At 32.5% G+C, this 72,089-nt stretch overlaps 2 protein-coding genes across 2 annotated transcripts; one reads left to right on the top strand and one right to left on the bottom strand.

Annotated features, from left to right (window-relative positions):
* The first annotated feature begins 9,429 nt into the window (after positions 1–9,429).
* LOC139497538 (histidine N-acetyltransferase-like) lies at positions 9,430–14,855 on the top strand. The gene is made up of 3 exons (XM_071285766.1): positions 9,430–9,606; positions 10,926–11,162; positions 14,033–14,855. The coding sequence occupies exons 1-3, from the start codon at positions 9,430–9,432 to the stop codon at positions 14,582–14,584; spliced, it is 966 nt and encodes a 321-aa protein (XP_071141867.1). The 3' UTR covers positions 14,585–14,855.
* Positions 14,856–58,949: 44,094 nt separating this feature from the next.
* On the bottom strand, positions 58,950–64,376 carry LOC139498128 (uncharacterized). The gene is made up of 5 exons (XM_071286461.1): positions 64,091–64,376; positions 63,360–63,460; positions 62,795–62,914; positions 60,095–60,118; positions 58,950–59,285 (listed from the first exon to the last, which is right to left on the bottom strand). Exons 1-5 carry the CDS (start codon positions 64,096–64,098, stop codon positions 58,963–58,965), a joined length of 576 nt encoding a protein of 191 aa, XP_071142562.1. The 5' UTR covers positions 64,099–64,376; the 3' UTR covers positions 58,950–58,962.
* Between the last annotated feature and the right edge of the window lie 7,713 nt (positions 64,377–72,089).

Below are 72,089 nucleotides of genomic sequence, written 5' to 3'. Positions count from 1 at the left end.
TTCTTTTCATCCTTTGATTATTTAGACGAGAAAATGTCTAATAATCCATAAACCACTTATGTACCTTAAATGTCTCTTTTCTTAAGATCTTATGAATAATATTTCGACTAGCTTTATATCAATTTGTAAGTATCATTCAACCATTCAGCGAGGAAATAGACAACAAAAGACTTCTTTTTTGCAATAAATAACTATGTACTTTTTGAAACAAAATGTCGATTGTCTATAGATCTGATAAAAAATATTTAGTCAAGCTTAAAACAAATTACAAGAATAAATCAACTATCCAATGAAAATGGTCAGAAATATACTTCTCTTTTGCCATAAATAACCAGTGCACAAGTGTAACTTTTCTTATTAAAATGGCGTTTTTCTGATGATGTTATGAATAATATTTCGACTTTATCTATATAACAAATATGAAGTATTGATATTAATAACCATCCAGAGGAAATATCCAGAAATAGACTGAATTGTTGATATTTTGTAAGGTTGGTTGCAAGAAGTACAAAATGAACGGCCAATTGTGCTTATAAAATTAAAGATCAAAAAGGAGAATTGAGAATATAAGAGTGCTTCAATGGTAAGAATAGAGAATACAGGTCACCAGAAATGAAGAAAAAAAAATGTCTTCAAAGTTGAAGCTCAGTATTTTTACTATTTTACTTTATTCAGCAACATTGTTCAAACAGTGTTATATGTTCTTAATTTTCACAACTCCCGCGGATACTTTTCATTACTCCCGCCGTTACTTTTCACTACAACTGCTATTACTATTTACTTCTCCCGCCGTTAATTTTTACCACAACCGCCGTTACTTTTTATTACTCCCGTCGTTACTTTTCAAAAATGATTATGTTTATAATGCTATGAAAGTGCTAAAAACGATTCTAATTTACGGTGTTTCAATTATGTTCAACTATACCAAACCTACTATCTCCCTTTGAATAGTTATACATCGTTAGCTTTCAATTTATGGGGTATCATATGAGCGTCCTAATTAAGATAAATTTAAAACAGAAACGCTTCAAAGATAACACACACTTACAATTCACTATTTCAATACACAATTTTGATTTGCACAATCATTATGTTTGACCTTTCCCTTAATATAGGATGATATACCTCTGTACTAGGATATCCAGATGACGATACATAATCAATAAATAAACTACCTTATTGACTTCAGACTCAAAATGGATCAAAGTAAGTAATATTATTAATGCAAATTGTACTCTTCTGTAAAATTTTGGTTGCATTTGCAGATTAAATGCTTATTAAATATTTATTTTAATTTCCCTGCCGAATAAAATACAAAACATTTAACAAGTCAAAAGGATAATCACTCGCTATAGTGGAGCGGCGAACGTTGATAAAGTCGCTTAGTTAACAAGTTTAAATTACCTAAACACCTCATGGAATTTCAATATCTTAAATTATATATAGATTATTCAGCTTCAGAAAAAAAATATTTGTCGTAAATATCAAATCTGGTACAAATGGTGGGTCTAAATCATTTTTGTTTCCTAATTTAGGATTTCTCTATATTTTTTCATCATTGAACTTTATCATATACTTAATAGAAAAACGAAATAAAAACATGGGGTCACCGTTCATTTAAGCTCGCAATCTGCCTTCGAAGGAAACATACATTTTTGTAATGTCCTTTTTTTCTGTTGAACTTATAGGAGACATAAAGGTAATATCGTAATAAAAAAAATAATGAACTAAATTACAGAAATCGCTAAAATTTTACAATTGTTTAGCTTATTTGAAAACAATAATTAAAAATAGAGGTTACCGATGAGTTAAAAAAGATATTTCAATTTAAATGCCCATAAATGGCTTTTTTGTACCAAAGGGAGATAATTTAGAGCTTTTTTCAATGATAACAACATTTTAAAAGTCATCTGGGCTAAACCGAATCGATTTTGTTGGTTGATTTTTGTACCATATCATAAAGTAATAACTGATAGTGTTATAAATAAAATTTGTAATGAAAAAATATTAAATGTTTAATGTTTTGCCGAAATTTTTGTAGACAAACTGTTTACAGTGACCCGGCCAACCATGGCTGCCATGGCTAAAAACATAGGGGTAAAATGTAGATTTTAGCTTGTATCTAATCAAAGCATTTAGAGCAAATCTGACTAGATAAAATTGTTTATCAGGTCAAGATATATCTGCCCTTAAATTTTCAGATGACTCAGACAACCCCTTGTTGGGTTGCTACCCCTGAATTAGTAATTTTGGGGAAATTTTGCAGGTGTTGGTTATTATCTTGAATATTATCATATATGGAGATACACATAAGTAAATATCATGAGATCATCATGTTTGATGAAGAATGAAACAGTAAAGGTTAATGCTAGCTACTTTTCATTGTTTTTGTTTTACTTCTCTGTTTGAAAATCTCAGAAATTTAAGAATAAGAGGTTTCAAATTGTCTAAAATTAGCATGATTAGTGTTAACATCTTGACAGATTAAAAAAACAGCTTATTAACTTTAACTGTACAATGCCTGATAAGATGTAAAAGGGTGACAAAAGAAGTCTTTGAAAAAGTGATGGCTATAGATCCCTCATCTGAGATCAATAATGGCGGTGACTATCTACCTGACTATTTCGATATGCTAATTGATATGCCAAACAACGAGATGTATGCTGCTGTCATTGAAGATAAATGTGTATGATTATATTTTAACTTAAGCTTCGTCATAGCTAGTTTTTATACCTCTATTTATTCAATTATAAACAATGCACGATTTAGAAAAATGGATTGAAATCAAGAGAAACATAACAAAAATCATTGCAAAGAAAAAGGCGGATCATCACTAAATCCAATAAAATAAAACGGGTTGTCTAGGGTGGTCTAGAGGGATATTGAGATCCTGTGCAATATTTATTTCTCTGTAAGCTGCGACTGGTGTGTGACGTCATGTCAAATGTATGTACTTTCAGAACTCAGGATTGGAATACATGTAAATTGCTAGACAATTAAATGTTTGTAAACACTTCAAACATTTAAAAATGCTGTTTTATTACCATTATATATCTTTACAAAATTGGTCTTTAAACTAAATAACAAATGTTCCCCTTTCTCTCTTCTCATTACAAATGACTGTTGCTTAGGTTATCAGTGTTTTACAATAAAGATTGTAATATGTATTGCAGGAATAATGTTAAACTGGATGAATATAGGAGAACTTCTTTACCGACCGAAAATATTATGGCATAAATTGACAGGAAGTAGAACACATTCACCACTACTTCAACTGGTAAACAAAGGAGTATACAACAAAACATCTGAACATGTATGTTTATCAATTTAGGCCAAACAATATATATGTATTTAGGCTTGTTTTATTTGGTATTTTTTTACCGGAAAAACTTCAGACTCTGGCAGGTGTTACTGAAAACCAAACAAAAAGAAAATATATCCATCATTTTTATTTGGAAATTGTCTGATAGAAATTAAGCCTACTAGAATTTTACAGAAAGTCTTGGTACCGACTGTTTTTACTTTTACTTTGACATGTATAATATGAGGGGTAGTCGAAAAAAAATATTAAACGTACGGCCTTCAAAAATGAGCAGAACTCATCCCCCTAGGAAGAATTTCACAGACAGTTTCGGTACTGACTGTTTATACTTACTCTGTAAGGGAAAATGTGAGGGGGTAGTCTCAAAATAAAAACAAATACTAAACGTACGGCCTTCGACAATGACCAAAGCCCATATCGCATAGTAGAATTTCATAGAAAGTATCGGTACCGACTTTTTACTCGTACTCTGACTGGTAAACTGTGAGGGGTAGTCCCAAAATAAATACTTACGTTTAGCATGGAAAGGCAACAGTTGTAAATAACGGTCAGAATGAAACAATAAACTGTCATATAAAATATAACAAATGTTTACCCGCCCTATTGTTTAAAATGAGAATGGAAATAGCTAACTTAGGTCAAAGTAAGGTGTAAAAAAAGATGAGACAGGATTGTAGTTACGACATTAGGAACATATCCGTAAACATGTGGTTCACATTTTTACATATCCAGTGTCCAGTGTGCACTCCATATTTGATGTTATTTTTCATAGATATTTCTCTAAATTATAAATTTAATTACTCAAACAGCTGTGTACACTCATATATACTGGATTCAATTTGGACAATATCAGTTGAATCAAAAGTCAATACATATAGTGGTCTATAGAATATTTGTAAGATGCATGGTCAAGCAGGTTCTTGCATCCTTGACCCTAATTGCATCATTCACTGACCAAATTCAATTTTGCGGGTCTAGTTTAAAAATAAGTATAATAGTATTATTGAAAATGAGAAAAACTATCCATCAATGTTTAAAACAAGTGGACCTGGGGGGTATGTAGTTACTTGAATGTATGGAACTGTATAAGGTATATATATTGATAATGTTTTATCAAAAATTGCATGTTAAATTTTCTGCATAAGTCAGTTTAATAGGAACTACTTACAAGAGACAGCGATATTTTCTACATAGTTACACTACAGTGTTGCTGTTAATCAGGTGATTTATGTTCTGCATTGTTTTTACCGATAGGCAACAAATATATCTTTGTCATCAGTTTAATTTTTAACTTCTCACTTTATGAACTGGCAATTTTGAGTAATGATTCAACAATATTCTTTTCAACAGGATTTTGTATATTACGACGCGCATAAAACAACCCTAGAAGTAAGTACAATGTCATAGAGAATGAAAATCAGTCTTTGAAAGCTGAATATATTGATATCAATATGCTTGGGAAGTTCTATCATCGATCGACCATAAGCAGTACTGAGGATGAAATAGTTGCTGAAAACGTACCATACATGGCTATAAAATCTAATGCTACTCTGATCGTTTCAAAACGAACTACAGTTGTTATGTCTGATTTGAATTGTCCGCAAAGAACTTTACTTTCAATAAGTAATTGCTGGCAGGCACCAATGAGAATGATGTGTAATCTAAACGTGTATGGCTGTTTGTATGAGAATATAAAAGAGCACCTCATTTTACATTTTGCTAAGTTTCTTTGTCGGTCAATGAGTGAGTGTATTGTACTCCGTGGAATATCAAGCAAAGGAACTAATTGGAAGTTTTTGGACAGTGCCGTCGCAGAATTTGGATTAAAAAGAATGGAATCTTATGGAACAGGCGTAGTTAGTGCTAGAAGAAAAATGCAACACAAAATGTAATACAAAAAGATAATCGAATATAGCTTTTTGTGTAGCCTCAGTAGCATTCGTATCAAACTATCATAGATGGCCACCTTCTTAAGTTTCCAGTAGTATCGAGCACACTACTACATTCTGCTTTCAAATGAATTTGACAGAGTCTAATTGTTCTATACATGTATTTAGAATATATATATACTATATATGCAATTCAGTTTCAAATGGTGATACGGATAAGAATGTGATATGTCTGTAAATGTTTTTTTTTTAACTCTCTATCTGCTGTCGTTCATGTCAGACGTATTTTAATGAGCTAGTTCCAAAAACAAAAGCAAAACCTACAGTTTATTGACGACGCCCTAATCGTCACATAGTCGAGAGACCCTTAAAAGATTTTAAGAAAAAATTTACACAATGTTTAGAAATATCTGTGCAGGTTTCACGACACAATCAATGTCATTTCTGAAAATGTGACCCCGTCTACGAGTACTAGTACTTGACACCTGTTTGTTATTCGTCAATGTTACTAGGATATATTTTATGAATTATGAGATCATTTTGACCTGTAACTTATACGACCAAAAATAATTTTATGGCGCAATTTTTTCCAGAAACACCTTTTTTTGTTTACTCTCTGTCTGATGAAAAACTGTCGTTTATGTTAGACGGGTTTTCATGAGCTAGTTCCCAAACTAAAAACTAAAGTTAAATGATGAGGTCCATATTATAACACATTCTAAGCTTCTTGTAGTAACCAGCACATTATGACGCTGGTTTTGAATAAATTTGACATAGGGTAATGTGAGCTTCTACCATTTCTTGGTGTCCGTCATACCTCCGTATAGGTCTGTTGTCCAGAGTTTGCCTTTCAACTCTTCCGTCCCTAAACTGTTCAATGGAATAATATAGAAGTTTGTCTCTTTCACCCACTTTATTCACTATGCAAATTTTCATTTTCGGTTTAAAATTACAGTTTTAATTGATATCTTGAGAAGTAAAAGAATATAAGAAAACTGCCTTGGGAAAATGGCCCAACGAGCTACATGTATTATCTACCCTTAATAATGAATATGCTTAATCTTTCTCATTATATATACGTTGATAACCTTCTGCGTAATTCTGTACTACACCTTCAAGGTAATGATAGATAATAAAACAATAAACCTCCTAGCTGAATTCAGACGCAATTTAAAACTGTGAGTATTTATAAAAGAAGTACTCTTCCGCAAATTTGCGAGTATGTCCTGACTAAATGTATATATTTATGTCTTGTAAGTTATTTACTATATCACTGTCGATTAAAGTACGAAATATACGAATACAAAATAGTCGAATACCTTAAATTTGAAATGTAGGGTGTAGTAAATGGATCAACATTACAGCCACTAGTGGTATTGGTGTTGTTTATATATTCACATAGATTTGTTATAATTCATTAGCAAAAAACCTTTCGCAATTAAACCAAAATATTACAAGGTTGTACAGCAATGTATAATGCCATACAAAAGCAGTGATTATGTATTAATTTTGACCAGTTGAAATTTTTACTGCATCTTGAACATTTGAGACAATGAACCTTGTTTGTCTTATATCAAATTTAATTGCTTGTAATTGACTTATATCTGACGGACCAAACCCCTTCGATATAAAAAGCTTACATATAACATACCATGACCTAACAATAAAACGGTATTTCGTACGAGCACGTCTTATCATACCGATACTGTACACAATATATAAATTAAATGTACGCCTAATATATGTAGAACTCAAATCTATAGTGTGTTCCAAATCTGTGACAGATTCCTAATCTATGGCAAATGTGACGTCATGATATTCCAAATCTATAGCAGATTTCTACAATCCTAATCTATGGCGGATTTTTGTTTTTAATTTATGGTAAATTTTGTGCAAAGGAAGAACAATGCTGAGTACAAAAACAAGCACTGACTTGTCTTGAATAAGTTGAAATGTACGAGAGCATGTCTATAAACATTTGAGAAAACAATATATAACGATCAACCAAATTGTGATGTCAACCATATAAAAGTGTAAAAGTGATATACCATAATACAGAAATCAAGATTAAAATGAACGTCCCCGGAAAAAAAGCATTTCCTAACCTCTGCATGGCACCTGTTCAACCCATTAATCCAAATGACTACAGAAAATGGAAATCCCTTAACAAACAAGAAAGCCATTTTTTTTAGACTAATTTTCATTTTTTCCGAATATTTTAAACACAGGATTTCAGGAAAGTTTAAGAGGCAATATGGTGTTATTTTGTTGTGACGTTATATTTCACACTTTTCCTCGGAAAATTACGTAATTCATTAATCTGCCATCGATAAGAAGAAAACAAAAATCTACCAATGTCTTAATTTATCTTGACAACAACAAAACTAGAATCTTATAATGTTATTGTATAAGTAACCAGTATAAGTATAAAGGAAGGTAAACCCATGCCGGTGGGGGGGGGGGGGGGGGGTAGTGGGGCTACTGACTATCATTTTGTGTATGACTGTGCCGAAAGCACGTGCAAAATCGTACCCTGTTCGAACCAGAAAAAAATGAAAAACATACCATGTTCTTAACAGATATATGGACAAATATTATACCCTGTTCAAGACCTTATAAAATAGACGCTGTTCTAGACCCGGATTCTAGACTGTACAGTTATATAAGTGATCATGTTCTTAACAAATACTTTGTTATACACAGACACTGTTCTCACCAGCAGGGCATGAAAAAGTTACCCTGTTCTAATCAGCAGGGCATGACAAAGGGACCATGTTCTGCGGCCTCCCCATACAATCATAAATATAATAAGTACCCCACCTCTGCCCAACCCACCCTCAGATAATCATGTGCGAGTGAATGAACGTGAAGAATTTTGACTAGAGAAAAGATTGAATAATTTACCCATTGCTTGGGTTAAATTGAACTACTTCTAAAAGGTATTTTTTTGCAATACTTTATTTTGTAAAGCCCCAAATGTTGATAGTTGTAATTTTTCTATTTTAACGACAAAATTTAACACGCACAGATGAGTATAGAACTTATTGTCTATAGTATACATCCTTTTGTTATGAAACTTTGTAAGCAGTGTTATAATTTATTAAATTTTGGTCATACCAAGTTTTTTTTTAAGATTGGTCAACTCTTTGTATCCTATTAGGTCCGAGTCCACAATTGTCGTCCCTTGACGAATATAGTCCCTAGTGTTGACAGTGGGTTACTTGCCTTTAATTTGGATACCCCTTCCAAATTCATTTCTCCATGTTTAATGCCTCAAATTGCAAGAAGGGGGATGAAATTACACTGTAAAAAAATTTGGGTCCAGAATTTTAAAGGAAAGTAGTGATGCGGTCCACCTGAAAAAGGTTCAAAATGAGCAAACTGTCAAAAGATTTCAAGACACCCTAAACATAAAATTGTCCATATGTTGAGTTAGAGCCGATGAAGTTTTCTATAATTTTGATATAATTTGTCCTAAAAGTAGTACAACACTCAGTCAAAGTTTCTTTAAGAAAGCGCAGGTGGGATTTTTTTTATTTCCATTTATGTTCTAAAAGAAATGCACTACTAAATAATTGTGGTCTCGGACCAATATAGCTGTTGTTGAATATTATCACCTGTATGCTTGGACTTTTGCACGCTTAAAGTAGCATTAATGAATGGTTTAATGTGGCTTGGTTTTCTTGGTAGAGTAACAGTAACATTAGTGGCCTTTTCTTGCTATGTTGTGCTGATAACAAATAAACCATTTATCATTTTTTGAAAAACTAAGGCTTTTCTTATCCCAGGCATATATTACCTTAGTCAACTTCGGCATAACACCTTGGAATTAATTTGGATCCTCAATGCTCTCAACTTAGTACTTGCTTGACTTTATAACTATTAGGATATGATATAAGCGTCATTGATGAGTCTTATGTAGACGACACGCACGTCTGGCTTACTTAATTATAATTCTAGTACCTTGATTACTTATTATATGAAAAACTTTTAAATATTTCAGTCTGAAATTTTTAATTTATATGTATATATTAACATTTTTAACGGTGCATACTTTTCTAATAGAAGTTTTTAATTGACTCTCTATGTGGCATACATTTGAAATGGATAATAGTCATGGATATTGTGACCGTTTAATATCAGAAAAAATTAAAATCCGTTTGGATATGCTCCTCATTAGCAGGAGGAAGATACAGAAAAGAAGAAGCAGAAACCACAATGGACAACAGCCTGATAAGATGTAAAAGGGTGACAAAAGAAGATTATGAGAAAGTGATGGCTATCATACCTCCCTCTGATATCTATAATGGCGGTGATTATCTACCCGACTATTTCCATATGCTAATTGATATGCCAAACAACGAGATGTATGCTGCTGTAATTGGAGATAAATTTGTATGATTATATTTTAATTTAAGTTTCGGGAAAACTAGTGTTTATTCCTCTACTTCTTTTTGGAAACAATTATCAAAAAACTACATAACATCTTAAGACTGAGTATCAATAATGACTTCAAAAACGAGGTTGTCTATAGTGCATCGGAAGTACAAGGAGATGCTGAGACAAACTCATTAAACACATGCAATCTACATATCTCTGGTAGCTTCCACTGGTTTGTAAAGTCCTGACAAATTGGTGTAATTTAAGAAATGAAGGATTTTAACACACATAGAAAGTAAATTCACCAAAATACTGAAATAAAATGAAAAAAAACCCGGAAAGTCCCTTATCAAATGAATCAAATTCAATTCTATTTTCAACGACGTGTAAACAAAACAGACATAATAGGTAGATGAGGTTTATTGTTTGACAATTCAATGTTGGTAAACTCTTCAAACAAATAATTACATTAGATGTATGTTTCATTACAATGCATTATAATACATTATTCTGATTGGCTAAAAAAAATGTAACTAGCAATTTCGTGATATTCCTTAATCAATTGCATTACACAATGCAACTTTTCATTCATGATGACACGAGGTCCAACAATAAAGTGCACATGTAAATGAAAAAAAAAAACTTAATAAAAGGCGTGTTTTCCTGATCCTATAGCATGTATAGGTAAAAATGTAATTAAAAGTATTGAATGCTTTTTTTGTAACTTTATAGGGTTGTAAAAGCGTTGACCGTGCGCACATTTTTAGTATGAAGCGCTTCCGCGCTTCATACAAAATGTACTTCGGTCAACACTTTTACACCCCAATAAATTTACAAAAAAGAGCATTCAATTCTTAATTAAAAAAAAAAACAGATAAAAGAAAGTGATGTATGCATTATCGTTGTTTACCTATATTCCCTATTGTCTCATCTCATTACTGATGACCTTTGTGTTGGATAGCAGTGTCTAAGAATACAAATTTTCTTATCCTGATAAAAACCGAATATTTCAGTTTATACATTTTGTCAATTTCTTAAAGCAGGATATGTTTAACATGTTTAACGAATCTTAATAGGAGTTACTTTACGGGTGAGGAACAGAAACTGCTGAATCATCGATAATGGACGAATTCATTACTGTTTGGGGTCGTGTGGCTTATATTTTGTTTGTACTGAATGGTTGACTTTTTCTTAAACTGATATATTGTTGATTGGGCTTATTAGGTATTTTTGACAATTGTTTATTTTTGAAATAGATACGAACAAGGCAATTTAGGAGCCTGAAATATAGTGTTGATCATATTTTAAAAATGATGTTTCATACTCCACTCTAGGTAGGATTTACTTTAAAGACAACTATAGATAATGGTAGAAATGTAGTTACTAGGGCAGTGAGAGTTTCCAAGAAATATGCTGGTAAAGGAATCGCTGGTATAATGTCTGAATGGATGGATATAGGAGGACCTCTTTACCGACCGGAAGTAATTTGGCATAAATTTACTGCAAATAGAACCCATTCACCATTACTTCAACTGACTGACAGAGGAATCCACATGAAAACATCAGAACAAGTAAGTTTATCAAGTTTTCTACCTCCAATCTTACAAAATGGGATAGGTAGGGAAATCATTTTGCGTATTATATTTAATGTATGTTGTCGGAAAATATAAAATTAATGAACTTTAAAAACAGGACGAAAAGCGATGCTCTGCCGAGATTTTTTACTGTTTCGTAGCGAGTACAAACACATTTTTTATTTTCCGACTATGCACATATATTGTTTTTATCCTGAAATTAATCCCAACACTTGAAACCTCAGTGTATCAAAGTCAAAATCATTGTCTATAATTTCTCAAGAATTCGACATAGTTGAAACGCGGACCGAGAAGAGGACACCAAAATGAACTGGTCAAGAAACAGAAATATTCATTTTACCGCTTGCTCAACGTGAATTATTTCGATTCTAATAGGACAAATACAGTATTTTTATATGTTGAAGCGTACGAAAATACCGTAAAAATGTTTGGCTATTCCCGTTTCCTCCTCGAGGAGTCTGTACATTACATTTCAAATTTGATAAGTTTAAAAACTACGAGCAGGGAAAATATATGTTGTTTTATACAAATATATAATAAAAGTTAAAGTTATCTGCTTAGATGTATATATTTTAAAGGATAACGATGTAAATAACGTTAATATAAACAGTAAGTTCGTGCGCATGTGTCAAACATATTTTGTGCTCATTAGAACACGGCTTTGTTTACAAAGCGTAATACGGACGTCATATTAGAATGTGGGGTAACAGGAGATATTATGTGTACTAGTACAAATAAACCAAAAATATATTGTATTCCTGTTATTTGTACAATATTTGGCTTATAATTCAGGATAAATTAGTCTTATTTCGTAGATTACTTTCCGAGAAAAGGGGTCAGAATTGTATTGGCATAGTGATACTATAATAGTCAACCAACGAAAGATGGCGTATGTACAATTTACGATGAGGTGATATTAACTTCACCAATTGAAACCCTTGGTCACATTCGGAAAAGATCGGATGTGGTTGTAGTCACGACATAAGGAACATATCCGACATCATCTTTGAAACGGATATTCTATAACGGTAAAAAGTAAAATCACAAAAACTGAACTCTGAGGATAAAGGTTTTGAATGTTACACGTAGACCTGGTTTATCATGTTTTTTTTTATGATTTACTCCTTAAAAATGAAAGTTACCCATAAGTTATCAGGATTGACTATTCGATTTTTTCTGTAGTTAAAAGATGATGTAGCGTCTTCTGCTTAAGGTAGTTTGATAGGATCGTCTTTCGATTGATCAATGATATTTTCTATAAAGTTGCATTGCTGTCAGTACGTATCAGTTTGACGACTTATATCAGTCTCTGTCTCCTGGGGCATAGTTTAAAGACTTTTAATTGGCTACCTTTTATTAGTTTAAAGAGTTCTGCTTAAGTTACTTTGATATGAATCTATATTAATTAGTATTCCACCTATAGCATGGTCCCATGAATTTGAATTAACAAGCAATGTTCGATGTTTTCTGTTATAAGTTATCTGCAGAAGTCAGTTCAGCTACTTACAATAGCCAAAAATATTTCCTACACTACTGTGTGTAGATATCATGTTTTCGACAATATCCAGGCCCTGTCAACTGGCTCAGCGATTGAACTAATAAACAATGCTGCTGTAAATCTTTTTTTTTAATTGTATACTGCTGGCGAGATATAGTTCACCAGTGATGCCCGTTTTATTTGATTACTTTTCGCTTTACGAACTAGTAATGGTAATAACTTATCAGTCGGCAACCCGGTTGAAATAGAACAAAAGAATCGAAGCTCTTTGTTAGAGAAGGCAATAAATGTTTACCATAGTGACACAAATTTTAAAAATTAATAGAAACAAACAAAATTACAATTTTCTTCTCAATTACGAAGTGTTTTATTTTAAAAACACCAATAAGTTTTCAATTTATCTAGTACATAGTTAAGCAGAACAATTAGATATCAAGTCGACGACATGGGTATCTTTCAAATTGGATGTACAAAGATAACCTCCGATTTTTTGTTTTAAATTACCACGGACGGAAAACATATCAATCTATTAGTTAAGTACTTTTCGTGTCTGCCCTTCTATTATGTGACTCAAGAAAAAATTCCAAAAACTGGGTAACAATTATATCGAAAAGAGAAAATCGAGTGCACCTTTTTATGTTAGGGCGTGTTTGAGTTGAATATTTTGTCTTGATATCGTACAAAGCAAGAATATTTCATACATTGTCTCGCTTCAGATTCTATCATTTTTATATATCAAAGCTACAGGTTGACTTTATAAATTAAAAAATCATAGTACTAAAAGATGAAATATATGGGTCAAGTGAAATACCTATCTAATGAATCACAACAACAGAGAAGGTGTGTTCAAATAGCAATTTTTTTTCTGAAAGTACTTGACGACAGTCTTTCATGAAAATGCATATCTTTGAAAAATTATAATTCTTTGTATGTGATAACTAGAGTTTATAGTCTTCAACCACTGAAAACATATAGTCTATATAACTTTCACGAAATAATTAATTAGAATTTTTTTAAATGTTTATGAATTTTCGAAAATTCCACCTGACAACTGATCAAAAAATAGCTTTAAGTTGAATCAATGCAGACAAGATCATTAACTGATGCTCATCAGCTAGTTGATACATTTGTCTTTTAAATACAACTGACATATACAAATCGTAATGGTGCAATGGGGATAAATTTATCGGTTTCCAAGAGCAAAATTGGTAGCGCGTCATCCCTACAATGGCTTCCATTCCTAAGATTGTGAAATTGAACTGGCGTAATGGGGAGATAATTTTGACGAAGTAGAATCATGACTGTTATATGCTAAAAATTAATAAAAAACATGTATTCTTTTCAACAGGATTTTGTATTTTACGACACGGATAAAACAACCCTACAGATAAAGTACAATGTCATAAAGAAGAAAAATCAATCTTTAAAAGCTGAATATATTGATGTCAATATGCTAGGTCAAGTGCTGGCATCGACTGACCATAAGCAGTACTTGTTCCCCGAGGATGAAATAGTTGCTGACTACGTACCATACATGGCTATTACATCTAATGCTCCACTGATCGTTTCAAAACGAACTGCAGTTGTCGTGTCTGACTTTGATTGTCCACAAAGAACTATTCTCTCAATAAGTAACTTCTATCAAGCACCAATCGGAATGATTTTTGTCTTCAACGTTTATGGCTGTTTGTCTGATAATATCAAAGAGCACCTCATTTTTCACTTTGCTAAGTTTCTTTGTCGGTCAATGAGTGAATATATAGTACTTCGTGGAATATCAAGCAAAGGAACTCATTGGACGTTTTTGGATAACGCCGTCGCAGAATTTGGATTTAACAGAACAGCATCTTATGGAAAAGGCGTAGTTAGTGCCAGAAGAAAAATAATAAACAAACTGTAATAACAATAAGATAATCGAATACAGCTGTTTATGTAGTTTATGGGCAGCAGTATTACGTCATAATATAACGCTACATTCGTATGTTTTCTGTAGCAAATAACCTGATTCTGCTTTCCAATCAGTTGGGCAGAGGGAAATTCTTCGATAAATGTATTTATATTTTAATAATATAAAATTACACAACATATGGGAAATTCATTTTGATATGTTTATACGGATTTGTACAACTGATGTCTGAAAACGTCGTTGTGTTACTATCTCGCTGATAATAAATGACGTTCATGTAAGACTTGTTTTACGATCCAATTTAAAAAACTAAAACCTTAAATATCACATGATGGAGACACCATAGAAAGCTTTTTACATAAATTAAAAAACAATCGAGAAAAATCTATGTAGGTTTGAATATACAATAAATGATATTTCTAAAAATGTTACATCGAAGACGAGTACAGACATTTGGTTGTTATTTGTCAATGTAACCACGACAAATTTGAAAAATTATGAGATCAGTTTGACCAGTGACTTATACGAACAAATATTTATTTTATAACACAAATTGTTCCACACATACATATATAGACTGATTCGAAAAGGATATAGTTACGGTCTTGTTGTCAGATCATTAACGATTGCATATGTTGGCTTTAATTTGATTCACTTATAGCGTCTTGCGCCGGAAATGAACAAATTTATTCTAAAACCAGTTGTTGACATGACACTGCGTATATTCTGCTTATATATTGTATGATGATATGATACTTAAACCCTTACTAGAGGGCTGGTACTTTGTTTCCATATGATGAAGACTTAGTCTTTCAATCAGTTTCAATGAGGTCTGGAACTGGCTTGCTAGTAACTGCTTTGTAATTCTTTGTTTGATCGACCCCGCCTCATTTTTGCGCATGTCCAAAGTCAGGAATTCTAATTCATTTATCAATTTCGGAGTTTAGTGTGACGAAAATTTTCACTGAACTAGTACACAATTTTTTTTTAGAGGCAAGCTGAGGACCACCTCGGATGTGTTTTTTTCTAGATTCATTGACAATCCATTGGTGGCCTTCGACTGTTGTTTGCTCTTTGTTCGGGTTGTTATTTCTTTTCTTTTTCAATTTAATTTCGCATCGGCCCGGAAAGGTTTGAGTAGAATTATTTGACAATAATCACTATTTTCAGAATTTGAATGCAAACAAGCAGATTAAATTCATGAAAACAGTCTGTAGTTTGGGAATTTTTAAAACTTCCTGTTCGGTGTAAGCGGTGCAGTGATTTCTGATATGTAAGTTTTTACAAAATGTTCTCATCGGAACTCATACCACATCTTCTCATTTATATGTGATATTTTTTACAGAATTCAACAATGATATCGATTATAAACGAATATTTTATCCATATGATAATTTCGAATGAAAGTTGAAGGTAAATTTATAAACGCCAATTTAAAAAAAAAGTTAACGGTGTCGTTTACATTCACCCTGAAGCGCTTACGTCAATCCTAGTTTGACTATTCCGATAATAGGTAAACTCGATTTTTTAAACTATTAACCACAGCTACGTTTTACGTAGAATAAGCATAATACACAATACAGCTGTCTTTAAATTATAATTTTGTATAATTCATTAATTACTTCCTTGAATTATATACATTTGTACTTGATATAAAACTAGTAAGTAAAAGAGCCAACAAAAGGACAATTAAAGGCAAAAGATGCCAAAGGAAGATTCAAAATTGCTCAAGAAAAATTTGTTATTCGTACGCTTGTATTTAAAAATCACTTATATATTTCGCACAACTTTTTTGAATTTTGGACCATCAATGCTCTTCAATTTTGTACTTGTTTGGCGTTATAAATATTTTGATATTAGCGTCACTGATGAGTCTTATGTAGACAAAACGCCCGTCTGGCGTACTAAATTAGAACCCTGGTACCTTTGATAACTATTATTTCAACGGACACTTATATTTGTGATCCGCTTTACTGAGCTTACATTGTGTAATGTGGCTGTACCAAGTCAGGAGTCCATGAAGTTATTTATTGTACAAATGTATACCTGATACTTTTTTTGTTCGTTTATCAATTTGTACGTAAATCAGGCTATTTCTTTTTTTTCTTGTTTTAATTTTTCACGTTTATTTTTGACTTATGAGGTTGAACGTTCATTTGGTATCTTTCGCCTCTGTTCAACATCAGACTTCCAACTTAAAAATATAAACATTCATATTTGTAACAAACTGTCATCGATGCTTAAATATCTGTTTGTTTTTGACATTTGCAAGAATAATCAATAACTGTCGTAGTACATTTCCGCCTTGCTATTTTTTTCCATGGGGAAGAATTGGTACGGTCCATCTCTCCATCAGAAAATAAGGCATGATCCCACTTTCCCTCATAGCCTGTTGAAAGGAAACAAGGAGCATGTTATCCCCCAAAGAAACACGATAATCATCACCCCTTTATAGAACGGTAAACAACGTCAGTAGGAAATGAATTAACCGTTAAAGGAAAGTAACCTTCTTTTTAATTAGTTTAGAGATACCTTATAATCATCGTGAACACATACACATAGCAGGGAATAGATAAAAACTTGTTGACCAACAGACAGGCTGCATGTCAATATGTTAACAGACTTATTGACAGACGTGGAGACATCTAAACAGACTAATGAACGCATTACTACAGAAGACCGTTGCCTGTACATGTTGACTAATCGGTGGACACGAAGACAGACTGGCAAACACATAGATAGACTGGTGAATCTGTCGAATTATTGGTGGACACGTAGACAGACTGACAAACACATAGTTAGACTGGTTAATCTGTCGAATAACTAGTGGACACGTAGAGACTTGTGAGTACAAACACAGACTAGTGGACATATATACACTGTTAAAAATCAAGAGAGACCGACATGGTGGCGTGGACAGACGTGAATATATGTAGATAGACTAGTCAGAACAAACACACAGATAAGTAGATATGTTTATAGACTACTGGACAAGAAGACTAACTACTGGACATGAAAACTGACTACTGGACATGAAGACTGACTAGTGATAATTCAGCTAGAAAGGCGAGTGACCACGCAGAAACTAACTCAAATTTATTTGGTGGAAATGTGATACAACATGCACAGGGTTTAAATTATAATAAAACAATCCCTCAAGAGAAAAAAACGGTGATCATGCCAGTTCTTCTTTTCAAGGCCGAAAATTCATATCTTATAAAATCCATACAAATAAAAACGATTCCTGGTATTCTGAGAATATTTATTTCATGATGCTCAACTCAAAGGGGTCATAATAATGATCACTCATTCAGTGGTAAATTGTCCACAAGTTGCATTTATCTCCTGTCGTAAACCGTTGTCAATTGGGCACTGCTTACGTTTGTTCCTCCTTTTACGACCATATCTACCATACTTTCTATAGCCTTTTTTCTTTCCTTGTTTAGGACTGCGACTAGCACTATCATCCTCATTAGCACTGTCATATATAAGTGGAAGGAGTTTACGACAGAAAGATTCAAGGGGAGTCTCAATCACAGGATTACATTCGGCTATTTCAATTGATGGGTCTTGGATGTTGCAACTATCTGGAATGTTGCAAAAAATTGGTCCAGGGGCCGGTACAGTGACTGAAATAATAAGTATGTGTTAATAACATCGGATTTTTCAAATACATTTGTTCAGTAAACATATAATATGCATTTTTTTTCCTATTGAGCCATGACTTATTTAGTCCCCAAAAATTTAACAAAATAAATAAAACTCTGGCTATCAAAATCATTATTTTTGTAAAAGTAACTTTTTTCTAATCATTTATACTTATTCCAATACTTTAATTCTACGTGTCCATCATTCAGTCAGTCATACATGAGGGAATAGATGGGGGTACCCTCAATTTTGTATTCGCTTAAATTGTAAGCCATTTTTCTATATTATTTATCTTTTTGCCTAGTATTCTCTATTCATAATAAGTTATTACCTTATTATTCTCAATTTTTATTTTTTCAATTGCTTATTTTTCTCTGTGTTTTTTTTTGACAATTATTAGTCAATTTATATCTAATCTGTAAACCCCATCTAGACCCCCATAGATACTTAATTCAAAATTAAAATAAAAGAACAAAAATCAGTTAGAGGATTATTACCAAAGCAAATAAATGGTACCGTTGTGGTAAATACATATAGGCTTTTTTTTCTCATTTCGATTTATTTACTGGTATCAATGACATACAACAATTACTACTTCTGAGACGACATTTACATCCTTCCTGTCGTAGACGTTGTCAACTGTAGGTGAAGATAATTGTTGAAAAAGTACAGTTATATATCATTTAAGTCATATTGAAGTAACTTTATTTGGATAGGTCATTGATTGTAGCTACCCAAAACTTACCATTATTCATTATAGCAGTAACGGCTGCAACAGAAAGAAAGAAACTTATAAATATATGCATGCAATAAATTATTATTTTGGAAATGAAATATTTTTTTTTGCTTGCGCTAAATTAGTATTTCAAATCCTTTTTGCTTGGTGTGAGCACATTTATAATTCAAATTTTAATTTACATTACTATCGTGTGATTTTAAGAAGATGTTCTCTTGAAAAGTCAACAAACACAAGTTATGCATGCTGTGAAAATATACGAAGAACATAATTGCATGTTGCTGTTTAATTAACAAACGTTGAATTACATGTACCAGAGAAAAATTATTAAAAACACAATTAAGAAATAATTCATGGGGCTTTAATTTGTACTGATTTTACCACGACTTTGCCCTTTATGCTAAATATGTTACCATAAGCGACCGCCTTAATTATTATGTATATTCTAATAGGACAAATACGGCAATTCTTTTGGATCGAAACGCTAAAATAAAATAAACGCACTAATTGACGTGAAAGCAAACTGAATTAGTAGTATGTTTAAATTATTTAAAATAACGTCTTTATATAGGTTTGGATAAAATTAAATGATGATTTAACTTATATGTCTTATATGTACTAAACAAATTGGCTTATAACATATATAAGCATCGTTTGTTTACATTTATATTTGTAGGGATTTTCGGTTTTACAAGTGTTTTTTCTTGTCGAATGTTTATATTCTTACGTCATTGTTCTGTGACGTCGGTCGCTCTTAAATAACAAAAAAAACATATGACGTGGTAGTACGATCGGAACAGCCCAAATAATATGTTCATATTTTACCACGAGTGTGTACTCAAGGCGTTTAGTACGCAATAACATTCATTTGTTTTACCTGCTAAGCAAGTTATTATCACATAAGAAGTCTCAGGTCAACATGAGCTATATTCACATAAAAAGTCTTACGTCAAAAATAGCTACTTACACATAAGAAGTTTCAGGTCAACATTAGCTACATACAAATAGGAATTATCAGGCCAACGTCAGCTACATTCACATAAGAAGTCTCACTTCACAATCAGCTACTTACACATAAGAAGTCTCACTTCAAAATCTGCTACTTACAAATAAGAATTATCAGGATAACGTCAGCTACTTACACATAAGGAGTCTCACGTCAACATCAGATGGATTGGGAATTCCATTATCATTCACAGGTCTACATATATCACAAAAAAATGGTTCACTAGAATACAGTGTTAACGGCGGTGAAAATGGAGCTGAAACATTAGAGAGCACGTAGTACATTCACAAAAATGAAATAAGCTATGATCTAGACATTTAACTAATTTGATAAAAAAAACATTAAGTAAACTCCATTAGATTACATTCTAGATTTTAATGCAATGTTGTATATGAAGTCGTTGAACTGCATATGCATATCAATAAATAATACATGTAACTTTTATGAATCTAGATATACAATAATTGATTTTGTGAAATAGGATAAAATTGAGAATGGAAATGGGGAATGTGTCAAAGAGACAGTAACCCGACCAAAGAGTAGAAAACAGCTTAAGGCCACCAATGGATCTTCGACACACAGAAAATCTTCCGAACCGAGAGGCTTGCTTCAGAAAATATATAAATGAATTAAGATTAAAAAGCATGCAAGACTAACACAGGCCAGACTCCTGACTTCGCGCTAAATGCAGCCAGGTTAAACATGATTTTTGAAATCTCTACTCTTCCCCTATTCCTCAAACAATGTAGAAAAACAAGCACACATCAACACGCACAGTAAAACTTAGTTTAAAGAAGTCCGAGTCCAATGTCAGAAAAGGTAAGAAAATAAACTAAACAAAATGAGATTGATGCATAAATTAACAAAGGACTGCTAGCAATCTCTGTTACTGTCATTCCAGATCCAGACTTCAATTAAGTAAGTAAAGCCATATCGTAAATGTAAATAGTGTTCATGGTGTACTCCTAAAAAAAAAAATTTTTTGAAAAATTTCCTGTACTTTGAATTATGAAATATATCGATTTTTTAGAAACATGATCCAGGAACAACATATAAAATAGGGGAATGGAGCACTTATTTTGTTACTAAATCTTAAAATACACCTGTAAATCATTGCTGTAACTTTCAATGGTGAGACCATTTTGATAAAGTAATACCATTGACCAGTTTAGTAACACCATTGAATATATTATGACAATCAGCATTTGTTTGCGTTTCCTTAATGTTTAACAAGCGAAATATAATGTTATTTATGAAAAACAATACCTATTTAACAATGTTTTAACAATATCATGTATTCCATATACAAAGTTTTCAAAAACTGGTGTATGATGGTAACGCCAATGACACTATCTAGTAACACTATTGACATGTTTAGGTATTGATTTTTTGTTATATAATTTTAGATTTTTTAGCATAAGAACTATTTTTTTCTTCTTTTTCTTTTGCTCGGTGTACTTTGTTTTGTGTTGATTACTTAATAAAAGTAAAATTTGAAATGTGTTGTCAGTGGTGATACTTTTGTATCATTGGAGTTTCTAAATGGTCAGTGGTGTTACTATATAAAAGTGGAATTAGTTTCATTTTTTATTAACATATGGAAGTGTTTTCATGTCGTATACGGAGTGGATATGCATTATCTTATCATTTAGTCTTCAATCATTTTACATATATTCAGTTTAAGGGTATTTTTTAATTTAAAAAAACGGCAATAATTATGACACCTAACTTTAATACAACACTTATTCTGAAATGTATGTTTGAATAGAATGTATAGGTATAGGAATGTCAATAAGTAGTAATTTTAACATTAACAACAAATTGGAACAGTTGTTCGATATTTAACAATGATATTTAGTACCTAAATGCATGTTTAAAATTGGTAACACTATTGGCACGATTCTATCAATGGATGACCAAAAATGGTTAAAATTGAAGAAACTCTTCATTTTTCCCATTGTATATTTCTGAATATAGTTTTAAAATACCATACTATAGAAAAGAGGGACTCATTTAAATGTTTTAAACAACGACATCATTTTTCCAAATACTCCCTCATCAATATTTGCATGTTTTATGATAATGACCCTTATCAAGACTTGTTTATGAAAGCGGTGACTTGCTTAGCATTTTCATATCATTAAAATCGGTATAAAAATATATTACCTGTTCTATTTACCGTAAATGATGCCACTTCAATGACATCATTAGAGATAACGCTTATTTTGAAGCACCAATAGAAATATCGACCATCTCCAATATAAAAATCAATGTACCTGGAAAAAATAGATTATCGGTACACGATCGACAGATTTGTTCTTGATAGTATAACACAAGTTGCAAAACACGGGCAAACGCTCAAACCCAAGTTTTAAAAAGGGTACACGTAAATGACATCCAAATCCATCAGTGGTCAACGTTGCCTGAGTGAGTTAAACTATCTAAATAATTCTCGATAATTTATATGTAATTATTGATTATGGACCTTTGGAGTTTATATTGACCGAGGACTAAGTCCTAGTGTCAATATAATCTAACTGGTCCATATATAACGTGTTGATTGCTTAAAAATCATTAATATTTATATAACATACTTAGATAATGTATTGGGAAAATTGACTTTAATTGACTGCGGCGCTTCTCCTTAAGAAAGTTTGATTGTTATATTTGATATTATGACAGATTGTATCATCGGAAATCACGTTCTGTATAATATATACATACATATACAACTCGTCTAAACATCAACCCAACAATGCTAGATCTGTAAATTTACTTTCACAATTTTTTGTTCTTCTCTCGCCGGGATTCGAACCCATGCTACTGAGATATAGTGACACCAAATCGCCTGCACTGTAACCGGCGCGCTAGACCACACGACCACCTGGGCTTCATAAAAAAATGAAACTATCGGTGGCCGAGTGCTACCTTTCCACGTCAGTTTTCATCTAGCGTCGTACTACAGTACATGATATATAAGGCATGAAGATGTTATTTTCACAGATCAGCTAAATTATCTATAGTAAAGGATCCTTCAATCTAATGGAAGATACAGTCCAAAATAATTATATTTATAAGTACGTCTGAACCAGTAATCACTCTACTATACTGCATTTATCCATCGGATCACCAGCAGTGATGGTGATACATGGCTGTGTACATTCTGTATATACAACTCGTCTAAATATCAACCCAACAATGTTAGATCTGTAAATTTGCTTTCGCAATTTTTTTGTTCTTCCCTCGCCGGGATTCGAACCCATGCTACTGAGATATCGTGACACCAAATCGCCAGCACTGTAACCGGCGCGCTATACCACACGAACACCTGGTACGTTACTGTTATACGTTATAGGGCGTAATTCATGTCAGTATCGAAGTTCTGGCTGCTGTATGTAGTAGAAGCCGCAATGAAACTGTGATAATGCGTAGTATTACATTAAGCAGCCTGTTGACGATTTATGATTGACGGGTAAACGCAACAAGAGCAGGAATCAATGACTTTTCCGGAGTACACCTATTGGTTTGTGTAGGTAGGGTTCATAATGTGCAGGTATTGGTTTCTACTTTTATAATTGTTGTTACTACTTTCCACGTGTTTTTTCGCCATTATATTGTCTGCTTTTATTAGACAAATAATCTCATCATAAATACCATGATTAAATTGACTGCGAAATGTCAACTTTAAAGAATCAAATATCAAAACGTACCTAAACATGTAAAAGTCTCCAGCACGTTCAATGCATTCAAGTGCAAATACGTTTGTGATGGATGGTGGCACTGCAAATAATGCAACATTTTCATTGGGTGACGTTCCATTCCCATCCAAATTTGGTACTCCAAGAAAGCGTAAATAATAAACGTTTTGATTGAAAACAACATCTCTATAGTCGTTGCCAATTACTTCATTTGGAAAACTGCAGTCGGCATCTGAAAAACAAAATTCAAAGCAAGTCACTAGAATAAAAAAAAGCAGTTAGAAAAAAAAACTATAATGAAAGGGTCTATTTGATTGAGACATTTATAATTCAAAAGCTTTTTCATATCTGAATTTTAAAGGCTTCTTAAAGTCTCAACTTAAATAAAATAGACAAATTATGAAAACAAACTTTAAAAGATGGGAGAAACTAGTCAACGAGGCGATATTCGACCATATCGGTTGTGTTAAGACGTTTAGCTTTCTTCTGACTTATCGCGATTGTCTAAAGTATTGTCATTATCTAAGATAAAAATAATATATAGTTTAGTTGTTAATTTATACAAGTAAGTAATTAATCTCACAAAACAAAAGTCTAATAATTATTTTAACAATATATATATTATATATATATCACTGATACAAAAATCTAAGGATCAATTAAAAAATATTGATAGGGTAATAGGGAATCGGGAATCAAGGAAAGAATCTTATTTTTCTCAAGCTTATCCTTTAGCTATTAATTTGATGATTAATAATTTTATGAAGTAAAGAAGTACGGTAACCGTTATTGTATAAATTTTCCCGACTGGTAATAAAACCCTAACCGAAGGGGTGGGGCTGTCAGTTTTGGCTGTACGAGATAAAGCGGAGGTATGAAGAGATAAGTGAAAGAACCAAGTAAAGTTATGTTCAGAATCATAAGCCGAAAGCAAATTGACATTGCTACCAAAAACTAGAAGCTCTCAGGTACATATGCATAGTCAACAAATGACATTTTCTAACATATTAGACGAGAATAAAATTCAACACAAACCTCTCGGTTTTGTTCAACTTGTAAAATGCTCATTATTTAGTCCGTTTAGTCTCTCTCTATCTTCATTAGTTTGTCTTTTAAACAATATAGAGGGTATGATTCTCATTTAAGGCCAATCAATCATGTGACAGTCTACCTACTATATCGACAAAGCGAACTTGCCTTGCTCATAATGGTTGTGATTTGAAGTGTCTATTTATCTATTATAATTTTTATCATACAAGGCAAAACACAAAAAATGGTAAAATATGTCAATAAAGGGCAATAGCTCAAATGAGGAGTCGTCGGACAATTTCCGTCATATTGTCCTACCAGTAGATTGTGCAGCTGGTCAGTTTTTCTTATTAAGTTTTCCTTCTATCAATTATAGTATTTAAGATATAAAGAAAATCATAAAACATTGACAAACACTTTAATTTGGAAGCGACTGTCGATTTTGGCTATTAGACTGATTTGTATATATCAAGATAATAGTCAAAACTGATACATGTACCAAGACGACGGACGCTAAGTGATGAGAAATTTCACTTCGACCTTCGGGCCAAGTAAGGTAATAACAAAAAAATGACAAAATATATGCAAATTGTACATGAATATTCTTTGAGTTTCTAATATCTTTATAAATATGTTATATATAAGATTATTGAAAACTACCAACTTACATTTAAAGGTAAATAACTTAGACTCTGCAATTTTCAGATATTGACCAAATGTTTAAAATAGAAAAGTTGACCATTCCTCTTAATTAAAAACATACCTGCACCGATTAAAAGGCTTGCTATAAAAAACCACAGCATCTTCGTTCAAATAGAATTGATACACTGTTGCTGAAGAACCTTTGTCATGTTTTGTACCGATCTTCTACCGTCACATCTGTTTAACGATTTCTTTTGAACCTAATTAAATTACACACTTATACTTTGTTTAACAGTTACTAAAAAGAAAACTGTAAGTAGTAAAATACATATTTTGTTTATCCTTTTTTATATTCCTTTGTTAGATTATGTTTGATACAATGATCAAAAAAGCTATTTGTAGCACTACCAACATCTTACAAATATCATAAAAACTGTTACTAAAAAGATAAGTGACTTGTAAAATACATATTTCTTTATATTCCTTTTTTATTATCCTTTGTGAAATAATGGTTGATACAACGATCAAACAAACTATTCGTAGCACTACCAACAGCTTATAATTACGAGTATTACAATTACTCATGGAACATGTTCTCGAAATATTGAAATGTTCAAATTGTTGCCCAGATCGTATGTTTCTTGGAGTTTGTACGTTCAAATAATTCATACATATAATTTTAAAGGAGTACATGTACTAACTACGAGAAATATACAAAATATGTTATCATCCAAGAGAGTGAAATAGTGAAATTATATATCGCTTTTATCAGCCAGTAAGGACCTTTTCTCAAAATAAGCCAAGAAACATTTATTGATGAATTATTTACTTTATTTTCGGTTATTTTATTCACAATGGATACCCTTGCAGACAACCAGTGTATAGTAGTAGTGGACGGCAATATCGAAAACTCTATAAATAGAACCTTTTAAGGCACTGAATAGCAGGGCTTTTTATATAAACCTCATTTTCGGGAATACAGAATATTTATTTGGAGCAGCAAAGAGGGGGGATTGCAAAATCAGCGAACTCAAGATTTATATTAGGAAGCCCCTTATAATTTTATCACCCTTTGTTGTCAGAACAAGATACATGTATTTAGCGTGGGTTTTTTTTTAATTATGCATACCAACAATGTTATAATCAAAGACGTGTTTGGTCTCATGTAATATTTTTAAATTGCTTTGTCAATCCAAACAGTGACTTTCACACAAGCTTAACTGATCTATCGACACTACCAAATATGATCCCCGTTAAATTTCAAATTCTTGCGGAAACACGCTGACAGGTCAACACTTGAAAAATCTGGTGGTATTGCTAGATTCCTCCTGGATGCAAAGAAAGATCTATAAATCAGATCAGTAAAGAAAATGATTGATTCCAATCAAATCTGCATCTAGTAAACACTTCTTCAGATGACGATTCGAAACGGTCGCGGGAGTTGGGCTGTAAGTAATTTGATTCGCCTCCTTATCTCTCTGTGTACTGTAGTCGGCAGTTTCTGTCTTGAGGACGAGATTCAAGATATGGAGCTTGCCATTCACAAATTGTTGGAGTAAAATACTCAATAAAGTTGAGCACGATTTACATATTTTAATATACTTTTATAGCACGAATCAGAATGTGTAGAACTTGTTTTTATACACTAGTACTGAACAAATTTATATGCCCGAAAGGCCAGGTTCTTTTTAATTAAACGTTACTCGATATTTACAGTACACATTTTGTGTTGGTAACCTTGAAGAATATGTTATGGGTTGATGAGTTTACCCGGATCATAAATATCTAAATGGTAAAACGTTCCAAGGACAATTCAAGCGGAAAGTCTATTAACAAATAGAAAAATCAAAACCTCAATTACCTTGATTATGAACGAATGGAAAACAACTGTCATTTACCTGACTTGGTACAAGAATTTTTATGTAGAAAAGGGTGAAATAAAACTGGTTTTACAGTTAGACCTCTGATTTGAATGACAATCGCATAAAGGTACATTATACTTACAATAATGTGTGAGCAAAACATGTTCTTATAAAACATAAGACAAATCAAGAATTGTAAATACCCTTAGAATTAGGATGTGCTTTTCCGATTTGAATCTGGTTTTTTTCCAAGTACAGTCATGCTTCCAAACCAAATCTATGTATGTATGGGAGACTGAAGCAAAGTATTTAAATAATTTGTGATAACAACATCCCTTACTTAATTCTATACCAGTAATATATTAATAGCGCTCATTGAAATCAAATTTACTTCTCTACAGACACGGAGAGTTGAGATACAAATACCGTAAGACGGTGCCAAAGGAGAGTTCCGATACAAATACCGTAAGACGGTGCCAAAGGAGAGTTCCGATACAAATACCGTAAGATGGCGCCAAAGGAGCATCATCGTTCAAAATGGAAAATTAAACTAACAATTGTCTTAACAATACATTTCATTAGCACAACACTACATGTAAGCACTTATTTAGGTATAAGAAGATGTTGCATGAGTCCCAATGAGACAACAATGTCATGATACACGTTTCAGATCGTATATTAAATCAGATTATCTGAATACCTAAGGATATGGGATTTTACAAAATAGAGAAAAAGGGAAAGGGAAGAAAACAGTGAAATTAATATTAAGAATTGAGGAATATGGACAAAAGATAGATAAGAATAGATAATTATGGAATAGTGAAACATAAAGAATAGAGAATAAGGGTAAAAAATAAATAAATAACAGAGAATATTGGGTTAAAAGTTTTAAGAAATTAGGGACCCCTTACAAACTCTATACAATGATAGCATGATGCCATCTAACTTCTTTAAAGTAGATATTCGTGCTTCGAGAAAAAGAAATGGTACATTGATTATAATGATGCACGCGTTATGATCAGAAAAACTACTCATTCAACAGTAAAAGGCACATATCCTTTTATAAGTTTTTTTTTAAAACAGCTTTCTTTTTCAAGTATTACATTAATCATGGGCGTCCAACTTCGAGATCAGTATACGTACATGATATATGCGTGAAATCTTTCTTTTCATCCTTTGATCATTTAGACAAAAAAAAAGTCTAATTAACCATAAACCACTCATGTAATTTGAATGTCTCTTTTCTTACGATCTTATGAATAATATTTCGACTAGCTTTATATCTATTTGCAAGTATCAATCAACCAATCAGTGCGGAAATAGACAGAAAAAGGCTTGGTTTTTTTGCCATAGATTACTATGTACTTTTTTAAACAAATTGTCGATTGTCTATAGATTTGATAAAAAAATATTTAGTGAAGCTTAAACAAAATTACAAGAATTTATCCTGCAATTTGGTGTTTTACTATACAGATACAGCCCTACGGATATTGATATGCTGTATCTGTGTACTATACAGATATCGCTTAAAAGCTCCATCCACTGCCGGACTGAGTATTGTTTGAACCTGCGTGACCCCAGAATGTGTATTGCAGATGTATTCCAATGACGTATCAATTGCGAATCAACAATTACTTTTATACGTTCTGTTTGTTTTCAAACATTTCTTCAGAGCAACACAAAGTTCCTGATAGCATACACACATGCAGTCTTTTCTTCGATGACAACTATCGATTTCAAAACTTGAATGTGTATGATTGTGTATCAAAAACAACCATTTCTGTCAATTTCAGCATGCATGTTTAGTGAATGTCGAGTCTGAAGCGTAGGACAACTCGTACACTCCTGTTTCAAATTGGACAATGTTTTGATATTTGTTTTTACTGTTAAAATTAGTTGTTATGTTAAAATAGATAATTATTCAACTCGAGCAATGTATTATTGTTGACCATTCGAGATTCTTTTATTGCGAACCCGTCTGAATGTGTGATTACTGTAGAGTATTACTACAAGGGCCTCAAGGGATTTTAAATCGAAAATAAATGCAAAACGTGTGTTTTTGTGTCTTTCAAAACACAAATAATATACAGGATAAAGACAATAATATAAGTTATATGGTTCGCTACTGACCCCATACGGATCCATAGAGGGTTAGTAAAATCCATAAGGGGTGAGGCCGGAGGCCGAGTCCCTTATGAATTTTATTCCACCTCTATGGATCCGTAGGGGGTTAGTAGTTAACCGTATAACGAATTTATCGCACGCTGGACCTTTTCTGTTGCGTTTTGTTGAAAAATAAACAACAAACAGAACAACATTAATAGATGACGTCACCATTAACCGTCATGAACCCCCTAAGAAATTTACTTACCCCATACGGTCTCATAGGCGGTCGCCCCGTGACGGCGTTAAACCAATCACAACGTGATATTTTATCCGCGGTGCGATAACTGTTTATAGTGTCTTTAAATATCAGCCTTATTTGTACTCGGCTCGAAACAGGTGTAATAGCTCGCTAAAAGCTCGCATACACCATGTACACCTTGTTTCCTAGCCTCTTACAAATACAGCTGATATTTAAAGACACTACACAGTTATTGTCTATAAATCAACCATCCAATGAAAATGGTCAGAAATAGACTTCTCTTTTGCCATAAATAACCAGTGCACAAGTGTAACTTTTCTTAATAAAATGACGTTTTTCTGATGATGTTATGAATAATATTTCGACTTTATCTATATAAAAAATTGATATTAATAACCATCCAGAGGAAATATCCAGAAATAGACTGAATTGTTGATATTTTGTAGGGTTGGTTGCAATAAGTACAAAATGAAGGGCAAATTGTGCTTATAGAATTAAAGGTTTAAAAGGAGAATTGAGAATATAAGGGTGCTTCAATGCTAAGAATAGAGAATACAGGTCACCAGAAATGAAGAAAGGAAAAAAAATGTCTTAAAAAGTTGAAGCTCAGTATTTTTGCTATTTTACTTTATTCAACAACATTGTTTATACAGTGTTATATGTTCTTAATTTTCAATACTCCCGCGGATACTTTTCATTACTTCCGCCGTTACTTTTCATTACTGCCGCCGTTACTTTTCACTACAACCGCTATTACTATTTACTTCTCCCGCAGTTAATTTTCACCACAACCGCCGTTACTTTTTATTACTCCCGCCATTACTTTTCAAAACTGATTATGCTTATAATGCTATGAAAGTGCTAAAAACAATTCTAATTTACGGTGTTTCAATTATGTTCAACTATACCATGCCTACTATCTCCTTTTGAATAGTTATGCATCGTTAGCTTTCAATTTATGGGGTATCATATGAGCGTCCTAATTAAGATAAATTTAAAAAAGAAACGCTTCAAAGATAACACACACTTACAATTCACTATTTCAATACACAATTTTGATTTGCACAATCATTATGTTTGACCTTTCCCTTAATATAGGATGATATACCTCTGTACTAGGATATCCAGATGACGATACATAATCAATAAATAAACTACCTTATTGACTTCAGACTCAAAGTGGATCAAAGTAAGTAATAATATTAATGCAAATTGTACTCTTCTGTAAAATTTTGGTTGCATTTGCAGATTAAATGCTTATTAAATATTTATTTTGATTTCCCTGCCGAATAAAATGCAAAACATTTAACAAGTCAAAAGGATAATCACTCGCTATAGTAGAGCGGCGAACGTTGATAAAGTCGCTTAGTTAACAAGTTTAAATTACCTAAAAACCTCATGGAATTTCAATATCTTAAATTATATATAGATTATTCAGCTTCAGAAAAAAAATATTTGTCGTAAATATCAAATCTGGATCAAATGGTGGGTCTAAATCATTTTTTTTTTCCTAATTTAGGATTTCTCTATATTTTTTCATCATTGAACTTTATCATATACTTAATAGAAAAACGAAATAAAAACATGGGGTCACCGTTCATTTAAGCTCACAATCTGCCTTCGAAGGAAACATACATTTTTGTAATGTCCTTTTTTTCTGTTGAACTTATAGGAGACATAAAGGTAATATCGTAATAAAAAAAATAATGAACTAAATTACAGAAATCGCTAAAATTTTACAATTGTTTAGCTTATTTGAAAACAATAATTAAAAATAGAGGTTACCGATGAGTTAAAAAAGATATTTCAATTTAAATGCCCATAAATGGCTTTTTTGCACTAAAGGGAGATAATTTAGAGCTTTTTTCAATGATAACAACATTTTAAAAGTCATCTGGGCCAAACCGAATCGATTTTGTTGGTTGATTTTTGTACCATATCATAAAGTAATAACTGATAGTGTTATAAATAAAATTTGTAATGAAAAAATATTAAACGTTTAATGTTTTGCCGAAATTTTTGTAGACAAACTGTTTACAGTGACCCGGCCAACCAACCAAGATGGCTGCCATGGCTAAACAACATAGGGGTAAAATGTAGATTTTAGCTTATATCTAATCAAAGCATTTAGAGCAAATCTGACTAGATAAAATTGTTTATCAGGTCAAGATATATCTGCCCTTAAATTTTCAGATAACTCAGACAACCCCTTGTTGGGTTGCCACCCCTGAATTAGTAATTTTTGGGAAATTTTGCAGGTTTTGGTTATTATCTTGAATATTATCATATATGGAGATGCACATAAGTAAATATCATGAGATCATCATGTTTGATGAAGAATGAAACAGTAAAGGATAATGCTAGCTACTTTTCATCGTTTTTGTTTTACTTCTCTGTTTGAAAATCATAGAAATTTAAGAATAAGAGGTTTCAAATTGTCTAAAATTAGCATGATTAGTGTTAACATCTTGACAGATTAAAAAAACAGCTTATTAACTTTAACTGTACAATGCCTGATAAGATGTAAAAGGGTGACAACAGAAGTCTTTGAAAAAAGTGATGGCTATAATCCCTCATCTGAGATCTATAATGGCGGTGACTATCTACCTGACTATTTCGATATGCTAATTGATATGCCAAACAACGAGATGTATGCTGCTGTAATTGGAGATAAATTTGTATGATTATATTTTAACTTAAGCTTCGTCATAGCTAGTTTTTATACCTCTATTTATTCAATTATAAACAATGCACGATTTAGAAAAATGGATTGAAATCAAGAGAAACATAAAAAAAATCATTGCAAAAAAAAAAGGCGGATCATCATTAAATCCAATAAAATAAAACGGGTTGTCTAGGGTGGTCTAGAGGGATTTTGAGATCATGTGCAATATTTATTTCTCTGTAAGCTGCGACTGGTGTGTGACGTCATGTCAAATGTATGTACTTTCAGAACTCAGGATTGGAATACATGTAAATAAGGTATATTGCTAGACAATTAAATGTTTGTAAACACTTCAAACATTTAAAAATGCTGTTTTATTACCATTATATATCTTTACAAAATTGGTCTTTAAACTAAATCACAAATGTTCCACTTTCTCTCTTCTCATTACAAATGACTGTTGCTTAGGTTATCAGTGTTTTACAATAAAGATTGTAATATGTATTGCAGGAATAATGTTAAACTGGATGAATATAGGAGAACTTCTTTACCGACCGGAAATATTATGGCATAAATTGACAGGAAGTAGAACACATTCACCACTACTTCAACTGGTAAACAAAGGAGTATACAACAAAACATCTGAACATGTATGTTTATCAATTTAGGCCAAACAATATATATGTATTTAGGCTTGTTTTATTTGGTATTTTTTTACCGGAAAAACTTCAGACTCTGGCAGGTGTTACTGAAAACCAAACAAAAAGAAAATATATCCATCATTTTTATTTGGAAATTGTCTGATAGAAATTAAGCCTACTAGAATTTTACAGAAAGTCTTGGTACCGACTGTTTTTACTTTTACTTTGACATGTATAATATGAGGGGTAGTCGAAATAAGATATTTAACGTACGGCCTTCAAAAATGAGCAGAACTCATCCCCCTAGGAAGAATTTCACAGACAGTTTCGGTACTGACTGTTTATACTTACTCTGTAAGGGAAAATGTGAGGGGGTAGTCTCAAAATAAAAACAAATACTAAACGTACGGCCTTCGACAATGACCAAAGCCCATATCGCATAGTAGAATTTCATAGAAAGTATCGGTACCGACTTTTTACTCGTACTCTGACTGGTAAACTGTGAGGGGTAGTCCCAAAATAAATACTTACGTTTAGCATGGAAAGGCAACAGTTGTAAATAACGGTCAGAATGAAACAATAAACTATCATATAAAATATAACAAATGTTTACCCGCCCTCTTGTTTAAAATGAGAGTGGAAATAGCTAACTTAGGCCAAAGTAAGGTGTAAAAAAAGATGAGACAGGATTGTAGTTACGACATTAGGAAAATATCCGTAAACATGTGGTTCACATTTTTACATATCCAGTGTCCAGTGTGCACTCCATATTTGATGTTATTTTTTCATAGATATTTCTCTAAATTATAAATTTAATTACTCAAACAGCTGTGTACACTCATATATACTGGATTCAATTTGGACAATATCAGTTGAATCAAAAGTCAATACATATAGTGGTCTGTAGAAGATTTGTAAGATGCATGGTCTAGCAGGTTCTTGCATCCTTGACCCTAATTGCATCATTCACTGACCAAATTCAATTTTGCGGGTCTAGTTTAAAAATAAGTATAGTATTATTGAAAATGAGAAAAACTATCCATCAATGTTTAAAACAAGTGGACCTGGGGGGTATGTAGTTACTTGAATGTATGGAACTGTATAAGGTATATATATTGATAATGTTTTATCAAAAATTGCATGTTAAATTTTCTGCATAAGTTAGTTTAATAGGAACTACTTACAAGAGACAGCAATATTTTCTACATAGTTACACTACAGTGTTGCTGTTAATCAGGTGATTTATGTTCTGCATTGTTTTTACCGATAGGCAACAAATATATCTTTGTCATCAGTTTAATTTTTAACTTCTCACTTTATGAACTGGCAATTTTGAGTAATGATTCAACAATATTCTTTTCAACAGGATTTTGTATATTACGACGCGCATAAAACAACCCTAGAAGTAAGTACAATGTCATAGAGAATGAAAATCAGTCTTTGAATGCTGAATATATTGATATCAATATGCTTGGTCAAGTTCTATCATCGATTGACCATAATCAGTACTTATTCCCTGAGGATGAAATAGTACCATACATGGCTATAAAATCTAATGCTACTCTGATCGTTTCAAAACGAACTACAGTTGTTATGTCTGATTTGAATTGTCCACAAAGAACATTACTTTCAATAAGTAATTGCTGGCAGGCACCAATGGGAATGATGTGTAATCTAAACGTGTATGGCTGTTTGTATGAGAATATAAAAGAGCATCTCATTTTACATTTTGCTAAGTTTCTTTGTCGGTCAATGAGTGACTGTATAGTACTCCGTGGAATATCAAGTAAAGGAACTAATTGGACGTTTTTGGACAGTGCCGTCGCAAAATTTGAATTTAAAAGAACGGAATCCTATGGAACAGGAGACGTTAGTGCTAGAAAAAGAATACAACATTGTACAACACAAATGTAATAAAAAAAGATAATCGAATACAGCTTTTTGTGTAGCTTCAGTAGCAGTCGTATCAAATCATCATATATGGCCACCTTCTTACGTTTCCAGTAGTATTGAGCACATTACTACATTCTGCTTTCAAATGAATTTGACAGAGTCTAATTGTTCTATACATGTATTTAGAACATATATACTATATATGCAATTCAGTTTCAAATGGTTATACGTGATATGTCTGTAAATGTTTTTTTTAACTCTCTATCTGCTGTCGTTCATGTCCGACGTATTTCCCAAACAAAAGCAAAACTTTCAGTTTATTGACGACGCCCTAATCGTCACATAGTCGAGAGACCCTTTAAAGATTTTGAGAAGAAATTAACAAAATGTTGAGAAATATCTGTGCAGGTTTCACGACACAATCAATGTCATTTCTGAAAATGTGACCCGGTATAAGAGTACTAGTACTTGACACCTGTTTGTTATTCGCCAATGTGACTAGGACATATTTTATGAATTTCGACCAGTAACTTATACGACCAAACATAATTTTATGGCGCCATTTTTTCCAGAAACACCTTTTTTGTTTACGCTCTGTCTGATTAAAAACTGTCGTTTATGATAGCTGTCTTACAGGCTGTTGTCTTTAACTTGTTTGCATACCAGGTGATAATTCCGGTTTTGAGGATTTCAGGAGTTCTCCTTTCTTTAATTATTTTGTTGAAGACCAGTTTCAATACCGTAGTGAAGTAAAAGTGTTTTGCTATTTTATGCTAATCAGATAACTAGCATTGCCACTTTGCCGCAATTTTTCAAATTGGTACCACATTTTCGAAGGTAAATGAATCTTTGGTGTAAAGTTTTACACTTTTTCAGAACAGTGTTTCGCATTATACTAAAATAGTTATTTGAATTCTGTTTTAACAAATAAATAGTTCAATTTAACCCAAGCAATAGGTAAATTATTCAATCTTTTCTCTAGTCAAAATTCTCCACGTTCATGCACTCGCACATGAGTATCCGGGGGCGGGGGGTTACTTCCTATATCTTTAATGGTATGAAGGCGCAACAAAACAGGGTACCTTTTCCATGTCCTGCTGATTAGAACATGGTCACTTTTGCATGCCCGGCTGGTGAGAACAGGGTCTTTGTAAAACAAAGTATTTGTTAAGAACATGATCACTTATATAACTGTTTAAGATACAGTCTAGAATCAGGGTCTAGAACAGCATCTATTATAAGGTCATGAACAGGGTATATTTTCCCATATATCTGTTAAGAACATAGTATGTTTTTCAATGGTTTCTGGTTAGAACAGGGTACGATTTTGCAAATACTGTCGGCACAGTTATACCCAAAAGGATAGTCAGTAGCCCCATTACCCCCCACCGGCATGGGTTTACCTTCTTTAGTACTTACACTGGTTACTTATACAATAACATTACTAGATTCTAGTTTTGTTGTTGTATAGATAACTTAAGACATTGGTAGATTTTTGTTTTCTCCTTATCGATGGCAGATTAATGAATTACGTAATTTTCCGGGGAAAAGTGTGAAAATATAACGTCACAATAAAATAACGCAATGTTGCTTGTTAAACTTTCCTGAAGTCCTGTGTTAAAATATTCAGAAAAAAATCTGAATGAATTATAAGAAATCTATGTGAATATACAAACAACACCAACACCACTAGTAGCTGTAATGTTGTTCCATTTACTACGCCCTATATTTCAAATTTAAGGTATTCGACTATTTTGTATTCGTATATTTCGTACTTTAATCGACAGTGATATAAAAAAAAAAACTTACAAGACATGTAATGTTATTGTATAAGTAACCAGTATAAGTACTAAAGAAGGTAAACCCATGCCGGTGGGGGGTAATGGGGCTACTGACTATCCTTTTGGGTATAACTGTGCCGACAACACTTGCAAAATCGTACCCTATTCTAACCAGAAACCATTGAAAAACATACTATGTTCTTAACAGATATATGGGAAAATATACCCTGTTCAAGACCTTATAATAGATGCTGTTCTAGACCCGGATTCTAGACTGTATCTTAAACAGTTATATAAGTGATCATGTTCGTAACGAATACTCTGTTTTACAAAGACCCTGTTCTCACCAGCCGGGCATGAAAAAGTGACCATGTTCTAATCAGCAGGACATGGAAAAGGGACCCTGTTTTGCGGCGCCTTCATACCATTAAAGATATAGGAAGTAACAACCCCCCTCCCCCCGGATACTCATGTGCGAGTGCATGAACGTGGAGAATTTTGACTAGAGAAAAGATTGAATAATTTACCTATTGCTTGGGTTAAATTGAACTATTTATTTGTTAAAACAGAATTCAAATAACTATTTTAGTATAATGTAAAACACTGTTCTGAAAAAGTGTAAAACTTTACACCAAAGATTTATTTACCTTCGAAAATGTGGTACCAATTTTGAAAAATTGCGACAAAGTGGCAATGCTAGTTATCTGATTAGCATAAAATAGCAAAACACTTTTACTTCACTACGGTATTGAAACTGGTCTTCAACAAAATAATTAAAGAAAGGAGAACTCCTGAAATCCTCAAAACCGGAATTATCACCTGGTACATGTATGCAAACAAGTGAAAGACAGCAGCCTGTAAGACAGCTATAGAGGATTGACAGTCTCTACAATATTAGGGAAAACATTTCAACATGCATTACTCAATAAAATTATTAAAAAACTTGATAACAACTCATCTAAAAAATTGGGCTTTTCACAAGGATTATCCCGTCTATGGCAGTTCAACTATTTTTGGAAGAGAAGTGAATATAGGTGTATTCAATATTAACTGCAGTGACTAATCAATATAGCTGTCGTTGAATATTATCACCTGTATGCTTGGACTTTTACACGCTTAATGTAGCATTAATGAATGATTAATGTGGCTTGGTTTTCTTGGTAGAATAACAGTAACATTAGTGGCCTTGTATTGCTATATTGTGTTGATAACAAATAAACCGTTTATCATTTTTTGAAAAACTAAGTCTTTTCTTGTCCCAGGCATAGATTACCTTAACCGAATGTGGCATAACACTTTGGAATTAATTTGGATCCTCAATGCTCTCAACTTAGAACTTGCTTGACTTTATAACTATTTGGATATGAGCGTCACTGATGAGTCTTATGTAGACGACAGCCATGTCTAGCTTACTTAATTATAATTATAGATTCTTGATTACTTATTATATGAAAAACTTTTAAATATTTCAGTCTGAAATTTTTAATTTGTATGTATATATTAACAATTTTAACAGTGCATACGTTTCTGATAGAAGTTTTTAATTGACTCTATATGTGGCATACATTTGAAAAGGATGATACTCATGGATATTGTGACCGTTTAATCATGTTAATATCGGCAAAATTTTAAAATCCGTTTGGATATGCTCCTCATTAACAGGAAGAAGATACAGAAAAGAAGAAGCAGAAACCACAATGAACAAAAGCCTGATAAGATGTAAAAGGGTGAAAAAAGAAGATTATGAGAAAGTGATGGCTATCATACCTCCCTCTAAGATCTATAATGGCAGTGATTATCTACCCGACTATTTCCATATACTAATTGATATGCCAAACAACGAGATGTATGCTGCAGTCATAGAAGACAAATTTGTATGATTACATTTTGATTTAAGTTTCGTGAAAACTAGTGTCTACTCCTCTACTTCTTTATGACAACAATTTACAAAACACTTTCTTATATCTTAAAACTGAGTACCAATAATCACTTCAAAAACGAGGTTATCTTTAGTGCTACGGAAGTATAAAGAGATACTGAGACAAACTCATCAAACAAATGCAATCTGCATATCTCTGGTAGCTTCAACTTTTTTGGCTTTGGGCGTTCCTGATGAAGGTAAATCCAGAAAAGCGCTTCGGACGCAATAAATTATAAAACGTGTTGTTTTCAATTTTTTGTAAAGTCATGACAAATTTGTGTAATTTTAAAAAATGAAGGATTTGATCACATGTAGAAAGTAAAATCACAAACATACTGAACTCCGACATGTCCGATGAAAATTCGAAAAAAAAAACCCAGAAAGTCCCTCATTAAAGGCAAAATTTAATGATATAACACATAAAACTAATGGACAACCACTGTCATATTCCTGGATTGTTACATACATTTTCAACATTCATTTTCAAATGTAGAAAACTGTTGATTGAACCTGACTTTAAAGCGCTTAACCTCTCAAATGTTTGACATATGCATCAAATTCAATTATTCAAATTAATGACTTTTGTTTTGGTTTGCAGTGTTTAACAATAGGGATTTTGTTGACCTGATAAAATTCCAATATTTCAGGTTATCAATTTTGTCACTTTGTTCAAGCAGGATATGTTCAACAAATCTTAATAGGAGTTACATGACGGGCATGGAACAGAAAATGCTGACTCATCGACAACATGGACAATGGACGAATTTATTACTGTTTATAGGGGTCGTGTGGGTGACATTTTTGCTGACTTTTGGTTGACTTTTGATTGGTTTTTTTTCTCAAACTGAAATAATTTTTTATTGTGCTTATTGATTATTTTTATCAATGGCTTATTTTTAAGATAGATATAAAAAGAGCAATTTAGTAGCCTGAGATCCTAATGTTGATGATATAAAATAGATATGTCCTACTCCAGGTAGGATTTACTTTGATGACAACTGTGGATGACGGGAGAAGTGCAGTAACTAGGGCAGTGAGAGTCTCCAAAGAAAACGATGGTAAAAGAATTGCTGGAATAATGTTAAAATGGATGAATATAGGAGAATTTCTTTACCGACCGGAAGTAATATGGCATAAATTGACAGGAAATAGAACCCATTCACCATTACTTCAACTGACTGACAACGGAATCTACAATAAAACATCAGAACAAGTAAGTTTAATTATGAGCAGCAACCCTCTATCATGATAGGAAACACAAACCCCAGGGAACTGTAAATTTGTGCAGAGTCGAATACTTTACAGACAATGAAGACATAATACCAGGCTATAGGAGTGTGCTGGTTTTCTAATATATTTCGGTTATTTCTTTTTATATGTCATCTGCCGATTATGTCCCGGTTGCATGCTTGCTGTGATATTTTAGTAAACATTTTGTTGGTCTTTTATTCCGTTTTATTTAGTGTTTTCTTTTTCGACTATATCTAATTTTGGATGCTACGCATAGACCTGGTTTTGCCATGTGAACGTGATGTTATCAACAGTTTTCTATGATTTACTCCTCAAAATGAAATTTACAATTAAGTTATAAGAATTGACTTATCTATTTTGTTCTGTTGTTAACAGAACACCTAAAAAATTCCGGTTCACATTTCTAAATAACCAGTGTTCAGGATGCACCACATTTGTTATGCTATTTTGTCATAGACATTTCGTAAAAATATTTTCAATTATCGAAAAATCTATGTTCACTCAATGATTCACTTGAAAGTAATTTATCGTTGACCTAAATTGCATCGTTCTTCGGCCAAATTTAATTTTGCGGTATTATTGCAAATGAGAAAACTATCCTCCAGTTGGAAACTAGTGAAATAGCAAGGTAGGTCTTTATTTGCTGGAATGTATGGAACTATATTGATTATTTTTAGTAAAAATAACATGAAATGCAATCACGACTCAATTGCTATTGGGAATCTCTTCCACAAAACTTCAAGTCTCATTTCTGAATTGTGTTCAAGTAAATATGTGAAAGCCAGGGATGCGAGAAACAAACATACTACTTCCTTTTCCGACGATGACGATGGCGATGGCTACGATAATTACGGCGTCATTAGAAGTTTTCTGATAAATTTAGTCTGATAGGAACTACTTGTAATAGATCAATAATATTTTGGATGAAGTTGTCGGCTAATTTCTGGCCTGGTTCAGTAGTGAATGTTCAATGTTACGTTTTCTGCTTTGCTTTAGGTATTTTGATAGGATAGTTCAATGATATTTTGTATAAAGTGGACAAATCAGTTTGACGACAAATTGCTTAGCCCTGTCCCTTAGGTCACGGTACAGCAGCTTTCAATTAATAGGAACTTTCAATGCTTTCTTTTATAACAAGACGGTTCGGTAAGAACTAATTGTTACAGATAACTGATATTTTCTAAAAAGTTGCATTACTGTCAGTACGTATCAGTTTGGCAACTTGTATCAGTCGCTGTCCCCTAGGGCCTGGGTTAAGGACTTTGAATTTACTATTTAGTTTCAGTATATAGGTTTTGCTTAAGTAAGTTTGAAATGATCTACATGCGATAGATATATGCTATTTAATATGAAGTTGCATTATTATCATTCGTATCGGTTTAATCGGACTTTTTTAAAATTCTGTCTCCTAGAGAAGGATCCACTGAGTTTGAATTAATAAGCAATTTTCAATGTTGAGATTTCTGCATAAGCCAGTTTGATAGGAACTACTCCATCGATATTTACACCCTACTGCCTGTAGATTTCAGATTTTCTACAATTTACAGGCCCTGTCAGCTAGAACATGGTCCAGCGATTGAACTAATCAGCAATGTTGCTGTAAATGAGACAGTATTGTTTTTTCTTAAATGTATACTCTATGAACTGGGAATGATAATTACTTAATATATGATACAAATTATTAAAACATATCAATTTTTTCTAACAGGATTTTGTATTTTACGAAACGCATAAAGCAACCCTACAGACAAAGTACAGTGTCATAAAGAATGAAAATCATTTTTCAAAAGCTGAATAATATGATGTCAATATGCTTGGTCAAGTTCTGGCATCGACTGACCATAAGCAGTGCTTATTCCCTGAGAATGAACTAGTTGCTGACTACGTTCCTTACAAAGCGATAAAATCTAATGCTCCACTGATCGTTTCAAAGCGGACTGCAGTTGTTGTGTCTGATTTTGATTGTTCGCAAAGAACTTTACTTTCAATAAGTAATTTCTATCAAGCACCAATTGGAATGATTTTTATTTTCAACGTGTATGGCTGCTTGTCTGATAATATTAAAGAGCACCTCATTTTACACTTTGCTAAATTTCTTTGTCGGTCAATGAGTGAATATATAGTACTTCGTGGAATATCAAAAAGGAACTAGTTTTACTTTTTTGGGCAGCGCAGTCGCAGAATTTGGATTTAAAAGAACAGAATCTTATGGAACCGGCGTAGTCAGTGCCAGAAGAAGAATAATAAACAAACTGTGATAACAATAAGATAATATAATAAAGCTGTGTGTGTAGTTTCATGAGCAGTATGAAACCATCATACACCTCTACCTTTGCATATTTCCTTCAGCTAATTGATTCTGCTTTCCAATCAATTAGACAGAGGGAAATTGTTGATACAAGTATTTAGATAATATAGTTACATAAAGTATATGTAGTTCGTTTCATATGTTTATACGGATTTGTACACAAAATATCAGAAAACTGTCGTTTTTTACTCTCTCTCTCTCTCTCTCTCTCTCTCTCTCTCTCTCTCTCTCTCTCTCTCTCTCTCTCTGATAATAAATGATGTTTATGTAAGACTTGTTTTTTATTTATCTAGTTTCAAAACCAAAACATAAATGACGAGCAACACATCGTCATATGATGGAGATACCATCAAAAGCTTTTACGAACAAAATCATTTTATAACACATTTTTCCACCGATACATACATTTATTTTCAAATTTATGTACAAACGACTTTTTGATTACTTTTTCATTTTGATAATAAATGTCGTATATGTTAGACGTTTTTCATGAGATAATTCCCAAACCAAAACTAAAGTTTAATTTTTTTTTGTAATGTGTTTATTGGCAAAGAACTTCATATATGCAATATAATTATAGTAAATAAGTTCATAGTACATCAGCAAAATCGAGACAGGTACATAAAGTTGATATTTTGAATCCTTTTATAAACGTATATTGATATTATTAATAATTTTAAAAAGGAATAGAAAATCTAAATCTAAGGTAGCATGGATTGGGTAGATATTTTTATTACATGAGAGTTTGCTTATAAAATCATTCCATTAGTTGGAGCCAGGGGTTCCAGCAGGCGTACGCTCTTTGCAATGGTTTATTTTTATAAAATATTATTTTTTCAATGAACAAATTTTCTTTAAGGTAATTTTTTAAGGCTACACTATTTACTTGTCCACATTGCATTTTTGTTTTGTATATATAATATTTGGTTAATAGTATTATGAGATTTCTTATGTAGTTTTTTTCTGTTTTTTCTAATATCCCAAATAAGACAATATCTAAATTAAGTGGTAGTTCAATTTGGACTTTTGCAAAAATCCATTTATTAAGTTCTTCCCAAACATCAAAAACTTTTGGACATGTCCAGAATATGTGTTCAATAGTTTCTATTGAGTCTGAACAGAAAGTGCATTTATTGTTTTGTGAGATTTTAATTTTGTAGAGAAATTTATTTGTTCCCAAAATTCTGTGATTAATTCTGTATTGGAGCCACTGTAATTTTGAGTTTTTAGTAATGTAAAATGGAAGTCTGTATATTTTATTCCAAATAATATTATGTCTATTTAGGATTAAAGACCACTTTTCCTGGGATGTGATATTGGTTATTTTTTTATTTAAAACATTATACATGTCTTTTGATCCTTTTGTAGATTTCATAAATATAGAAATAGTAGTTGGTATAATTGGCCCATAAGGCTTCATAAGCTGATTATTTTTAATATTAAGACTTTTCATATAGGAATAAACAGCTGACATTACTCCTTGAAATATAAGAAAGTTGGTATCAACATCATATGTTTTTTTAAATTCCTGCCAATTCATTAAATGTCCATCATTATCAATTAAATCATTTATTAACCAGACACCCTTTTCAGTCCATTTTTTATACAGAGGGGTTTGATTACCAATTTTAATTTCTTTATTATTCCAAAGATTAGATGCAATAAAATCATATTCGTTCTTAATAGCTACTTTGGTTTGTAGTTCAGTCCAAGCATTAAAAACCTCCAGCCAAAAAGGATTTTTAACTTGTGTTCTTGGACCTACCAAGAATAATTCATTTAATTCAATTTTTTCAGTACAAGTTAGTAATTTACAATAGTTATTAGTTTGTTTGATTATTCTTCTTATCCAAGTTAGTTTTAATCCTTTGATGTATTGTTTTAGATTTAACATGTTAAGTCCACCCAGTTCATATATTTGAGCAATTGTTTCCCTTTTAATTTTGTCTGGTTTACCATCCCAAATAAAATCAAATAGTTTTTTTATGAATTGATTTAGTAATCCATTATTAAGATTTGGTAAAGTTAAAAATAGGTGATTGAGCTTTGAAATTATAAGACTTTTAATTATTGTAATTTTTCCAATTGGGGATAAGTATTTGTTAGACCAGCTTTTCATTGTTCTTTCTATCTCTTTAAATTTGGGTTCAAAATTTAGTGTTTCCATTTCTTGTAAGTCTACTGAATATTTAATACCCAAGAGCATAAATCTGTTGGAACCCCACTCCAATCCCCACTTTACACACATTGTATCTTGGCTATATTTCTTTTTCCCAATCCAGACTACCTTTGTTTTCTCTAAATTCATCCTGAGACCAGACCATTCAGCATATAGTTCTAAAACACAAAGAGATGCATCTAAGGATTCTGGTGAACCATCTAAAATAAGTGTGGTGTCATCAGCATATTGTGATATCAAAAATTCAGAGTCTTCAATAGTAATACCTTTTATGTTTTCGTTTTTTCTAAGTAATATTCCTAAAATTTCTGCACATAACAAGAAAATGTAAGGAGATAAAGGATCCCCTTGTCTGCAACCTCTTTCAATTGTAAAAAAATCTGATAGAAAATTATTCTGCGTTATTGCTGATTTAGTATTTGTAAAAAAAGTTTTAACCCAATGTTTTATGGAATTTCCAAAGTTGAAAAAGTCAAGAACTTGTTCTATGAAAATCCAGGATATTGTATCAAAAGCTTTTTCGAAGTCAATGAGGAGGAGAATGCCTGGGATATCATTTTCCTCAGTGTAGTGTAGTAAATCGTATATTAATCTGGTGTTTTCACCAATAAATCTACCAGGTATAAATCCGGTCTGGTCATTATTAATTAAAATTGTTAAAACTGACTTTATCCTTTCTGCAATGCAACTTGATGCTAATTTATATATATTATTTAGAAGACTGATTGGCCGCCAATTCTTCATGTATTGTTTTGGTTTGTCACCTTTTGGAATGCAAGTTATAATTCCTTGTTTTTGGGTAATAGACATTTCCCCTTGATTATAGCCATATTTAATTGATCTATTTATGAATTTACCTATATCAATCCAAAAAAATTTAAGAAATTCATTTGTATATCCATCCGATCCAGGGCTTTTCTCATTTTTCATTCTTTTAATTGCATCAGTCAATTCTATAAATGATATTTCCCCTTCTAACGACTCTTTCATATTTTCAGATAATTTTGGTATATCTTTATGGGGTAAAGCATTATTCAGATTAATAGATTTTATAGTCTCATTTTTGGAATATAGATTTTTGTAATAATTTTTGGCTTCGTTTAGAATTTGTTTTTGGTTTTCAATTATATTTCCTGATTGATCAATTAATTTAGGAATTGTTTTATTGACATAATTTTTTGTCTCTAAATTTATGAAAAACTTTGACGGTTTCTCTCCTTCTTCTACCCATTGTGTTTTTGACCTTATGTATTGACCCCTCATTTTATTTTGTCTGATAATTCTAAGTTCCGTTTTCTTTTTTTCTATCTGTTCCAAAATTTCATCTGTTTGGGTTATTTCTTCCAACTTGTTTATATCTTCAGCTAGCAAATGTTCTAATTTATTTGTTTCTTTCTTTTTAAATGAAGCATACGATATTGTTTTCCCCCTTATTTCAGTTAACAATGTTTCTAAAAATAATTGATCACTAATTGTGAACTCAATTTCACTAGGGTCTACTAAGTTTAGGTTTTCTCGATTATATACAAGAGAAGCATATTGTTCTTTAGTTTTATTTATTACCTCTTTTACAATATGGATATAATCTGGATCATATAAAAGAGAATTGTTAAATTTCCATAAACCCCTCCCAATTCTGAAGTTATTAAGTTTTATTTGTAAAATAATAGGCGAGTGATCTGATCTATAACTATTTTGTATCTTTAAGTCATGTACATTTGGATAAAAGCTCTGTGAAACTAAAAAAAAATCTAGTCTGGCCTGTTTTATAGGGTTTGGTTTCCTCCAAGTATATCTTTTACTTTCTGGATATAGTTCTCTAAATGGATCAGTTAAGTTGTAAATTTCCTTTATATCTAACACTCTTTCCTTAGCTTTTGGATTATTTATATTTAAGTAATTAAAAGTATCAAGGTCTTGATTTTGCACTAAGTTATAATCTCCTGTCACAATGACAGTATGATTATCAAATTCTTCAATTATTTCGCTAACTTTATCATAAAAATCAGGACTGTCACTATTTGGACCATATAATGTAATTAAAGTAATATTGTTATCTTCAATTTTAATATTCAATCCTAATAGATTTCCATTTTGATCTTTTTTGCTTTGTAAAATCTTATATTCAAAATTATTATTAAATAAAATGGCCACTCCTCTTTGATTTGAAGAAAAGGAACTAAAGACGCATTCTCCACCCCATTGATTCTTAACAAATTGTTCATCTTTTTCAGAAAAGTGTGTATCTTGAAGACAATACATGCTACAATCTTTTGCTCTTAGATAGTCTAAAACATCTCTTCGCTTTTCAATTGAATTAAGTCCTTGGCAGTTGTATGAGACAATCTGAATAAAATTATTTTTCATTTAGAGTATAAATGACATAAACAGTTTGAAACATTATTTATATAAAATGACAGAAAAAGTCCCACACAACTGACAATAAGTAAAGAAAATTTAACACAATGTATGTTATGTACTAATGGTCTGGTCTCTGATTCAAACATGATGTTAATTGTAATACTTCTGCTATAAATTTCTATATCTTCATGTATATTTGCCAATAAAATAATAAAGAAAATAATAAAACATTGTACAGAAAAGAAATGAAAAAAAAATGAGTAAAAAATAAATGAAAATAATAAATACGAGTAAGTCAATAAATACAGGATATATACCTATAAATGGTATAGTCACCCAGCTTACTGAAATTACAATTTATAGTCTGTTGTGAGAAAAAAAGGGGGGATTGTTATACTTTGATCAAAGGTTAACATTATGAAATGATCATTCATTGAGCAGAAAATATAACTTGATTTATGAATAAATCAGCTGTACTCATCATTCTTTTGAATCCTTGATTAAATAATATTTTTTTAAGTATTTAAATATACTGAGCACAGCTCTTGTTTCAAACTAAAAAAAATTCAAATGCAATGAATATCTTTTGAGTTATTTCCCTTTGATTGCAAAAAGTAGAGTGTTGTTAGATCTTGATAATTATCTTTGTCTTTACTTTTCCTAAAGTGTGATATAAGGATGTTTTGGTTAAAGTTATTTTTATTTTCTAGTGTCACTGTAAAGGTTTCATTGCATGTTTATGAACATCTTTGGTATAAATATTATCCATTAAGAAGTCTGTACTATAGTACCTGAAACTTTAGTCCTAAAAGTGGAATATGTAAATGAAAACAATATATGTAACAGCAAATTAACAACTACTACCTGTGTTTAAGAAGCAATGTAATAAATTATTGCAATGCATATCAAAGCTTCCTATTCATAATATGAAGTCATAGCTTATTGGACTCAAGATAATGCAAACTTTATGCTAATTCTAATTTCATCTATCCATGTGTTCAGAAAAAGAAAGGCCTGCTTTAAATTCTAATATAAGTTATAAATGAATTAATTATCACTGTTAATTAAAAAGCTATTTAAATTATAAAGTCTAAATTATACGATTATGTTAACCGGCATTGTTTTGTAGTACTGTATCATTATAAATTGTGATTAATACTATGTATTATTCCTGTTTTTACACATGTATGTGTCTGACTATGTACAAGTATCATATTATATTATGTGTAGCCGTCATTTTGGACCAATTAATATTCTGTACCAGGATACATGTAAGTAAGTCATGGTTATACATGTTATATCGCGACATTACATGTGTACAGAAGTAACTCTATTATCTAGGAACCTATATATCATATAAATCAATATAAGATTAATTCGCCATCTCAGAATCTATAGCAATGTTAGTAAAACGTACACCAAATTGTTTTGATTGGTTTGATAATAATAATATAATGTAACTTAATTGGCTAAAGTTTTGTACATGTATATCTTAATTTCAAGAGTAATTATTTTAATAATGGCCTTCAGCTTCTGAAACGGTGAATTATCAAGTTTGATAACAACATGCTAAACATGCTAAAGGCATATATTCTGATTTAAATACACAGCAAAAGCAGGAAATTTGCAAATCAAAAAAAAGCTAATACAATGCAACTATTTTCTAAAGCTAAACAAAAAATAAAAAAATCAGAGCAAAAACACAACATAAAAATAGCAAAACATAAGCACGCATAAAAAAAGAGGCACAAAACAACAAAAAAAGAATAAGAAAATGCAGAAACATCAAACAAGCACACTTTTTACTTACTGTTCTTTTTTTTTAAACCTGAAATATATATAATAGGCACATAGTTTTAGAAACATGGATATATATTAATTTATAGATCTAAATAGCTGGCGATAAAACATGAAAATTTTAAATAAATAACAAGCATGCTTGTCAAAAGAAGAAAATATATACATTGTATGTGCTTGTTATTTAAGAACATTTCAATGACCGTCAGTATAGTGTCAAAAGTACATTAAGTGTATCATCTGATCATGGAGGCAAAAACAAAAAAGACAATCCTCATTTATAAGGTAAGCAACAGAGAGCCTCTCTCCTTAGAAACCAATTATCTTTTGAGTTTGTACGTGTTTGTAGGAGAAGACGGGTTCCAACCACCTTGATTCTTGTTTGCAGATGTTCCTCATTCCTAATTGTGTAAGCTAACTTTGCGAGCTCATGCCTCGATTCTTTCATGACTGGGGGTAAATCATCAACAATGCGCATATGTTTGTTTGACAAATTATAACCTTTTGATAGGACGTACTGTTTGTCTCCATGATGGATAAAGCGGACTATTATAGGAGAAGGCCTTTTTATCTGGTCTGATGTTTGCCTTGATGGAATACGATGAGCGTTGGCAAAAGGGAAGCTATCAGCCTTCTCTTTATCTATTTTTAGATCTTGGGTGAAAAAAGTATTAAGAACTGCAAATATATCTTCATGATCACTTTCTGGCACTCCATAAATAAGGGCGTTATATTTTCTCTCATGTTTTTCTAATAAAACCTGTTGTTCATGCAGAATAGAAATTTTTTTTTCTAGACTTGTTCTAAATATGTTTAACTTCTTATCTGCTACCCTGTTAATTTCTAGTTCAATGTGACCAACACCTTTTTCTAGCTCAAGATGGTCCTCCCGTAATTTTTGAACCTCAAGTTTTGTGTTTTTAATATCAGTTTTAACCTCATCTACCTCAGATTTTATTTCTGTTACTATGCGTGTGAAGCGGTCCTCTATATTGTCTAGCTTGTTGGATAATATTCCTACTTTTCCGTCTATACCAATAATAAGCTGTTTCAGTTCAGAAATAGACTCAACGGTAGCCATAGTCATAAAAAGAAAGTAGTTTTCAGTTAAATAGGTGATGACCGATAGGAGTCTCGTACCTTGTTACTTGTAAAAAAGTTCAAAAATCCCCTCTCAATAACATCTCATGCACAAATTCTGAATTAAATCATCTTCTGGACATTACGTGTGCATAAACTGTACATAAACTGTTGTTGTAATCTACATGTAACTGGGTGAATCTATACTTTTTTACTCGTCAATTTTTTCCATGGGCAGCGCCATTACGGGTGCGCTCGACTATCTTTCTGTTACTAAAGTTTAATGATGAGACCCATATCGTCACACAAGTAGCGAGCATATTATGAACCTGCTTTACAATCAGTTTGACAAAGGGTAATGAGAGCTCCTGTAATCCCTTGACGTCTATCATCCTTCCGTTTAGATATGATGTCTGGATTCTTTTTCTGTAAAACTCATCGGTCCAGAAAGTATTCAATGGACTTACATCAAAGTCTGATTGTATATTTGCAATATTACTATCACTTGGGTTAAAATGATGTCCGTAACTGCAGTATATATATATATATTTATCAGAATACGGCGGACGATGAAACTGTTTAATATTTCTTTTGTCAATTCTGTAATAATCATTATTCGGTATTTCGTATTAAAATATTACTAACTTTGAAACTGGAATACAAATATAAAAATGATGATGTAGCTTCTTTTCATAGTCCAACCGTTAAATGGATAAATAATCATTTCAAAAAAAATCGTGAGGATATGGGTAACTGTATAGCCTGATATCCGTTACTGTAATAAACGTTTAGAAACAGATATATGTAACTACTGATTTGCGTTGTTTATGCTTTATTAATTATCCTCAATTTAGATGCTTGGAACAATTTATTTTTTTCGGAAATAAATTCGTCAAAATATTAGAAATGATCGGGATGAAAAATGATTATGCCCACAATGGTATTACATAAGAAAAAATCCACTGCTTATGACGTCTTCACACTAAATCATTCGGATGTTTGATTTGTAATAACTGATAACTTCAGGGTATAGATGCATGATTTTCTTTTATCCATTTTTATTGGATTTGGTTTTCAGTATTTGCGATTACTCTCAGATCTGCATTTAGTGTCTGTTTGTTTGAGGATGTACCCTCTCACGTCAACTTTGCTTGTGTAAAATATATTTTTACTTGTATTTACCTGATGATTTTTTAGCCTTTTCAACAGATTTTTTAGTTTTCTCTTATATTGTACTGATACATCATTGTCCCAGTTTAGAGGACATTAGGTGTGATTTGATTTTCTTTTTGTCCCTTTTTAGAATAAAGCCTACTAGTATTCATGTAAACATATTATATTAACAAATTCTATATCTCGTCTTGTGTGGAGGCTACAACAAGTTGTCCCGTGCTTGAGGTGTATATTCTTACAAATGTATGTGTACAAAATGGTGTATTTATTCATGAAATTAATTCATTTATGTTTTCCTCCTCATTCTCTTATATGGTTCCTCATCGTCTTTTAAATTTTAGACCAGTATTCGTTCTAACATTTTAATGAGACGAACACGTCGTATTATTTGCCCTAATTCCTAATCAAGTTACACTTTTTGCATTCAAACATTTATTGGGGGACGGAATCAATATACCAATATTGTCACTACGGTTACCGGAATTTTGGATGCGACACACAATGTACTTGATACCTTAATAAATACAATCTACATTGTTCTATGGGGAACCATGGTGCTTGAGACTTTCTTAAACTTGCTGTGAGATAAGAGTTGTTTCACTCTGTATAGAAGGCTTCACTGTGACTTTGGGATGTAGAACAACAAAAACGCACCTTGCTTTGCTTTGTTTGTGTGTTTTGTATTGTGCATTTGCTGTTTTTGTGTCATAGATATAAACCATATATGCTTTGTTTTGCCTAGTATTTACATCTTTTCCTTTATTTGTACTGATTAAGCTTTCCTGTTGAATGAAATCCGGAAAATATCGTGTCATGAACCAAAAAGAAAGTCTTATTTTCATCTAAGCAACTTTACATAGAGATTTAATCCTAGGTTTGACAAAAATCACTCATTTAAGTTTTAAAACCCAAACAAATAAAATGTTCACAACAGTCTATGGTATTATATTAATAACACATAGCTAAGATGGTTATACAGCAGATCGTTACCCCGAAAAAACATTGTCAACCGTGACGAGGGGTAACAATCTGCTCTATCACCATCTCAACTATGATTTATTAAATTCATTATACTTAATGTCCTATCATTATTGTCATTCACTAAATAATTTTATTTTAAAAGTATTTCCTATGACGTCGCATACACAACAAATTTACGGGTATTAGAAAAAGAAGAAAACAAGTGAGGCAAGAGGTTTTATTTCTTTCATTTTGACAGTTAAATACTTAAATCTGCGCCAAAACGCAGAACTTAAGCATTGTATTCAATTCTTCGTGTAAAATCTATTCATCGTCCTTTAAATTATCGATTTTGATTAGTCCGAACGAGAGGACAACATTCAAAATAACTGTTACCCGCTCAGCCACATGAAAGAGTAAACTAACGTCCTCGTCTTAGACAATGACAATTTGGCATTTTAACATGAAGTATAATAAATATTTTTGAAATTATTTTCTAATGAATGTAGAAATTTTACCAATATGATATGTTCGGATTGAAAACTCTCAAGTTTTATATATAAATGCGGATAAAACAAAAAAGTCGCATATGACATATAAATTCTGACACTCAGCAAAGTCAATCTAAGTTACATTCTGTATGTGCCTGTTACAGGTCTAGAGTCTGCAGTTCATGAAAATGATGAAGTACTTAGTATTTATAGTATATCTAATTTGTTTTTCGTTTATGAGTATATTTTCAAAAGAATTGTTGGTGTAAACGTTACAGTGATAGTTGTATCATTAAATGTGTTCGACTGTTACATGAGCAACAATATGGAGGCCATATGAGGAGCCTGCGCTGCTTTTTTGGTGCATCTGATATCGACCGCGGTATTTTGTTTGGTTTTGTTGCTCAGTCTTTAGTTTTTTATGCTGTGTTTATTGAACTTTTATTTTGTCGGTATTTCCGATTTGCCAAAGTGTTTATTTTGTCGACTTATGAGGCTGAATCTCCATTTGGTATCTTTTGTCTCTGTTCATACAAAATGTCATATGTGTAACAAATTGTCGTCGAGGTTTAACTATCTTTTTTGTTTGGGCATTTGAATAAATAAACAATAACTGTATTTACCTTCCCCTATGCGAATTTTTCCATTTCCAAATGGTTCGGTCCATTTCCCCCCTCGTGAAAAAAGACATGATCCCACTTTCCCCCATAGTGTGATAAAAGGAAACATGGAGCATGTTATCCCCCAAGGTAACACGAGAAGCATCTTTCCTTTATAGAAGCGTGGACAAAGTCATTGGGAAATGAATTTACCGTTATAGGGAAGTAATCACTTTTGAAATTACTTTAGAGATACCATACAATCATCGTGGACACGTACACATACCAGGAAATACATTCACAGACTAGTCGACCCATAGACAGGCTGCATTTTAAAATGTTTACAAACTGTTGCATTTATAGACAGACGTGTAGACATTTAAAAAAAAATAATGAACGCATTCCTGCAGAAGACCGTTGCCTGAACATGTTGACTAATCGGTGGACACGTAGACAGATTTGCAAACAGATAGATAGACTAGTTAAAATGTTGACTAATTGGTGGAAACGTAGACAGATTTGCAAACACGTAGATAGACTAGTTAACATGTTGACAAATTGGTGGACACGTAGACAGACTGGTAATCATGTAGGTAAACTAGTGAACATGTTAACTAATTGGGTGACACGTACACAGACTGGCAAACACGTAGACAGACTGGTGGACACATATACAGACTGGTGGACACATGTACAGACTGGTGGACACATATACAGACTGGTTAACATATACACTGTTGAACATGAGAGAAGGCTGGTGGATACTTACATAGTGGTGGTGACAGACGTGAATACATGTAGATAGACTGGTAAGTACATAAAAAATATGTAGAACATACACACACAGATCAGTTGACATGTTTACAGACTACCGGACGAGAAGACTGACTAGTGATCATTCAGCTGAGAAACACATAGGTAGACTGGTGAACATGTCGAATGACTGGGGGACACGTAGAGACTTTTGAGTACAAACACAGACTGATGGACACATATAAGCTGTTGAACATGAAGAGACGCTTGTAGATACCAACATAGTGGTGTTGACAGACGTGAATACTTCTAATATATGTTATGATGGTATGATACTAAACCCCTCACGGGGAGGATTGTGCCTGATACTTATATGATGAAGACATATTTTTTCAATCAGTTTAATTGAAGTCTGGAGCTGGCATTTCAGTTAACTGCTAGTAGTCTGATGTTATTTATGTATTATTGTCATTATGTTTATTTTCTTTGGTTACAATGTACATCTTCTGACATCAGACTCGCACTTCTCTTGAACTGAATATTAATGTGCGTATTGTTATGCGTTTACTTTTCTGCATTGGCTAGAGGTATAGGGTGAGGGTTGATATCTCACAAACATGTTTAACCCCGCCGAAATTTTTGGGCCTGTCCCAAGTCAAGAGCCTCTGGCCTTTGTTAGTCTTGTGTTATTTTAACTTTTAGTTTCTTGTGTACAATTTGGAGTTTACTGAACAAGTATATGTTTGTTTAGGGGCCAGCTGAAAGGCGACTCCGGGTGCGGGAATTTCTCGTTGCATTGAAGACCTGTTGGTGACCTTCTGCTGTTGTCTGCTCTATGGCCGGGTTGTTGTCTCTTTTGCACATTCCCCATTTCTATTCTCAATTTTACATAGACTGGTCAGTACATACAAAATATGTAGAACATACACACAGATTAGAAGACTGTAGAGTGCATACACAATATGGTAAACATGTAAGATTTGTGATCATACACACAGATTAGTAAATATGTTTACAGACTACTGGAGATTCAGCCAGAAAGGCGAGTGACCATGCAGAAACTAACTCAAATTTATTTAGTGGAAATGTGATGTAACATGCAAAGGGTTTAAAATGATAAAAAAGAAATCCCTCAAGGGAAAACTGAGATCTTACCAGTCCTTCATTTTTTCAAGGTCAAAAATTCCTATCTTATAAAATACTATAGGTGTAATACCACCAAATCATGGTACGTCACATCCGGTTGTATACGAAAGTAGGTCGAAAAAAATATTCCCTTGAATTTGACAGTTGTAGGTTATTTATCCGAAATTTTATTGCAGTAAAACAATTTCTGTGTCATAAAAATATGTCTTGGGTATTTCAAAACACCATTATTTTTTATTTTGGATTTCTATAGAATATTTTGTAATCTTGAGGTTACATGGTGACTAAACCTTGTACACAGATAGAATAAAGGGAGAAATTTGATTGGTTAACTTCCAATGATGGTTATTTTGGTATATGCAATGAAATGTTATAGTGGGAGATATTGTGGACACATTTGTGCAAATCGTGATACAAGCATAAAATTTGGTATAAAGGTTGACGAAATGATACTTTAAAAAATCCGCTGCTGGCCAGAAAAAAAAATAAATTTCAAGATGGCCACCACAAATTTCGGACATGGCGTCATTACAAATTGACAATAATTCGTTAATCCTTTAAATGGTGTGTTATCTGTAAAATCCAGTATTAGATTTGATAAAAAGTAAATGACAGTTCCTAAATTACGACTAGATAATACATTAATGAAACTTAAGGTGATTTCCGGTTTCAAAATGCCGACAATTTCAATTTTTATACTTTCAAGCAACTTCACAAGGGATGTAAATCCTTGAAAGATGTGTGATAGGGGGAGGGTTGAGATCTCACAAACATGTTCAACCCCGCCGCATTTTTGCGCCTGTCCCAAGTCAGGAGCCTCTGGCCTTTGTTAGTCTTGTATTATTTTAATTTTAGTTTCTTGTGTACAATTTGGAAATTAGTATGGCGTTCATTATCACTGAACTAGTATATATTTGTTTAGGGGTCAGCTGAAGGACGCCTCCGGGTGCGGGAATTTCTCCCTACATTGAAGACCTGTTGGTGACCTTCTGCTGTTGTTTTTTTCTATGGTCGGGTTGTTGTCTCTTTGGCACATTCCCCATTTCCATTCTCAATTTTATAATCCAATGTAAGTTATGATAAAACGTTAAAAAAAGTTCCTAAGTACGACAACACAACACATTAATGAAGACAAATAGTGGCTTCCGGTTCCAAAATGGCGGCAAATACGTAGAAAATATTTTTATAACTTCCATCAACTTAACATGTGTTAACACTCTTTGTTAAGTTTTAATGCCTAGTTTGGTTAGAAAGACAGGTTGCTTATTTTATAATCATCTGATAGTTGCCTATACAAAACGCCGTACAAGGAAGGCCAGAACTGTAGCATCTACAGTTACCAACACAGCCTCGACATTTCAAATTTTCTGACACGAGGATGCAACGGCAGTCAAAGAAGTCCATTTTGGTTTCCAACTGTCATTTACTCTTACTTTCATCCAACCCCAGTGTTCATGACTTGGAACACGTACCTGTCGAATACATGAATCAGGCTGAGCCCAAACAACTTCTCTTTGATATACTTCTCTTTTGATATGATCTGGAAAAGAACCTCTCGTTGCTTCCTGGCAAACAATTCACATCATGCCTCACTTCATACTTAAGCCTTAAAAAAACGTCCTTGACATCTGGAAAACCTTCCATTGTTAGCCAAACTGACCTTTTGCCTTTCTCATGACAATTCGACAAAGTGCCACATCCACTAAATTAATGGACGAAAGGAAGACCATTTACAAAAGGACCAAACGCATTTGATATGTCACGTGCAAGAAGCCATCAAAAGTCGTTATTCCTTCCATAACCTATCCACAATTTGATCTACCTAAGTTTGCGATTGCTGCAATTCTTGATACTATTACATCTGTGTCAGTACTACCTAAAATTACATTTTACAACACTTTTCATAATCATGCCGAACATGAACAAACATTCGTGTATCTGCTTCTTCATTATTACAAGGGGATAGATAGGAAGTATCTTTATTGAAATTGCAAAACATATTTTCACCATGAGTAACATACACATTTTTATTAGTCTCTTAAGAAACTTGAACAATTTCGTTTTCTTGTCATCTTCACAGAGAAAACTACTCCATACTCTTGATGTTCTACCTGAACCAACACCTTTCCATCTGTCACAATAACCTTGCCTTTGTCTTGTCACAGCCTTTAAATTATTCATTTAGTAAACATAAAATACAATGTCTACTTTTGAATACTTATCAATGCAAGATTTTATATAAGGCAGTATGACATCATTAGCATAATCATCAAATAATTTTGCCCAACTTTGTAACCTTGAATTTACCATTGCTGCCCCACCAACGATAAATGCGTCCGAATTTGGATCAGCAAATCGCAGAATGTTTCAAGTAAACCAATTTGCAAGGATTTAATACCACTATTTCAAGTGACATCCTGAGATAAAGACGGTATCTATTGATAAAGAAATATTCCAAGTAAAACTGTCTACTATGACAAGAAATGAAAAGTCTAGAAAAGATATCGCAATCTCGTTTAAGGTTCTCTAGCTTTGTTTTTGACAAAGACGTTTCCAGTTCCATTTTGCGGCCAAAATAGAAAGTTGTTCTTTTTTATTTGGTTATAAAAAGCACGTTCTCCTTCGTTTTGCATTTGCTTCAAAAGATCTTCGTATTGTTTGGACCAATATCTTGGAGTTGATTTACATATCTTACCTGTTTCCGAATCAACAATTTCCTAAATGGAGTATTTTTATTTACAAATCTGACGACTCTTCTAGAAATGAATTTCCAAACTCGTTCATTACTTTGCAAAGCCTTTAAAGCTGTTTAAAGATTTTTTTTGTGTTTTCGTAGAGTCTTCATTATGTCGTTCGTCTATTTTAGAATAACCCAAACCACTAGATCTTTTACATTAATCTTCTAGTATACTCACTCCTTGTTCAGCTACTATCCATTTGTCTAAAAGGGATCTTCGGTTAATCCTATGGCACCAACATCGCCCTTCACAATTGCATTATTCTGTTTTTGTGCCTGATCAATTGTGTTACAAGAAAGAAATTTGCTGGTCTTACGTACAGTAAAATTATCATTTTCAAATTCCATTGCAACCTGTGGGTGATGTTCGGGAAAGGAAGTCATATCTCGGAGATGGGTCGGTAACGATCGAGCATAATTTACACGATCAAGACCTAAAACAATACGCTATCATGCTTTATATGAACTGTTTGAAAAGTACGAAATCTCACTCATGAAATGAGCATAACACCAAAATCAGAAGAAGTTCTTAATTTATAATTAAACGCCAGGAATTAAACTGTGGCCGAGATGACTCTATTTCCTTACACCAGTCTTTCAAATCATTGAACGTTACAGAGTCATGACATAATTATATATTCTGAGTTTAGTTTTCATAATCTGAAATTAACAATTTTTAAGCAAAATACATGCAGTTGTCTGATGCGCCTGTCTATTCCTAGGTACATTTGAACATACATAAACAGAATCTGCCGTTCTTGGTGCTGCAATATTGGCTTCAGTAAGACAACATGTCTATCCCCTATCACGCAATATATCACCCAGAGTTTTATAACACGTCATTTCAATGTGCAATCTTCCAAACATGACGATACTTTTATTTTCCTTACAAATCAGGCCATTCCCACTGAATTTGCTTAGGCTTTTCCAAAAGTGGTTGATCTGTAGTTACTACAATTGATGTTTCTGCGGTATTCACCACATTTTCGCCTTAACCAAATCATACAAATCGCTCTTGATAAATAGTTTGCACATTCGCAAAAGTGTGAAACACATGTGTATCATAACCTTAAGGTGCTATTAAACCAACTCATAATATCATTACAAATCCAAAACACTTAAGATATAGTAAATAGTTCAAATATTTTTGAAAGAATTTTGTTACATTTTCGCGCATGCGCAAATACTGGATATGTCAAATATTCATTTTTAATAAATATGTGATGTAAGGAAGGTAGCCACCAAACCTGGTAATTGGTTTTTACTAAAAGAAATTCAAAGAAAAGTTTTCCTGAAAAATCAGTATTTTCAAACTAAAGAAAACAGCCATTTTAGAAAATGGCCATGGCCATCTTGAAAAAAAAAAAAAAATTTCATAGCCAGCAGTTATTTCTTACAAAGTTTTTAATCTTCCACTATTATGTGAATTGTTATCTATAGTATTGGACAGGATAAAACTTTACTCATGCCAAGTATTTCTTTATTTGAAACAAAGATAAATTCTGCACATTTTTTTGAAAAGTGCAAATTTAACAAAGACTAATAGGGGAAAATCAATGGTGGTATTACACCTATACACAATAAAAATGATTCCTATTATTTTGAGAATATTTATTTTTTATGATGCTCGAGGGTCATAATAATAATCACTCATACAGTGGTAAATTGGCCACAAGTTGCATTTATCTCCTGTCGTAAATCGTTGTCAATTGGGCACTGCTTACGTTTATTCTTCCTTTTACGACCATATCTACCATACTTTCTATAGCCTTTTTTCTTTCCTTGTTTAGAGCTGCGACTAGCACTTTCATCCTCATTAGCACTGTCATCTATAAGGGCAATGAGTTTACGGCAAAAAGATTCAAGAGGAGTCTCAATTACAGGATTACATCCGGCCATTTCAATTGACGGGTCTTGGATGTTACAACCATCTGGAATGTTGCAAACAATTGGTCCAGGGACCGGAGCAGTGACTGAAATGATAAGTGTTTGTTTTTGACACACTTCACTGATTTTTCAAATAGATTCAATAAGTAAGTATGTATAACTACTTTTTCGACTTTGGTAATTGTTGTTTAAGACCTTGCTTTGACCTTTAATGTTTCGTTTTATAAATTGTGACTTAGATGGGGAGTTTTCTCATTTTCACTCCTACCACATCTACTTCCATCTATGACTTAGTTTGTACCCAGATATTTTGCAAATACATCTCATACGATAAATTAAAATCAGCAACAGCGGGTAAACACACAGATGAATATAATTAGACAGACCGACCGACCGACCGAATTTTGAATGTAATTGAATAAGAAGGACAATATCATGTCGAATCATTTCGTTGCTATACCGATTATGTCCTCTCTTAAAGAAATCTAGAAACTACTTTTTTTTATTTTGTATATGACGTATTATGCGCTATTGAAGTATTATGAGAAAAGATAAATGCTTGGTTAGGGCAAAATATTTTCCCTTGAGTCGAACCAAAACAAACAAAACTTAACTTTGTGAATCCTTAGTATACTAAATGCTTCGAAATATTTGGTACAAACTCTTTGCAGTTAAGTTTCTCATCGATTACAAAAATTGAAGTACTTTCATTTTCCGCTTTACTCTTAGAAATATCATAAACCATGGTATCGTTAATGCTAAAATTATATAAGGTAAACACTCAACGAGCTTGATTATATTTGTACTAATTATTAAGTTTTTAATTGACCGTTATCTTTATGTTAAAGTAAATCTATTGAAAGAAAATCATTGTTTGTAGCTTCTCAAAACTTACCATTATTTTCTATAGCAGTCCTGGCTGTAATATAAAAAAAATAATTATGTATGCGCTAAAAGAGTTTATCGGATAAAAACCTTAATTTTGTTTGTTGTCTACACATTTCTATTCTAGTTTCATCAGGTTTCGTTACATTTAACAGGTCGAGAACTCTAGATTTCTTTACGTCAGAATATATTTGCATAGTAATTTCCCAAACACAAGGCCAATACGGCCTTGAAAAACTGACCAATCGACTCAATGAGCTACAATGCATTGTGGGCTACTACGAGTTTACTACAACTGGAAAACACGTGGAATTAGTGGAAGAACTGTCAACTAATATAGTGTCTGGGATTCTCAAAATATATGTTTTTGTTCAGCGAATGTGATTTTTGTTAAATATATAACATAATCTTTAATTTGCATGCTCAGATTAAAAAAGTATTGTTTACGGGCTTCACTATTCGACTTTCTTTTTCCCCTTGTTAAAGTTGTTTAACATGTTTTTTTCCATTGTTATGCATTGTACCTGTGCAATAAGTTTACGACCTGAAACAGTGAAATTTCAGATGAAATGACCACTGACCACTCAGAGGTTTTTTATCGTTCGGTTGCTGTCATGTTGACGTATTTGAAATATCTCAAATATTTATAGCCTCGGGATCACAGTAGGTGTCATATTACCTATTATTTTTTTTATTCTAAAACGTGCTTTGTATGTAGAAATAAGATATGAGGTATGAGTGCCAAATGAGACATCCATAAAAAAAGACATAATCTAGTAAAGTAAGCAGTCATAGATTCAATGCCGAAAAGTACGCTATAAATGACCCAAACTTACTTATGTAAAACAATCCAAAAAATACAAAAAAACAAAAAACAAAAACAACGGCCAAATATAATATATATAAGGAGAAGAAATCTGTCTAATACATAAAAACGTATATAGGTTTGTATATATAGGAGCCTGTATTTCAGTGGTTGTCGTTTGTTTTTGTGTTACATATTCGTTAAATTCGTTAATTTTTTTCATATAATTAAGGCCGTTAGTTTTCTCGTTTGTATTATTTTACATTGTCATATCGGGGCCTTTTATAGCTGACTATGCGGTATGGGCTTTGCTCATTGTTGATGGCCGTACGGTGACCTATAAATGTCAATTTCTGTGTCATTTTGGTCTCTTGTGGACAGTTGTCCCATTGGCAATCATACCACATCTTCTTTTTTATATTAGATCCAACGCTGCAATTTTCACAAAACATATCAAATTTTCCACCTTGTCGCACATACATATGGATAACATCATTATAGCTTATTTCCTACTGATTGTAGAGCAAAACTTTGGTTAGCTTGCTTGCTTTGTGTGTATATTGTACAATCATATTAGGATAACAACCAATTAAATTCAAGTATAAAATATACAAGTTAAACTATGCCTATATATATTGTTTAAAGATGTCAATCTTATTTTCAAAGCTTGAATAAACAACTATACACACAAAGAAAGCAAGCCAACCAAAGTTTTACTTTGCAAGCATTAGGAAATCAGCTGTAATGATTTTAATCAGTTTGGCAAATGTCCGAGCCCGTTAAAAAACGAAAACAAAATGAAACTACAGCTGACTTCACTACCTTCAAAACAAAGGGAACAGTTTGGAAGTCTCATATACTGAAATGTGACAAAAATAAATACATTTTGTACTTATAGATTTTGTTAACACTGCCATGTATGTAAATATTTCTTCGATTTTTTACGAACACAAAATTCAAGGATCACACATTTGCCTTTAATTATCTATACGGAAATTGCTGTACTCGTGAATATTAGCACCTGCTGTTCTCAATGGCTTACTTTACTCTAGTAAGTTTTTCTCATGGGTAATTGTGTTTTTCGCTGTTGTTTCGTTGCTGTCTGGTGGACGAATACATGAAATCTCCGTGCCATCATCAAACATATAAACGGCTATATATGTCGGGTAATTCAAACCCTTTTTTCTTCGCATAGAAACAACTCTTCGTTAATCTGAGCATGGAAGGAATACTTTGTATCACGAACTATGAATGAGGATACACAAAATGAAAAACTAAGCGAAATTGTGAATCCCGCATTGCACGAAAAAGTGTGTTGTATTTCAGTAAATAACACGTGTTCTCGGTTGATTGTAAACACGTAGTAGTCCATCATGCATTGTTACTCATTGAGTGGATTGGTCAAAAACCTAGAGGTAAAAATAAATTGCGTCACATGTAAATAAACAATTACATGTGCGAGAAAATAAGTATGCTAATTTATGCATTTCCATATAAGGTAGTGGTCCCGACCTGTTTAAGGAGAATGTTCTCATGAACAAGCATAGAAAAACACGTTATGCAGGAATTCGGCATTTACACATTATAGTGTTGGCTTCTGCTCTTTAAACAAACTAGTGATTTGCAACTATGAACATTTTACGATCATAACTTGTTGACCGAAAGTACATGTATGTCGCATACATAAATAAAAAAACTGCGGTACTTGAAACAAGGATGTGATTTGTTTTTCTGTTCTAAATGCCACTGTCTAGCACCGCCTTCGGGCTATTTCGTGGCGGCCAGATTTTCGTTTTTGGGGGTAGCCTTTAGAAATCTACTGACCTTACAGTCAAGTGATTACAATAGTAACTTCTTAGACCACCCTTGCACCAATGCACCACTTGAGACAAAAGAAATACGTACATCTTAGGAGTCGCACGTCAACGTCAGATGGATTAGGAATTCCATTATCATTCACAGGTCTGCATATATCACAAAGAAGAGGTTCACTAGCATACAATGTTTTCGGCGGTGAAAATGGATCTGAAACATAAGATAGCATGTACATCAATCAAAATGCGCAGGAAGCTATTATAAGAACATTTCGTTACAAAAATCTAAATTTTGCTTATTTAAGCATCATTTAAGATGACCTTTGTGATACTATTGCTATGAAAAGAAAAGTGGATAAAACGGGGGGAAATATTTTACCCTGCGTTGTACGAAAACGTAAAAAAACAAACTAGGAGTTCGAACTTCTGGTAATCATTCGTAAACCTTAAATGACTATATACTTCAATCTTTTAAAATAAAATCATTAAATTTTATCTCATCAAACTGTGAAGTAAAACATTCGTGTGAAGAATTTTTGTTCAGTTTCTTCTACGATATAAGATGAAATGTTAATTCAGTGAATGTTCTAAATATGTTATGTTGTTGCCTTCGAAAACATAGTCACTTTATTGATTAGGTAAAACAAATATCTTACCTGTTCTGTTTATCGTAAATGATGCGATTTCAATAAAGTCACTAGAAATAACTCTTATTTTGAAGCACCAATATAAATGTTCACCGCTTACCGACAAGGGCCTGAAACAAATAATTATCGATACAAAATTGACAAATAAGTTGAAGAAACGATATTAACAAACGGTACCACAATGTTATGTGCTAGTCGAAACCTGGAATTGAATATTTTGAAATCCATTTGTGTTTAGTCCGTTCCATACCACGATAAATGTTGTGTTTTTTTTTACGATGTACGTGGCATGAGGACGTTGATACCCTTATTGTAAAAAAAATCTTATCAATTCATATACAATATGTATATCATTGGGAACTTAAGTATGGTATATTATGTTATAGTTTAAGTCGGTACATAATTGTATTACCGAATTTTACTTGCTATGTAAACGCATCAAGAGTTTGCACAGCCAAAACTTCAGAACCACATGTAATTCTACTCGGTTTCTTTAGTTTGGTTTACAATGTTCAGTCTGTGGCCTCTATGTTACGTTTTGTAATTGTTTTTTGACTTTCCGTTTTTAATATTTTTGCCATGGTGATTTCCATTTTATTATTCTGAATTTATTAAGATGACCTCATGTATCTTTTTTTTAATCATTTTTAAACATTAACATCACTTTTAATAAAAAAAAAATTCCACGAAGCTTCAAATGCCAAACTTTAAAAAGGGAACACAAACATATCTAAAAGCACCTAAACATGTAAAAGTCTCCATCACTTTCAATGCATTGAAGTTCTTGTACATAAGTTCCAGTGGATGGTATGTAGAGAGTAACTACTGTAGTATCTGTTGGTAAGAGTATTCCATTCCAAGTTACATTTGTTTGATTAACATAAATAATGCCAAGATAATAAACGTTTACATTTGAAATATTTTCGATGTATACGTTGCCAATTACTTCATTTGGAAAACTGCAGTTGGCATCTGAAAAAAAAACAATTTAAAGTAAGTCACAAGAATAAAACCGCTGTTAGAAAAAATAAACGTGAAAAATATATGTATGTCATGTAAACAAACACTCAAATAGGGGCGAATGATACCAGATGGACATTCAAACTCATAAATCGAACTTAAATTCCAAACGCCATTATTAAAAAAAAAAAACAAACATCCAACAAACAAACAAACAAAATTAATGAAAAAAAACAACATAGAAAAAGAAAGACTAAACAAAACGAACTCCATCAACAACTTAGGGGTGATTTTAGGTGCTCCGAAGGGTAAGCAGATCATGCTCAATATGTGGCGGTCGTACATTATCGAAAAATATATCAGTATATCACTAGTACTGGTGGTATCATGTTCGTTACTATCAGATCTACCTCCAATTAACTCTCATTCGTCCCCTTCTACCACGTCAGAACTCACAACACCGTTGTTGAAAATAGGAAGATGTGGTGTGACTCCACCAGAGTCCAAATGACCTATAGAAGTTAGTGACTATAAGTCATCGTATAGTACACCGCATATGTAGCTATAAAAGCCCCCCAAAATGAAAAATTTAAACCAATTGAAACAACAATTCACTCGTTACCTTTTAAATATAAATCGATTCATTTGGAATAATAGTGTCATGGAATCAATATTTTAAAAAACTTGGAAAATTTCCATTTTGCTATAAAAATTTCCTTAAACATTGCATATGTTTGCATCTATATAAGATAATTGAATATCTTTAAGTAAATTATTCCTGCAATGTTGAGATATTGGCCAAATGCAGAGAAGTTGAACCATCCTCTAAGTATTGAATTCTTTAAACTCTATTCATGGAATAGTAACGAGCAAATTTAAATTAGTGTTTTTAAAAACATACCTGAACCAACTATTAGGCTAGCTACAAAAAACAACAGCATCTTCGTTTCAAATGGAATTGATAAACTGAACACTATTTTCTTGCTTTATACCGATACTGCATTCACATCTGTTTGATGATTTCTCTTTGAACCTAATTAAATCACACACTTATACTTTGTTTAACAGTTACTAAAAAGGAAACAGTCACTTGTAAAATACGTAATTTTTCTAATATTTTTTTTTATTTTCCTTTGTTAAATTATGGTTTATACAATGATCAAACTAATTATCTATAGCATTACCAACATCTTACAAATATCATAAAAGCTGTTACTAAAAAGATAAGTGACTTGTAAAATACATATTTCTTTATATTCCTTTTTAGCTCACCTGGCCCGAAGGGCCAAGTGAGCTTTTCTCATCACTTGGCGTCCGGCGTCCGTCGTCGTCGTCGTCCGTCGTCGTCCGTCGTCCGTCGTCGTCCGTCGTCGTTAACTTTTACAAAAATCTTCTCCTCTGAAACTACTGGGGCAAATTGAACCAAACTTGGCCACAATCATCATTGGGGTATCTAGTTTAAAAAATGTGTGGCGTGACCCGGTCAACCAACCAAGATGGCCGCCATGGCTAAAAATAGAACATAGGGGTAAAATGCAGTTTTTGGCTTATAACTCAAAAACCAAAGCATTTAGAGGAAATCTGACATGGGGTAAATATGTTTATCAGGTCAAGATCTATCTGCCCTGAAATTTTCAGATGAATCGGTCAACCCGTTGTTGGGTTGCTGCCCCTGAATTGGTCATTTTGAGGAAATTTTGCTGTTTTTGGTTATTATCTTGAATATTATTACAGATAGAGATAAACTGTAAACAGCAATAATGTTCGGCAAAGTTAGATTTACAAGTAAGTCAACATGACCGAAATGGTCAGTTGACCCCTTAAGGAGTTATTGCCCTTTATAGTCAATTTTTAACCATTTTTCATAAATCTAAGTAATCTTTTACAAAAATCTTCTCCTCTGAAACTACTGGGCCTAATTAATCCAAACTTGGCCACAATCATCTTTGGGGTATCTAGTTTAAAAAATGTGTGGCGTGACCCGGTCAACTAACCAAGATGGCCGCCACGGCTAAAAATAGAACATAGGGGTAAAATGCAGTTTTTGGCTTATAACTCAAAAACCAAAGCATTTAGAGGAAATCTGATGTGGGGTAAAAATGTTTATCAGGTCAAGATCTATCTGCCCTGAAATTTTCAGATGAATCGGTCAACCTGTTGTTGGGTGGCTGCCCCTGAATTGGTAATTTTGAGGAAATTTTGCCGTTTTTGGTTATTATCTTGAATATTATTATAGATAGAGATAAACTGTAAACAGCAATAATGTTCAGCAAAGTTAGATTTACAAATAAGTCAACATGACCGAAATGGTCAGTTGACCCCTTAAGGAGTTATTGCCCTTTATAGTCAATTTTTAACCATTTTTCATAAATCTAAGTTATCTTTTACAAAACTCTTCTCCTCTGAAACTAATGGGCCAAATTAATCCAAAGTTGGCCACAATCATCTTTGGGGTATCTAGTTTAAAGAATGTGTGGCGTGACCCGGTCAACTAACCAAGATGGCCGCCACGGCTAAAAATAGAACATAGGGGTAAAATGCAGTTTTTGGCTTATAACTCAAAAACCAAAACATTTAGAGGAAATCTGACATGAAGTAAAAATGTTTATCAGGTCAACATCTATCTGACCTGAAATTTTCAGATGAATCGGTCAACCTGTTGTTGGATTGCTGCCCCTGAATTGGTAATTTTGAGGAAATTTTGCCGTTTTTGGTTATTATCTTGAATATTATTATAGATAGAGATAAACTGTAAACAGTAATAATGTTCATCAAAGTAAGATTTACAAATAAGTCAACATGACCGAAATGGTCAGTTGACCCCTTTAGGAGTTATTGCCCTTTATAGTCAATTTTTAACCATTTTTCGTAAATCTTAGTTATCTTTTACAAAAATCTTCTCCTCTGAAACTACTGGGCCAAATTAATTCAAACTTGGCCACAATCATCTTTGAGGTACCTTGTTTGAAAAATGTGTCCAATGACCTGGCCATCCAACCAAGATGGCCACCACGGCTAAAAATAGAACGGGTAAAATGTAGTTTTTTGCTTACAACTCTGAAACCAAATCATTTAGAGGAAATCTGACAAGGAGTTAAATTGTCAATCAAGTCAATATATATCTGCCCTGAAATATTCAAATGAATTGGACAACCGGTTGTTGGGTTGCTGCCCTCCAATTGGTAATTTTTAAAGAAATTTTGCTGTTTTTGGTTATTATCTTGAATACTATTATAGATAGCGATAAACTGTAAACAGCGATAATGTTCATCAAAGTAAGATCTACAAATAAGTCCACATGACCTAAATGGTCAATTGACCCCTTAAGGAGTTATTGCCCTTTATAGTCAATTTTTAACAATTTTCATTAATTTGGTAAATTTATGTAAATTTTTACCAAATATTTTTCTCTGTTACTAATGGGCAAAGTTCATTATAGATATAATTGTAAGAAGCAAGAATGTTCAGTAAAGTAAGAACTTCAAACACATCACCATCACCAAAATACAATTTTGTCATGCATCCATTTGTGTCCTTTGTTTAATATGCACATAGACCAAGGTGAGCGACACAGGCTCTTTAGAGCCTCTAGTTTATTATCCTTTGTGAAATTATGGTTGATACAACGATCAAACAAACTATTCGTAGCACTACCAACAGCTTATAATTACTTATATTAAAAAAAACTCATGGAACATTTTCTAGAAATATTGAAATGTTCAAATTGTTGCTCAGATCGTATGCTTCTTGGATTTTGTACATCCAAATAATTCATACAATTAATTTTAAAGGAGTACATGTACTAGCTACGAGATATATAAAAAATATGAGATATGATTTTTTTTAAGTGAAATAGTGAAATAGTGAAATAATATATCGCTGTAAGCTGTCTGTAAGGACTTTTCTCACAATAAGCTAAGAAACATTGATGATGAATTTTTCACTTTATTTTTGGTTATTCTATTTAAAATGGATACCCTTGCAGACAACCAGGGTATGGCAGCAGTGGACGACACAATTGCTTGTCAATCCAAACAGTGACCTACACATAGGCTTAACTGATCTATCGACACTACCAACTATGATCCCCGTTAAATTTCAAACCATGCTAAGCACGCTGACAGGTCAACACTTGAAAAAAGCTGGTGTTATTGCTAGATTCCTCATGGATTTGAGGAAAGAACAATAAATCAGACCAGTTATGAATCTGATTATATTCAGGCGAATCTGTTACTAGTAAACACCTCTTCAGATGACAGATATTCCAAAGGATTCGAAACGTCGCGGAAGTGGTGCTTGAATTCTTTTACACCGCCGCCATATCTCTCGGTAACCGATAGCCGGCATTTTCCTTCTTAAACACGAGATTCAAGACATGGAGCTTCAAATTTCTGAAGTATACTCAATAATGTTGAGCACAATTTACATATTTTAATATGACTTTTGAGCACAAATCAAAATTTGCAGAAATTATCCCGAGTACTGAACAAATTTTTATGCCCGGAAGGCCTGGGTTCTTGTTAATTCAACGTTACTCGGTTCTTAGAGTACACATAATTTGTTCGAAACACCATCGGATGTTGGTTTGATAGGTTTACCCTGATCAAAACTATCTCAATTGTAAAACGAACTCAAGGAAAATGCAAAACAAAAAGTCCTTTAACAAAAAAGCAAAATCAAACCTCAAACACATTAAACGAATGAAAAACAACTGTCATTTACCTGACTTGATACAAGAATTTGTTATATAGAATACGGTGAAATAAAACTGGTTTTACAGTTAGCTAGACCTCTGATTTGAATGACAATCGCATAAAGGTACATTATACTGACAATAATGTGTGAGCAAAACATGTTCTTATAAAACATAAGACAAATCAAGAATTGTAAATACCCTAAAAATTAGGATGTGCTTTTCCGATTTGAATCTGGTTTTTTTTAAGTACAGTCATGCTTCCAAACCAAATCTATGTATCAATGGGAGACTGAAACAAAGATTTAAATCATTTGTGATAACAACATCCCTGGTTTTATAATATACAAAGTCATGTACCAGTAATATATAAATAACGCTCATTGAAATCCAATATACTTCTCTACAGACAAGGCGAGTTCGGATATAAATACCGTAAGACGGTGCCAAAGGAGCATCATCGTCCAAAAAGGAAAATTAAACATGTTGTCTTACAACAGTCTAAACAATGCATGTCATTAACACACAACTATATGTAAGCCCTTTTTAGATATATGAAGATGTAGTATGAGTGCCAATGAGACAACAAGGTCATTATACGCGTTTCAGAATCTTATGTAAAATCCAATTATTGAATACCTACGAAAAGGGATTTTAATAAATAGAGAAAAAGGGAAAAGGGAAGAAAACATTGAAATTAATAATAAGAATTGAGGAATATGGACACAAAATAGAAAAGAATAGATAATAATGGAATAGTGAAACATAAAGAATAGAGAATAAGGATACAAATAAATAAATAACGGCCGGGGGAACATTAGGTTAAAATTTTACAGAAATAAAGGACCCCTTCCAAAATCTTAATGATAGCATGACGCCATCTAACTTCTTTAAAGTACATATTCGTGTTTCTAAAAAGAGAAATGGTAAATTGATTATATTTATGCATGCTTTATGAACAGAAAAACTACTTATTCAACAGTAAGAGGTTCTGTATTTCAACAGCTTCCTTTTTCACGTGTGTTGTAAATGTGCACTTGTGGTTCCCAAATAATGATTTAATATCAGTTTTATGTTTTGAGAGTGTTAAATGTGTTGATATTTATATATAGTTTCTGTGACTTTTTAATGCACAGAAAGCGTACGTTACATTTTTAGTTATTAACTATATTATCAGTGCCGAAATGGCGCAATTTCGTCATGCACGGTTCAAACGCAGCCATTTGATAAATATTCTAAGTACGGATCCAAAATTACACAAGAAGCATAAGCTTAAGTTAATCTATGCTTTAACTTAATAGTTTTACCTATTTTCTTACAAAGAAAGAATCATTTTGAGTCGAGGACTACCATGTTTTTGTCAGCGTTTGACGTTTCACTTCTGTTCCGGATAAGAATATTTACTTCCGGTAATTTAAAATAAATACTAGTGCAAAGGTCAAATTCCTCAGTCTTTGCTGTTTACATTTTGGCATATTGCAAAGATCCCGGGTGGTTCCTTTAGAGGTAAGAAGCAGCGCATTAGCTGTATGCCTCGCATGGTCTAAATTATTTAGTTTACATATATCGTTTGGCAATTCCTTGTCCTAGTTCCAAAAAACACATGCGAAATAATATTATTATTGAGATCAGCTCCGCCTATTTATGCAAATTTACATGACAAACTATTTATAAGACAAGTATCTTGAGAAAACGTACGGAATTACATGTTATATATTTTACAATAGTTTATTCTGTACATTGTTGAATTGTGCCGTAATAAATATACTATTTTACTACGAATTATTCATTCACGCTACCAAGAGAGAACAGACAACATATTTGACGTCCGTATTTATTTACCCTGTGTATTTACTAGTTTTATGAGATATTCGTATTTGCTGGCTTTATAACTATATCAAAACATAGCGAGAAGCAGAAATTACAACAACGTGTTACATTAATCATGGACATCCTACTTCTAGATCAGTATACGTGTATTGAAATATGCGTGAAATCTTTCTTTTCATCCTTTGATTATTTAGACGAGAAAATGTCTAATAATCCATAAACCACTTATGTACCTTAAATGTCTCTTTTCTTAAGATCTTATGAATAATATTTCGACTAGCTTTATATCAATTTGTAAGTATCATTCAACCATTCAGCGAGGAAATAGACAACAAAAGACTTCTTTTTTGCAATAAATAACTATGTACTTTTTGAAACAAAATGTCGATTGTCTATAGATCTGATAAAAAATATTTAGTCAAGCTTAAAACAAATTACAAGAATAAATCAACTATCCAATGAAAATGGTCAGAAATATACTTCTCTTTTGCCATAAATAACCAGTGCACAAGTGTAACTTTTCTTATTAAAATGGCGTTTTTCTGATGATGTTATGAATAATATGTCGACTTTATCTATATAACAAATTTGAAGTATTGATATTAATAACCATCCAGAGGAAATATCCAGAAATAGACTGAATTGTTGATATTTTGTAAGGTTGGTTGCAAGAAGTACAAAATGAACGGCTAACTGTGCTTATAAAATTAAAGATCAAAAAGGAGAATTGAGAATATAAGAGTGCTTCAATGGTAAGAATAGAGAATACAGGTCACCAGAAATGAAGAAAAAAAATGTCTTCAAAGTTGAAGCTCAGTATTTTTGCTATTTTACTTTATTCAGCAACATTGTTCAAACAGTGTTATATGTTCTTAATTTTCACAACTCCCGCGGATACTTTTCATTACTCCCGCCGTTACTTTTCATTACTGCCGCCGTTACTTTTCACTACAACTGCTATTACTATTTACTTCTCCCGCCGTTAATTTTTACCACAACCGCCGTTACTTTTTATTACTCCCGTCGTTACTTTTCAAAAATGATTATGTTTATAATGCTATGAAAGTGCTAAAAACGATTCTCATTTACGGTGTTTCAATTATGTTCAACTATACCATACCTACTATCTCCTTTTGAATAGTTATACATCGTTAGCTTTCAATTTATTGGGTATCATATGAGCGTCCTAATTGAGATAAATTTAAAAAAGAAACGCTTCAAAGATAACACACACTTACAATACACTATTTCAATAC

This window comes from Mytilus edulis, chromosome 12 (assembly GCF_963676685.1).
Source record: "Mytilus edulis chromosome 12, xbMytEdul2.2, whole genome shotgun sequence".
Classification (NCBI taxonomy): Eukaryota; Metazoa; Mollusca; class Bivalvia; order Mytilida; family Mytilidae; genus Mytilus; species Mytilus edulis.
This window is presented reverse-complemented; position numbering and strand designations above follow the sequence as displayed.

Coding starts and splice junctions, on each gene's coding strand:
- LOC139497538 (XM_071285766.1), top strand. CDS start 9,430: ATGGACAACAGCCTGATAAGATGTAAAAGGGTGACAAAAGAAGATTAT. Junction 9,607..10,925: donor CTGTAATTGGAGATAAATTT/GTATGATTATAT, acceptor ACTCCACTCTAG/GTAGGATTTACTTTAAAGAC. Junction 11,163..14,032: donor ACATGAAAACATCAGAACAA/GTAAGTTTATCA, acceptor TCTTTTCAACAG/GATTTTGTATTTTACGACAC.
- LOC139498128 (XM_071286461.1), bottom strand. Junction 62,915..63,359: donor ATTTACGATAAACAGAACAG/GTAAGATATTTG, acceptor CTTATGTTTCAG/ATCCATTTTCACCGCCGAAA. Junction 60,119..62,794: donor TGACGTGCGACTCCTAAGAT/GTACGTATTTCT, acceptor TTTATATTACAG/CCAGGACTGCTATAGAAAAT.